At 41.9% G+C, this 72,089-nt stretch overlaps 1 protein-coding gene across 2 annotated transcripts; it reads left to right on the top strand.

Moving 5' to 3' along the window:
- Positions 1 to 24,475: 24,475 nt before the first annotated feature.
- On the top strand, positions 24,476 to 59,699 carry Ahcyl1 (adenosylhomocysteinase like 1). 2 transcript variants are annotated; one of them, XM_075981641.1, is made up of 17 exons: positions 24,476 to 24,864; positions 45,250 to 45,361; positions 47,573 to 47,716; positions 48,576 to 48,676; positions 49,096 to 49,198; positions 50,268 to 50,362; positions 51,162 to 51,268; positions 52,076 to 52,192; positions 52,439 to 52,502; positions 53,375 to 53,463; positions 53,826 to 53,896; positions 54,188 to 54,282; positions 54,362 to 54,460; positions 54,979 to 55,047; positions 55,363 to 55,441; positions 57,156 to 57,276; positions 57,700 to 59,699. In XM_075981641.1, the coding sequence occupies exons 1-17, from the start codon at positions 24,745 to 24,747 to the stop codon at positions 57,704 to 57,706; spliced, it is 1,593 nt and encodes a 530-aa protein (XP_075837756.1). In that variant the 5' UTR covers positions 24,476 to 24,744; the 3' UTR covers positions 57,707 to 59,699. The 2 variants fall into 2 exon arrangements, with proteins under 2 accessions (XP_075837756.1, XP_075837755.1); XM_075981640.1 differs by lacking the exon at positions 57,700 to 59,699 and having other exon boundaries at positions 24,599 to 24,864; positions 57,156 to 57,280.
- Positions 59,700 to 72,089: the final 12,390 nt, after the last annotated feature.

A 72,089-nucleotide genomic window follows, 5' to 3' on the forward strand; every position in this document is an offset into this window, starting at 1 on the left:
TGTTCTATTGGGAACTCACCAAGGCCAGCTGGCCTGGGTCTGGAAAAGCATGGGATAAAACCGGACTTGCTGAACATAGCGGACAATGAGGACTACTGAGAACTCAAGAACAATGGCAATGGGTCTTTGATCCTACTGCACGTACTGGCTTTGGGGGAGCCTAGGCAGTTTGGATGCTCACCTTACTAGACCTGGATGGAGGTGGGCGGTCCTTGGACTTCCCACAGGTCAGGGAACCCTGACTGCTCTTTGAGCTGATGAGGGAGGGGGATTTGACTGGGGGAGGGGGAGGGAAATGGGAGGCGGTGGCGGGGAGGAAGCAGAAATCCTTAATAAATAAATAAATTTAAAAAAATAGGGAAATAAAAAGAACGGCAAAAAAAAAAAGCAGGCTGAGCAATCCATGAGGAACAAATCAGTAAGCAGCACTCCTCACAGCCTCTGTATCAGCTCCTGCCTCCAGGTTCCTGCTCTGTTTGAGTTCACATCCCTCTGTGATGGACTGTTACTTGGAAGTGTAAACAAAATATAGCCTTTCTCCCCAAGCTGCTTTCGGTCATGGTGTTTCATCACAGCAATAGTTACCCTATTATAATAGTAAACTTGTTCCCTAAATAAGAGAGGGAAATACAGTAAGATCCTGCCAAGAAAAGAAAGGGAAAAAGGAAAAGAAAAGACAAGAAAAGAAAAGAAAAGAAAAGAAAAGAAAAGAAAAGAAAAGAAAAGAAAAGAAAAGAAGATATGGGGACAAGTCCCAGGAACCTTAACTATTAGTAGTCTGGCAGGTGATCCTGATGCAAACTTGAGTTTGACACAGTCGATTTCCTCTGTCAGATACACCCAAGGATGTACTATCTCTTTGTTCCCTTCAGAACAGGCAGAATCAGTGATTTTTGCCTAACAACAGAAAATAGTAATGATAGGCATGTGATTAACATTCCATGTTATGTTGTGAGATATTATATCACTTGATGGAAGACTGTCTTGAAGAACCAGAGAAGGGAATTTTCTTGTGGTTCTTGTTGTAAAACATTTCAAGACACAGGGCCTAGTGCTCCTGGAGTTTTAAAGTCATGGGGGGGAATGCCCTTGAAGGGAACTGCAGGGTACTGATCCCATCCTCTCTTTCTTATTCTTCCTACCACTCTAGGTGAGTAGCTTGAACCACATCCTCCCACCATAAGGTTCTGCTTTGCCACAGGCTCCAAAACTCCCAACCATGAATTGAAACTCCTAGAACAGAGAGTCAAAGTAAACTCCCTTTTTGCTGTGATTGCGTCAGTTGTTCTGTCGGTCATAGAAAGTAACACACCCCTATTCGAATTCCAGTACCCAACCTTCTCACAGTGCTACTTCCAGGCTTGAGGGGAGAGGCTGTAGCCATCATTTATTTATGTTTTTACCTTTAAATGTATCTTTCAAAGTAGTTAACACATCACCATATATTCATTATATCATTTTAAAAACCAACAGAGCCAAGAATTCATGAGTTCAAATTCTCCTATTAGGGGTGGAAAATGGTGTGATCATTCTGGAAAACTGGCATTTCTTTCAAAATCAGCATACACCTACCATATAATTTAGCAATTGCACTCCTAAATATTTATCTCCCCTCAAAAAAAATTTAAAATGTATTTCCACTCAGATTTGTACACAAATGTTCCTAACAGCTTTATTTACATAGTCTATATCTGTAAACAACCCAAATATTCCTCCATAGTTGGCTGAGTAAATAAAATGTGGTACATTCATAAAACAGAACAGAGCTTATTACTTATAAAAACATAAATAAGTCTTAAAATCACATACTACGTGCAGAAGCAAGATATAAAAGAGCATTCATTGTACGACCCCATTTACATAAAATGAAAATGAGCCTTTCATGACAGAAGCAGATCAGTGGTTTCTGGGGCCAAGACCCATTGGGATGAAGGCACAAGGAATCTTCCAAGGATCACGTACATGTTATGTTTTGATGGTGGTGGTGATGGTTTTGCAGGAAGACATAACTTTTAAAAGTCATTGCATTGTGCACTTTAAATGACTGTGATTTAACGGTATGTAAACAATTCCTCGGTGAGCTGAAAAGCAGGTAACCCAGCCTCACAGTACACAACTGAAAAGGTAGAGTCAGTGCAGAGTAAGTCTGCTCAGCCCAGAGGCAGCCTCTGTGACTAGCTTCCTGCATATATTTCTCAAAACATTTTTACTTAACACAAATTTTAGATTTTTATATGTCAGTACTTTTAAGTCACTTTTTAAAAAGATTACATAATGGTTCATTTATGCACGTGCCATAATTTACTGAGTCTGATTCTAATTGATGTGTGCTGGACTATTTCCATTCTTTTTTATAAACAGTGAACATAGACTTGCTAGGCTAAAGACTATGCATGCTCTGAAGACACTGTTAAATCACTCTCCACTGAAGCAATGCCAGTGTGTATCTCCAGCAGCAGTGACGGTGTCGGCTGACACAGCGGGCTCCCGAAGTGCACAGCACTCTAACTTGACTCTACGATTCCTATTAGGAGTGCCACTGAACATCTTTTCCCAGGGTTTTTGTTTTTTGGGGTTTTTTTTGGTTTGGGTTTTGTTTTGTTTTTTGTTTGTTTGTTTGTTTTTGAGACAGGGTTTCTCTGTGTAATAGTCCTAGCTGTCCTGGAACTAGCTCTGTAGACCATGGTGGCCTAGAACTCAGAGATCCTCCTGCCTCTGGCTCCTGAGTGCTGGGATTAAAGGCGTGTGCCACCACCGCCTGGCCTTTTCCCAGTTTTAAGAGCAATTTACATTCATAGTTAGTTTTCCCCCCATAAACTGCTCATCTCTTCCAGTTTTTTTTTTAATAGAGTGTTGGTCTTTCTATGTGGTTTCATGATAGTTCTATATTTATGATCTTGGCTCAGATTCTCTAAGAAATAAAGCTTAGATGCTAATGATTTATTGAGTGAGCACAATCCTAAGATAACAAGAGTGAAGGGAAAATAAAAGTAAAGCCAAGAAAGGAGGAAAATATCAAGCTGTCACCTCATCAAGTGGACCAGTGACATGAGCAGACGTTGCTCAGTGAACTGAATGTCAAAGGTGGGCAATTGTGGTGAAGGGGTTACAAACAAGACACCCCCAAATGGGCTGGACTGGCGCATTGGTTACTGATGTCGATGCACAAGCTGTCACTGCAGAAAGTGCTAGCCAGCCCTCCTTTCCATGCTTGCACCAGGCTATAACGATTCCTTTGGGAGAGGTGTCATCTCTGTTCCCAGACCAAACAAACAAACAAACAGAGTTTATTACAAGACTGGGAATGCTGCAGCAATAAACTAACACACTCAGTAAAGTAACTCTTACTTTCACCAGCTTCATACCTCCCACCACAGCTCTCTTAGTAACCACCCTAGAATTTACTGCCTCTAGATGAGGTCATTCAGCCTGCAATTTCTTTATAAATTTATTTTTTGTATGAAAAACCTTAGAGCTTTGGATCTTTCCTTCTTTATGAGAATCCCATTGATAAAACATGTGTACATTCTGCCAGACAAACTGCCTTGTGTCATTTGATTGCTACACCCTGCTGAAGGTTCTACCTAAGATCTGATGTGGATAGAGGCAATGATCAGCCCTTCCTACCATAGGAGTATGGAGGAGAGGATTTCATTGCAGTCTCTGTTGACATGTGTCCCATAGGACAATAGCTTTGTTATCCTTGTGAGATGCATTGCCCTGCTCAGTGGGTGAGGAAGCCAGATCTCAAGTCCAGTGGAAATCATCAGTGCAGTTGTGGTCCTCACTTAACCATCACCCTAGTGCAGTGCAAAATGATGATAAAATACAGATGTGCAATGTATAGTTAGTATTACAATATTCATTTGCTGTATTCTAAGTTTCTGACCTCTTCCTAAACCTACTGTTACATACTGGGTCTGAGGTTTGCGAAGTCTGAGAAATGAATCATGCAATCGGAGAGCTAAACTTGATGCTAAGCTACTGTCCACTTCATAGAGGGCAATAGTGGTCAAGTAATATACAGTTTGAATGTGATTAGTAATGCACTCATCTCCTTAGTTTTACCAAGATGCTGTTAATTATGGAGACATCATCCTATGTTGATGTATTATTGTTTAAATTATAGCTTCTTTCCCAGGAAAATGCTGTAAAATACAATGTAGCTTTACATATGCTATTTTTACTTGGCATGGTCTGTGAGACATCCTCAGAGTATTTAAAGAGGAAAAAAGTCCAGCAAGACAGGAATGAATAGACAAAAACATATTTAAAGTAAACTGGACTTCCAGAAGAACCTTTGCCCTATAGAATTAACCACTTCCTCAATGGCTGCCCATTCACCCAACCACCCTCACCACCAAAGTGCTCTTACATTCTTCTGGCATAATCTCCATACAATTTTAATGGCATTTGACTAATTATAGGCCTTCTTTCCTGGCTGGACTATGAATCCTTAAGGGCATAGACTGGAAGAGACTATGTCTCAGTTTAGATTTGGGCTTTGCCTATAACCCGTAACAGAAAAGTTGCTTAAACTTAAAGCACATTTCTAGATGACTGATATAATGAATCAACTCAAACTGTCTCCTTTGAAAGCCTTACCCGATATGGTCACACCTCCACTCAACACCGCCATTCTGAACTCTGGGTCCCCTAGTTCCTGAGTCCCCACTTTCCTATATATGTGTCTATCTTCTCCACAGAGAATGAGCTCTTTGAAGATACAGGCTGTCTTAACCATTTTAAGGTCCCCAGCACATACTACACACCCAGTAAGCATTTGCTGAGCAAGTGAACAAACGAACGAATGAAAGAAGTGCATTTACAGTGGCAGACTAAGGTCTAACCATCTTAGGAAGAAACTAATGTGTCTGCTCACTGTGCTCAGAAAGAGAGCGCTCTCTTCTCTGAGGAAAAATGTAGGTAAAAAGAGGCCGGGGGGGGGGGGCACATGCTTTTGACCCCAGTACTGGGGAGGCAGAAGCAGTTTGCTCTCTCTGAGTTTAAGGCCAGCCTGGTCTACAAAGTTAGTTCCAGGACAGCCAGGGTGGTTACAAAGAGAAACTCCGTCTCAAAAAACCAAAACCAAAAAAGTAGGTAATTAGAAAGAGCATGTGCTTTGGCGATCAATGACCAAAGTTGTGATTCCGACTCTGCCCTTGCTTTGTGTAAGTCCCTTCTCTTTTCTGAGCGTCAGTTTCTTGCACTGCAAGTCAGAAATATACAGAAGGGTGAAGGGTGATAGCAACTGGAAGGTCCCACCACAGGACATGGGATGAGGCTACAGCTGAGTTCTACACTACGATTATTCATAGTTACTGTTATTATTCATAACAACATAGATATTATGAGGTAGGAAGTAGAGGCTGAAGCACTGTTACATTTATGGTTGAATGACCTTGAAGAAGAAATTTTAGATAGAGAATGGAGTGGTTTGGTGACCTTCAGAAATCATGGTGGCAATAGTCATTCATAATGACTGCCAATTCTGTCAGGTGTGCCACACACATTTTACATAAAATGTTTACAACTAACCATCAGTACTGTTACCCCACTTATCAAAATGGGGAAACTGAACTTTAGAGTGTCACAGAGCTAGCCGTGCTGAAAAGACTTCAAAGCCGCCCAATCCTTCCGATTTCAGAGCAGACTTCAGGCTTAACACATCTCTTGTTCTGAACAAATGAGAAGCTGGGAATATTGTGGGAATTAAACTAAAGCCTTTTAACGACTTAGATTGTAAATTAAGATAGGCTAAGATGTTGATGGATTACAAGGCTGCATAAGCCGGTTTGTTGCCTCCTACGATTATCACTCCTATTGTTGCAAACATGTCTTGGCATTTTCAACAAGAAAGCCAGATGTAGTTCTGGATGGGAACCCAGTGCTCAGAGGAAAGTCTGCACCTGAACCACCGCATTCAGCAGTGGAGGCAGAGCTCTACCCGCTGAACATAATAGCAACTACGGTCTTAGTCAGAAGAGCTGTGACTACCTGCAAGAGACCCTCAAGATGAGGCCTGGTGACAGTCCCTCCTAGAAGAAAGGATTGAGAGCCATAAGACACCATCTGAGATTCCAGACATTCCCTCCTGGATTGCCCCTTCTTGTTGTATGTATTTCTGCCCACGTTTACAAAGTTTCAGAGGGCTCTTTGAGTACACAGAGGGTGAAAGGGCAGGAGAGAAACATAAACATCAATGGGGTAACCATCCTCCATACTGGGGGGAGACTGTGCTTCTTTAAATAACTCAGTAAGTTCTTGGTTCACCAAGCTAGACTAGGGTAGATTTGTTCCTTCGCTCTGTCACTGGAGCCCCACCTAGAGTGAGAAGACACATATTCATATTTTCCCAGGAAAAAGCCCTCAAGGAGAAAGTCCTCGGTGTCGTTGGGAAAGCTGCCTTTTGGAGGACTTCATTAGGCCCGGGTATCACGTAAACAGAGAATTCTGCTGGTTTGCCTTTTCCTAGCCCCTGTCAGCTGTTTACTTTCTCATACCATACATTCTCAAAACATATGAGAAACGGAGATACCCCCAGGCCCTACTGGCCAGAGCTTCATCCTGCTGCTGCCCTTGCATCCTTGCTCCTAGTGGACAAGCTCATCTTAGTCGTGGATTCTTTTTTTACGAGACCAAAATTTAGAAGCCGATTCTGAATTCCTATGCGATGCTTGCTGATGCTGCAGCTGTCCTCGACTCCAGCCAGAGGCTCCTAGATGTGCTCCGACCACCAGTGTGCCCTAGACTGAGGGCTCACTTGACTCAGCAGAGTCTAGCAGCAACACTTCTTGGCATCAACATGATCCGGCCTTGCTATTCAGGAGGAGGTGGTAGAACAGGAAAGACTTCTCTAAAATTTCTCCTTTTGTATACATGCCTCCCCTGCAGAGAGTCAGGGCAGAAATAAACATAACTTTCCCTGTGTGTCTCCATCACAGGAGGAGCATATGGTTGGATGCGACTGGCTTCTCTGAAAGCCTTTCCAAAGAACACAATCTCGTTACTCAGCAAATATTTACTGAGCAACATGGAAGGAGGAAGAGCATTCCAGGGAGAGGCCAGTGAAAGGGAAGAAACTGAATAATCTACAGAGGACTAAAACAACAAGGCTGTGTAAGGAGCACAGTGAGGAGGGAAGCTCTAAAGAGAAGGGAGCAACTAGGTACAGCTCTGGATGCCCTGGAAAGGACTTAGAGCTTCTTCAACAGGTAAGAGGGACTCCATAAGATGCAGAACAAGTAGCAGACATGCTCACAATGATCAGTAGAATTAAATGGGACCAAGGTAAAGAATAATAATATAAAACAGTCATCAAAAGCTAAGTACTTACTTTGCACCAGCAGACTACCAAGGACATGACATGGATTGTCTTGTTTAATAAAAGTAACAGTGAGTTCCAGGACAGCTAGGGCTGTTACACAGAGAAACCCTATCTCGAAAAACAGAAACAAAACAGAAAAGAAGTAAGAGTGCACTTACGACACAGTGCTGGCCCACGTGTCTTCAGTCCTCGCAGCCATCTCCTGAGTTGAGTGTTATTGCCTCAGTTTGGCAGACAGGCCTGCAGCTGAGAGACAAATGTACTATTCTCAAGGTCAGGTGGCTACAAGGGCAGAGCCGTGACTTAATTTCAGGCTATTGTGATTCCAAATCTGACTTTTAAGGAGATGTTAGGAAACAATCGCAGGATTCTGGGAAGTGGTGATGAACTATGGAAGGGGCAAGAGAGACAGAGAAGGGAAAACAGATATGTAACTGAGCTATGGACGCATAATAGACACGTCAAGGCAACTGGTAAGACTGTAAATAGTGGTCAAAGATGAGCTAAGGTTTGGAACATAGGTAGCTAACAGGAATATATTATGTATACTAAAACTCAAGAACACAGGAAGAGCTGGGCAGTAGTGGCGCATGCCTTTAATCCCAGCACTCAGGAGGTAAAGGCAGGCAGATCTCTGTGAGTTTGGGAACAGCCTGGTCTACAAAGCGAGTTCCAGGACAGCTGGAACTACACAGAGGAACCCTGTCTTGGAAAAACAACAACACTAACAACAACAAAGAAGAACACAGGAAGTCAGGTAAGTGCTGTGGTTTGAGATGTCCTCCAAGGTTCCTAATTTGGGTTCCTAATAGTGCATTTTCCAAGTGCACTATTCTGAGATGCTGTGGGACCTTACAAAGGAGGGTATGGCTAGCTGAAATATATCAATAGGAATGAGCCTTGGAAGGTTATACCTGATCCCCAATTCCTAATTCTCTTTCTATGCTCTCTAGCTAGCAATGATATGAACAGCCTCTGCCACATGTTCCTGCTGCCATGCCTTCCTTACCACAGTCTGAAACCCTCTAGAACCATAAGCTAAAAGAAATCCTAACTTAAAATGCTTCTGCCAGGTGTTATGGCTACAGTAATGCAAAAGCAACCAATACAGTAAGTTAAAGGATTACAAATATGTTGAATTTGACGTAATGGTGGCATAAACGAGAAGAGGTATTCTGCAAACATTTGAAAAAGTCATCTTGCTCCTTATATCTGTTCCTTATTTACCAACTCCTTATTTATCTATTTTAGAATTTTAAAAATATGATAAAATTTATTATTTTAACCCCTTAAATTGTATTGATTAGCAGTTTGTCTCCAGTGTGTAAAGAGCTGGGAAGTCATCACTTCATCTCAGCAAGTAAAACTCTCAACAAATTGAAAAATCAGCAAGTATTCTTGGATCCCTTAAAGCAAGGGGGGTCACAGGGAAAACTATGCCCACACAGACACATCAAAAATGTAGAAACAGAGAATTACAATTTATCATAGAAACTGTAAAGAAAGCTCGCCAAGAAGCAGGGTAAGAAAGCCTAGACTATAACTGAGGACTTGCTAGCACAAAGTGTAGAGCCAGCCTGAGCACTGAAGACTGCAATAAGTCCCAGTCTGTGGAGCAGAGTGGGGAAATCTTCATTACTTTCAGTCCAGGAACTCTTCTAGCTTTTCTCAAGGACTAGAGAGCAGTGGTTCTCAACTTGCTGATCAGTACCCCTTTGGGGGTCAAATGACCCTTTTCACAGGGATTGCCTACCACCATCAGAAAATACAGATATTTACATCACGATCATAACAGGAGCAAAATTACAGTTATGAAGTAGCGATGAAAATCATTTTATGGTTGGGGTCACCACAACTTGAGGAACCGTATTAAAGAGTCACAGCATTAGGAAGGTTGAGAACCAGTGCCCTAGAAGAAAAAGAAAACTGACACTTCTAGGGAAGAGCAGCCTTGAAATACCAAGGCCAGGACTGCCCTCAAGGGAACTATTTTTCCAGTGTCTCACCTAAAGAAGTTTCCCAGTATCCAAGAACATGGATAAGGGAGACACTCAGCTACAGCCATCCTGTCTCTCAGTGAGACTAAGAAGCAATGTATGATCATAGCTCAGTGACAAGATTGTTACTGACTATTTGCTTCCAATATGTACACATCTGCACGCATGAATGGCCTCTTTCCCAGAGTTCCTTTCAAAACCAGTACAACCCATCTGAGACAGAAAAGGGAATGAAGCCAGGCGGTGGTGGCACATGCCTTTAATCCCAACACTTGGGGAACAGAGGCAGACAGATCTCTGTGAGTTGGAGGCCAACCTGATCTACAAGAAAAAGGAATGAATAGTAATGAGGAAATAAACATCAACAGTAACAAAAGATAGACCTAGTATATTTAAACTTCAGAAAATTAAAAAAAAAAACTTGAAAAGAGGATAAAGAGCCTTATCTATTCAGGAGCAAAAACAGGAATTATTATATTGAATTTTTCTAAAGCCACGCAAATGAAAAAAGAGTAGAGTGAAATATTTAATATATTGAAAGGGAGAGAAAAACTAGTCTAGAATTCTGGGAAGGGGGCCTTCCAAAGTGAAGAAAGTGGGTACAGTGGGTATATTCCTGGAGACCCAGCCGCAGAAGGCTAAGGCAGGTGAAGGATGACTTGAGTCCAGGAGTATGAGACCAGCCTGGGCAACATTCAAGATTCCGTTTCTTAAAAAAAGGGGAAAAGAAATAAAGATTTCTCAGATGAACAAAAACTGAGGAAATTTCTTGACTGCCTTGCATGAATTGTTAAAAGATCTTCAGAGACAAGAAAAGGGCAGAATCCACAGACAGACAGACCTACTAGGGAATAAAAGAACATCAAAGAAGAATCCTCGGTGTGTATGATTAAAGTGTGTAATTAAAGTAATTAGGTGAAGGTAATTTAAAAATGTTTTTGTAAAAGGTAATTGATACAAGAAAAAAGGAGATTTAGGGGGACAAGGTCTCGGGGTATAGTTCAGTTGATAGTGTGCCTACCTACCGTGCCTGAGACTTTGGGTTCAATTATTGGCACCACATTAACCCCTATATCTGACTCTGGGTTTTTATTATTAAGAACAATTAGAATAATTAGAATTTGTGCTACAATGGACCAATTACTAGGAAAACAGCCTTCCATAACTTATACAGAAAGAAAAAGAAAAAAATGAATAAGTGTGTCTATGAAAGAAATTAAATCAATAATTAATAACATTGCAAAACAGAAAACCTCAGGCCCATATAGTAAATACTACAAACATTTCAAGGGACAAAATTCATGAAATCTCTACAATCCCTTTTACAAGACAAAAGTGAAGAGAATGTTCTTACCACCTCCTATAAAACCAGCACACTCTGACGCCCAAAGCAGATAAGACATGACAAGAAAAGAAAGCACAAATCAAAACATCCCCACAGATATAAAAATCCTCAACAAAATAATAGATAAGCTGAATCCTACAGCGTATTAAAAGAATTATGCAGCCAGGTGATGGTGGCACACACCTTTAATTCCAGTACTGAGGAGGCAGAGGCAGGAGGATCTCTGTGAGTTCGAGACCAGCCTGATCTACAAGAGCTAGTTCCAGGACAGGCTCCAAAAGCTACAGAGAAACCCTATATGGAAAAACAAAAACAAAAAAAGAATTATGCACAACAGTGAAGTGGGACACAGAAGTACACACTGGCTCAACATACAAAGTTAAGATGCTGATCCAAAAAGCGGCTGATGTGATCCATTACATAAACAGTCTAAATAATAAAAATTATATCAATATTTGTAGACAAAATTCAACACTTATTTATTCTTGATAAAATCTGATATAAAGAGAACTTTCTCAGCTTGATGGAGAATGAATGTTTACAAAAACCCTAGAGTTAACCTCATAATTAATGAGGAAATAGCTTTCACTAAAATGAGGAACAAATTAAGATGTCCTCTCTCATTCTTTTTCAACATTATACTGCAAGTGCTAGCTGATAAAAAAAAAAAGGCAAGAAAAAACCAAAAGGTATTTCTATTAAAAAGGAGAAAGGGGAACTGTCTTTGTTCACAGATGGCACAATTGTGCACAAATTATGAAAGGATCAAAAACAGAGACGAAGCCTTGGAAGTAGTAAGTGGTTACGTTAAAGCTGCAGGATACAAGGCTACGTATAGGACGGCAGCTCTTCCATACACAAGCAAGGAAAAGTGCATACGAAATGCGGAACAATCCCATTTTCTCTTGCTTCTGTCAGAATGAAATACTTTGGAATGAAATCTAATAAAATACGCACAAGATCTAAGTGAGGAAAACTACAAAGCCCATATGAAATAAAGTGCTTAATACAAGTGATGTTTGAGCAAAAGACAGAAAACGTTCAGGGCAGGGAATGTGTTCTGTATGATACTGCCACAGCATATACATGGCAGCATGCACTTTTGAAAACCCATATACAACACTAAAAGTGAGTCCTGATTCAAGCTGCAGATCTAAAACAACAGTGTGCGCTAATGGGGGTTCACTGCACGAGTTACTCTGTTCATTCCTGTGGCAGACATACCTGGGAGAACAGAAATGCCTTACAAGAGTAGAGACTCATTTTAACACGGTTTCAGAGCTCTAGAGGAGCATGTGACAGCACCACCTCACCTTATGGGGCAAGCAGAGAGATAGAAACAGTCAAGAGTGCACCTAAGGGCTCCCTACCCCCAGTGACATAGTTCTTCTAGTTAGGACTTACTTCCTAACATTTCCAGAACCTTCCAAAATGGGTCAACCTGCTAGTGGTAAGCCCCAACATATGAACTTGCGGGGGACATTTTATATTCAAAACAAAACACTTAACAACTGGAACAAATGTACCACGTTGGTGGGACATAACTGAAGACCCATCATATGGGAGGGCAGCGGCTTTGTAAGAAATCTCCTTATCTCCTCCAGTTGCCCCACACACACCCCACCAATGTGGGAGTTGGTTCTCTCCTTCCTCCATGTGGGTTTGGAGGAGTAAACTCAGGTTGTCAAGCATGGCAGCAAGTGGTCTTACCCACTGAGCCACCTCACCTGCTCCTGTTCCATTTTTCTGTAACCCAAAAGTTGCTCTGAAAACGAATCTTTTTAAATTTAGCATTAAGCTGAATTGATGTGCATGTGAATAATTATGAAACTTGTGTAACGAACATCATATTCACTATATAGAACATTGCCATCACTCCTGGGATTTCTTCACACCTTCCCTTTGCAATTACATATCTCTAACACTTGACAGAAACTGATTATGTTCTCTATCACTGGAGAATGTCATATCACTGGAATCAGACATCATGCACTTTTAAGACTGGCTTCTTGCACTCAACTTAATTCTTTTGGGATACTTCAAGGCTGTTCCATGTGTCGACGGCTTATTCCTCTTTAATGCATGGATAAACCAATTTGTTTATCCATTACTTTCTGAAGAACATTTGGATTGTATCAGTTTGGACAATTATGAATAGATCTGCTTTGCTCTTGTACAGGTTTTTGTATGAATACAAATTTTCATTTATCAGGACAGTTGCCTGTAAACGCAATTGCTAGGTTACATTGTGTTTTGTTTAATAAAAAAAAACTACCCAGTGTTTCCGGTAGCTAAACCATGTTTGCATTCTCACCAGCGTGTTATGAGGGTTTTAGATATGAGTGCATGTTTGTCATCGTCTGGCATTTTACTTTAGTCATTCTAATATTTGTGTCATTATCTCATTGAGGTCTTAGTTTGTATTTTCCTAATGACTAACGATGCTGAATAATTTTGTTTTCATATTCTCTTTAGTAAAATGTCTGCTTATTTCTGAGTCAGTTTTGATGGGATTGTTTGTTTTCTTACTGTCTAATTTTGAGAATTCTTCATATATTCTTTTTATGAAAGATGTTTCTGTGTGTGTGTGTCTGTGTGTGTGTGTGCGCGCGCGTTCATGTGCATTACATGTTAGCAGGAGCCTGCGGGGGCCAGAGAAGGGTTTCAAATCCCTAGAATTGGAGTTACAGGTTGTTGTAAGCTGCCATTTGGGCAATGGGAACCAAACTCAGATCATCTATAAAAGCAATGTTCTTATCTTTGGCCTGGTTGGTAGATTTGAGTGTAGGGGTGGCATTAAAACAGACAGAAAACAACTATTCTCAATCTTATGTGCATCTGCATATATTTTAGGTTGGGTCTTTTAAAGGGTTTTGATTGAAACCACTGTAATGGTTTGAATAAGAATGGACTCATATATTCGAATGTTTAGTCATCAGAGAGTGGCACTATTTGAGAAGGATTAGGAGGTGTGGCCTTGTTGGAGTACGTGTGGCCTTACAGGAAGAAATGTGTCACTGCGGATGGGCTTTCAGGCTTCTCATGCCCATGCCAGGCCCAGCTCTCTCTCCTCCAGAGGCTTTCAGATCAGGGGGTAGCTCTCAGCTACTGCTCCAGTGCCATGTGTGCAGCCATGCTCCCTGCCATAATGACAATGGACTGAACATCCAAAACTGTAAGCCAGTCCCCAATTATATGCTGTCCTTTATAAGAACTGCCTTCCTCATGGTTTATCTTCACAATAATCAAACAGTGACCAATAGGACAAAGTTCAATTTAGTTAGCAATTTGGAGGACAATCTGTTGAGTCTTCAAATCTCCAACATGATATTTGGATCTTATATTATTTTTTTTTCTGTCAATGTTTTGTAGTAAAAACTACATGTAGTTCCTGGACGTGTTTTAGGATGTAAAAATATTGCATTATTTGCTATTTTAAATGACACTACTTTTTGACTTTTACTTTCCAGCTTTTATTGCTAATACATAAAAAATATGATTGATGACAAGGATTCTGCAAATATCTCAGATCGTATAGTTCCTGGAGTCTGAGCTGGCCACATTTGCTGGCCTGTGAACTGGATATGGCTTTATAGTTTGCTTCTGAATCTAAGACACAAGATGGAGTCATATATTCTCCATGGAAACACACTTTTGTCCTCTGCCTTTTTGCTGACTGTAAAAACTAGTCTCCCCAGACGACGTGTGTTCCAATGATTGACGCAGCAGATGTTTACACTTTCCCACAGCTTCCTTATCAATCTGTTCTTCTGCTTGGCTGCCACACCTATGCTAAAATCTACAAACCAAGACAGCCAAGACTACCAAGCAGTTCACAACTGTGGAGCGGTCCAGGTCCAGACATACCTGTTTCTTCTTGCTCCATAAAAGTACAAAGTGCAGCCTGGCATGTGGCATATGCTAGTAATCCCAATACCTGAAAGGCAGAGGCAGGACTGCCATGAGTTTAAGGCAAGCCTATACTATAGAAAGAGGCCTCATCTCAAAACCTAACTCACAAAAACAAACAAAAAAACCGCTGCTACCACCATCACCACAAAACAAAAGAACAAACAAACATAGATACAAACTGAGTTAACAAGGAACAGCACGTCCTGTGGTTGGTCCCTTCAGGGTAAGGCTGCCCCAAGCCATCAGCTGAAGCAGAGGAAAGCAGCAAAAGGAGAACCCTCCACAAGGAAGCCCTGGACAGAAAGTTAGTTGTTCACTGGCCCGCTGTAGAGTACTATTGCTTACTCAATAGAGTGGGAGATAAATAAATAAGTTAAAATTTATGTAGAACTTTCTCCTTACCAAAAAGAGGTCATACACACTCAATGCAGAAATTTCTAGAATATGGAAAAAAGCAAAAATGAGAAAAATGTGTGACCTATAACCTCATCCAAGGAGACAAGCATTTTTATTTTTACCTTTTAGCTCTCGCTTTTCCTTTATATAAACATGTAATTTTATATTTGCTCAAAAGTAGGCTACACTGTGATGCTGTTTTAAAAGTTAAATTTTTTCAGGTAGTAAATTATCACACGTGTCATTAATTACCTTTCTATCTGGCTGCACAGTATCACCTGTCACAAATTTGCTTTTGGAAGTGTAACAGAGTGGTTAATTACACACGAACTGCGGTAGAGAAACCTGATTGGGAAATCAACCATATCTAGCTTTCTTGGCTGTGGATTCTTCAGAAAGGAATGTGAGGTATTTTCCCCACATCCTCCCAAGAGAGGCCAGGACCCACATCTGGTAGGTTAAAGATGGAGAGGTGGTTTTTTTACTTGGGAAGTTAGCTTATCTATGGTAGTAGATTCTAGCAACTGAGGAGAGGGTCAGAGATCACGAGTGACCAAGGATAGCAGACATTGAGACCCAGATGGGTCCCCTTTCCCTCCCTAAATCTGGTATGCAAAACCTGGTATGCAGATGGCTAAGAGGAACTGGAAGAAAGTCTTTGAAATGGCTAAGGGCACACACGGTGAGTGGGCAGCTCAGCAACCTACCTGGTGGAGCAGTCCCATAGAAAGGAAAGGCCAGTATCCCACAGGTAGCCGTGGAGCAGCCATTTACTGCCTAAGCCCCTTCAAATGAGGGCCAGCTGTCCAGTTAGACTTTAATTTGCCTGCTTAGGGATTTCATTTTAGTTTACATTTAAAAAAAAAATCAAATGAATCATGGGGACGATCCCTTAATAATTCTATTAGACCTCTAACTAACTGTGAATCTGATTTGGAACTAGATTTAAATAAATTTCAAGAAAATAAAGAATATGATCCTTTCTTTCCTGCCTACTGTCACGAAGCTATTCATTCCTTGCTGCATGCCATGCCATGATGAACACTCTGACTGGATGTTCACCTGTGATCACTGGCTGTTTACCTCTGATGGCTTCTTGGCCCCTAAGGAGTGGCAAGGTCTGTTGGCTCAACCAACCCTGTAGCCTAAGGCCCTGGACTATGAAAGCTGAACTGGGCCAAGGCAGAAATGGCAAGAGAATGAGTCCGGCCCTAGCACCCTCTCAGACATGCTTTAGAGCAGAGAGAAAGTTTCTTCACCCCAATCCTCCATTTTCTGATCTGCAAAGCTCTGCAAACTGAAAGGCCTTTGCCACTTTGCAGTACTCATTCTATATAAAATCTGGACAGATACATCCACAGAAGGGATAAGCAGCTTGGAGTCTCCCATGTGTTTCAGTCAAACCAGATACTATTGACCTGTTCCCAGACAAATAATGAGGTTGACACTTGCGTAGATCTGGCACTCCCCTTGCTATTCCTTCCATTCAGCATGGGTATGCCTCACTGCCTTTTCAAGTCCTATTCATTCTTGAAGATTCAACTCCATGACTCCCTTTCATAGGGCCGCCATTACGTCTCCCATGGGGATCCATCTTTCTTTCCTCTCTAACAGGCATCTACTACCGTGAACAGTCACCTGGGCACATTCTGCAAGCTCCCTGAAGGCAGGAGCTGTGCTTCACTTATCTGTGCATTCACCCACAGGACTCAGCTCAAGATTCTGGGAGTTATTATCAGCCAGATGTTTGTGAACTAAAAGTGGGACCTAGGCTTAGGTTTGGATGCAATTCCAAGCTATTTCAGGCCCCAGAACGGGTGGGGTAAGAAAGGAAATGCTGGGACTGGGAGATAAGAGTTCTGAATGTGAATGTGACCTGGGCTTCAGAGACTGGAACAGCCCCTAGAAGCTTAGTTCTTCCTTGTCTAACCCATCAGGAACAAGGAAACACTGTGTCCTCAGGACTCTCTTCAAGATGACTCTTGGGCCTTTTAGGGACCTTACTTCGCCCATCCCTTCCCTATGACCCAACAAATAAGTCAAAGTCCTAGGCACGTCTGTCAAAATCGGTTGGAGGGATTTTGGGGAAAGGCCAATGTCTGGGCTCCTGGTCTCTGGCTTGAGCTACATACTTGATCTTAGCCCAAAATGTTGTTGACCCTTTGTCGGGACTCTGGAGTGTGGAAGTGGCATGAGCTCATGCTGGAGGTCTGGGAGCTCTGTTCTCACCACTGCAGAATGGGACAAATTATGAGGGTGGGGATGAGGGAGGTTAACTCTTCTCCCTGGGAAGAGACCAGGCTTGCATGGGTGTGCTGGAGCCTGCAACCGCTCAAAAGCTGTGCAGGCAGAGCTTCTGGTCATTGTGGCCTGGAGAGGATTATCACCTTCAGGGCAAGGGGGACTGAAAGCTAATCCTGGAAATCCGGACTGGCACAATGAGAGTTAGGAGGGTGAACGGTTAACAGTTTGTTGAAAAACAGGGAGAGTCCCTCCTCTAGGGGCCCAGCTGGCTGCAAAGCCAGGAGCAGAGGCTCCAAGGGTGATGCAATGGGGCCCGCCCTGTACACCAGAGAGGGTGAGGAAGGCTGACTCCCACCTAGCAGCAGCCTCCACACCACCAGCTCATGACCACTCTCTCCTCCAGTTCTGCAAACCAGCCACAGGGTGGGTAGGAACTCGCAGGTAAAAAAAGACCCTGTCCGCTTGAGCTGTGGGAAACTGCAGCTTCTGGCTGCCCTATTCTGTCCAGCCTCTGAGCCTTTCCAGTCAAGTAAACCTTTCCACCAGCCCTCACATGTTCTGGAGTCTATCCATCAGGGTACCTAACTCGTCTAGCCAGCCATTCTCTATTTTGACTCCAAGACTATGTTCAGTCTTTGGGACAGGTGCAGGCCGAGGGTGGAGGTGTCAAGACTGTGGGAGGCACAGACAGTCTCTGATCTTGGCAAATTGGCACTTCCACCCTGTTAGCCCACTTACCATTATCCTGGAAGAGGGTATATCCTGGATAGAAACCCCCAGAAGCTTCTTAAAAAACAACAACTCATACCAGCTTTAAGGATGGGCAAGTGTCTTTGAATTCTTGAGTTATACTGTTGTTCCCTTCTCACCTTTGAAAAATGACACAGTCTCCTGAGAAATATTTCTCAGCATGGGGCGCAAAGAAAGACAGGAGAATCGGACCTCTCTAAAGTATATTTGGTGACCCAGATTTTCTGACAAAGTTGTGATCTTAACTCTAAGCTCCATGAGGACAGGGCTGTGGCTGATCTGTTTTCTATGGGATCCCTAACGCATCTCCTGTCATGAGCCAAGGTTATTAAAGTGACTTACCAGGCAGAGGCTGAAGCCAATGCCAGTTTCAAAATTGCTGTTATGGTAAACTCAACACACACACACACACACACACAGAGACAGAGAGAGAGACAGACAGACAGACAGACAGAGTGAGAGAGAGAGAGACAGAGAGAAAGACACAGAGAGAGACACAGAGAGAGAGAGAGAGAGACAGAGAGAGAGAGAGACAGACAGACAGACACACACACACACACACACACACACACACACACACACACACGGAGGAAGGGAATTTGCATTGGAATTCTGTCAGCAGTTCCTTTAAGACCTCCAGGTTTTGGTTTTTTTTTTTTTTTTTTTTTTGCTGGGACTTACATCTTAGTAACTTATGTTTGTGTAAATTACTTTTTGCAACTTCCTCCAAGCTCCCTTGTATTTGTTATCTGATTGGATTAAGTCATCACAAGCCCTAGATGGAGAGCTATTTCTTGTTTTGCATGGGAAACAGATCCAGAAAGATCTATCTAAGATCATTGTGGCCACATTGTAAGCACAGTCTGAGCCTTCCTCTTCATCCACCCAGAACCCTGACACACACACGCATGTGCTCTCTCTCTCTCTCTCTCTCTCTCTCTCTCTCTCTCTCTCTCTCTCTCTCACACACACACACACACACACACACACACACAGAGAGAGAGGGAGAGAGAGAGAGAGAGAGAGAGAGAGAGAGAGAGTCAGACAGACAGCCATCAGAAGCTCTCAAGTTCCCAGAACAGAATCTCAGAAGCCCTAAGGCAAAAAGGCACTTGATCCAGCACCTTTGGATCAACTATCATTGTTGACAACAAGAACAACTGCCCCTGCCACTTACATTTTGTTCCCTTTCTCTGTCCTGTGACCCAACTTTGTCTGTTTTGTTTGAAAGCCAATCACACCCACTCCTACTCCTCACTCCCAAACATGAAATTCAACTGCAGTGAACTGAAAATGACTCAAAATGCCCAATAACAGGGAAAAACAGTTAAACTCCTAAGGTAAATGATGAAGTGCTAGGGCAGCACAAGCCATGACAAGTATATAAGCCATCCCTGTGCACGGTAAGATCTTTGCAATACTGTGATTGGAACAGAGCAGAAGCTACAATGGCAGGCACCTACCAACCACGTCTGTACAAACGGGCATCTGCAAATTAATCAAAAGCAACCGAGAAAGATGAATGAAAGATTTTTCTCTGTGTACGTTTCCCTATGGTGCTCAAATAATAACTATTAATAATTTCCTAACGCATGTGGCAAATATTAGCATACTAAGCAGAGAGGGCGCTGTCAGGGAGGAAGAATTCCTGCTAGAGTTGCTGAAGGGCCCTGCCCATGGTGATCTAGAGCTCTGCTCCAAGGAGACCCTCCAATATCAATAACCATGCCAATGGTGCCTCCGTGTCCAACATGGAAAAAGAGTGGGTGCAGGAAGGGTTTCTAGTATTATCCACATCACTACAATTATGGGGCATTTAAAGTGAGGCCTAGCTGACAAGAGGCAAAAGACCTACAGAACAACTATAGACTTTTGTGGGTACAGTGCCAGGCTATCTGGGAGTACAGAGACAAAACCTAGGCTTCCCTAAGACACAGGAGCAGTGCTCTCCACAACACATTAAACTCAAAGTGTTTCAGGCTGACCCCGTATCTCATCAGCCTCTCTGTGAAGGAGTGTTTTCCTCCCCTTGTTCTCCAAATTGGTGATTACCACCAGTACTCAGCCACGGTCCACAAGGCTCTATCAGGTCTGTCTCCAGCTTCAGCTTTTGCTCTGTGCTACCCTACCTTACGTCCTAAACATGCCAAAATAGTGCCAGTGGCCATGGCATGCCAAGCTGTCTCAACTGTCCTGTCTTTCCTAAGACTGTAGCTTCAGCCTGGGTTTTCTCAACCTTACCCCACTGTCCACTGTCAAGACAGCACATGTAGCATCTCATCTGCAAAGCCCCTTTCGCTCAGCCTGAGCCCCACAGTACCAGTTCCCAACCAGAGGCTAGTACCTCATCTTACTAGTCTCCCAAGACACATCTAGCACTATTCCTAGTACATCTTCAACACTCAGGACAGTTGTAGAACTTAACCCCCGTGTTACAGTCTGAGAACTGCATCACTGGGCAGTGTCAACACTATTTGAACACCATACAGTAAACGTTCGTGGACTGTAATCATATAGCCCAATATATGTTATATAGTACACCCACTGCATCTGGCTCTATAAAATATTACTGTGCTGAGTATGTCAGGTAGCTGTCGTACAATGGTCAGTACTTAAAAACTTAAACATATCAAAAAGGTATGTTTATATCAGTACCACCATGAACATTTGAGAAATACGTAGTGCTAAAAACACAATAATAGTTGCTCTGTCGCAAGATTATAGGAATGTTTCAATGCCATTGTAATCTTGGTTTGTTTTTGGTTTTGGCTTGGTCTGCGTTCTATTGCTGTAATAAGAAAAAAAAACATGACCAAAATGAAAGTTGGGGAGGGAAGAATTTCAGTTTACACGTCCTGATCACGGTCTATTATAAAACAACTCAAGACAGGAACCCAGAGGCAGGAACTGAAGCAGAGGCTATGAACTAACACTGGTAATTGGCTTGCTCTCCATTTCTTGCTCAGCTAGCACTTTTAACCGCCCAGGACCTCCTGCTTAGTTGTCTGGCTGTCTTCATTGGGCTAGACCCGCCCACATCATCCATTAATCAGGAAAATGCCCCACGGACACGCCTATAAGCAATGTGATGCAGGCTTTTACTCAGTAGAGATTCCTCTCCCAGATAACTCCAGCTTGTTTCAAGTTGACAAAAATCTAACCAGAAGAGTTTTGTTTGTTATTGTTGAGATGGGGTCTCACTATGTATCCCAGGCTAGCCTCAAACTCACTCTGTAGTCTTGAACTCTTGGTGATCCTCCTGCCTCACCTTCCTGACTGCTTGAACTACAGGTGTGTGCTACATGTGGCTCCATGATAATCCTATGGAACCACTGTTGTATGGTGTCTGACATTGACTTAATCACCATGCACTATATGACTATGTTTTAAGAACAAAAAAAATACCATTAATTTTAGGGTAGACTATTAGATTAATCATATCAAGCCCATGTGGAAAACTGCAATGCTGTTATACTTTAAGTATGATGATCTGATGGACCTTTGACCTCCAGCCACCCTTTTCTAGGGCAGGGTCTCCTCTGGTCTCCAGATCTTTTGAAAACTTTCTACCACTGCATACAACAGGTAGCCTTATCCTTAGGTCCCTCCTCTTCTCAAACACTGGCCTAGGGCTATTTCTCTAGTCTCTACGTGCCTTGTGATGTTCTGAGGAGCTCACTTGCTTGCTGACGAAGGTAGTGCCAGGGAGTGAGGGAGAAAAGACGGGACATTTCTTGGCATCCAGAAGGGGCGGTCTCTTCCACTGAACCGTGTGAGGTTGTCTTGAGGTTGGGCCTGAGGTAGGCAAGCACTCACTGGTTCTCACGGATGTTATGTTGCCACACTCCCTGGCTGGGCAAGCATTTTGATCTCCAGCCTACACCTTGAGGTATGGCAGTCACCAATACCTTCCACAGTGGCTGGTTTTTAGGAATGCCCAGACTTTGGCTTGGAATGACCCGCAGAGACCTACTGCCTCTCCAGCATCAGAGGGGTGCCCTTCCCACTGTTAGACCAAGCATCCTTGCTCATGCCCCCTAAGGCCAAATCATCAGCCTCCCTTTAAGTCAGGCACTTGGGTGAGGGGGATCACGTGCCAGTCTCCATCTTGGCCCACTCAATAAAGTTCTACTCCCTCTAGGTCTGGTCCTGCTTAGGTCACAGCACCGGCACCCGCCCTGTGAGCCTGGAGCTAAGAAGATGCTCTGGCCCCTGGAGGCGGATGAGAGAGGTACTTTTCAGTCTCAGAGAAGCTCACAGCCTGGAGGCTAAAATGCACAGAGAAAGTGCAAAGCACTTGGACAACAAACATTTTTTTAAAAAAATCAAATCCAAAATACAGATACACAAGTGCTTGTTAAAGATAATGTGTCTCAAGACATGTATTTTTCTATTCAAGGGACTCAGAGTTTCATAGCTGATTTCTAAAGAGTCTGCAGAATCCAAGGGCTCTGATAACAGTTTAGACAATCCCCCCCCAAAAAAATAAACGGTCCTGAGTGGGCCAGGTGTGGTTCCAGGCCCCAACTCTAAGGAGAAAGGGGCCTACCTGGCCTGTGTGGATGTGCCTAGTGTTCTGATTTCATCTCTCTGCCCAATGGCCATAGGATTGTCCAAAAGAGAAGTCTGAACACTCAGAAGAGATGAGGGAATCCTAACGTTTTAAGACATGGGGTCCTTTCAGGCACTTCAGTGACCCTCTTCTAACATCCACGTGGCTAAGGGTCTGAGTAGTTAGAACAGGCTTCTCAGAGGAAGAATTCAGTGGTTCCAGAAGGTATTTCACCCCTTCCCCAACCCTGAACATAAACTGATATGGGGGAGGGGGGATGGTGTCTTTTCAGATCACAGCCTTTTTCTTGATAGAGTTGATTCTTCAAAAACCTGGTAAAGCCAGGCATAAATGGCACAGGGTAAGAGTTCAAGCCAGCCTGGGCTTCAGCAGAGTGAACCTTTGTCACAAACAAACAAACAAAGAAACAAACAACCACAACATGGTGAGGTGCTGGATATAAAAAAGTAGACATGGAGAGGAATCTAGGAGAAAGGTCCCAGGAAGACTTAATCTTAGCACAGTAGAGAAGAGTCTGGCTTCTCAGAGTCCACGGGAGAGAGGAGAAGGGTGAAGGAAAGGGACGAGAAGGGAGTCGCAGGAAGCAGCTAGATGTGTAGCGGAAGCGAGTTTTGTGGGATCTTGTGGCCATTGAGAAATCCCAAGGTGGTGAGACGGCCGAAATAACTTTTCGAAACATTTCAGAAATGTGATTGAAGACTGTTTGCCATGTGATGTAACCTCCTCTCCCCTGTGACCCACAAACCTTCACTAAAAGTTCTGCTACATGTTATAGCCTCATTTTTGTGGTTTAGGGGTGGGAGTTGGAAAGAGAACGGGCTGATGTGACAGCAAGAGGAACAGTCATAAGACTGGAACGGTGAATAAAATTTCAGATTAGGCCGCGAACTAGTTAGATTAGAGCCAGAGGTGACCATGAAAACCTAAGTACCCTCAGCAGTTCACAGAAATCCTGGGGACAACATTGTACTTTCCACAGGACATAGGAACTGGAGCCAATGTCATCTGAATAATTTGCAAAGGACAGACTATCTCAGCTGACACCAGCTTCCAAACAAGGTTTCCCTTTCCAAATGAACCAATTCTTGGAAAACATAAATGGGCCACATGCACCTCTGCCACCCGGGGCCTCACACGGGGACTGTACACAGTAGAATCCAGAAACTCTGAGAGCACCCAACAGGCTCACCGCGAGTGGAGCTGGCAGGGAGAGACTAATACCTAGAGAGAGCACGCAGCGGGAGGGTCAATTTGGCCTGGGCTTTTTTCTCCATCTGCCCTTAGTTCTCTACCCTCAGATCCATCAACCCTATCGTAATGATCTTTTCACATCGGGCGCTGCAGCCAGAAGGTCTTGTAAACAGACAAGGCCCAGGAGGAGATAGTGATGGAGGTCATAAAGGGTTGTGTAGAAACCAGACAGCTCTCAGCTTGTTCTGCCCCCTATGAAGTCAAAAAGCAAACACTGGCCCTTGAAATTGGGCTTCTGGTCCAAAGGGTCCAACCATGGTGCGGGCTGCGAGTGAGTAGGCAATCCCAGGAAAGGTCCTAAGTCCTGTGGGACTCTGGCCTATGCGCCCAAGCATCGCTCTTTTATACGGTGCCCTCTCCACCCCTCACCCCCACCTTTTTACCCCGAGATCTCCTGGGAAATTCAGTAGTCCAAGGTCGCTCAGTCCTGTGGCATCTTCACAGGGAACACACAGTAGGGCTGATGGCACCACCTGGTGGCGAACACGCTACAACTCACCCTGGGAAGCTCATTACCCAGGAGCAGCCAAGGAGGAAGGAACAGACCTCGCAGCCCGGCCCAGCGTGGCGACGTCACCAGAGTGCGCCAATTCTCTCCGCCTCTTTCCCCACCCTCCTTGGGCCTGCCAGTACTTGACGTGGCGTCTCCGCCCTCTACCCTTACTTTGCGTGCGTGCTTGCGTGCAGCGGAGGTTGCTGCGCGGGCAGGTCGGAGCAGCGCGCTGCCGCTTCTGGTTGTTTCGTGGCCGCCGTCTCCGTCCGGCTGTCTTGGACGGCGGAGCCGACGAGGCGCGCGGGTCCCAGCCCTTCGGAAGCACAAGCAGCTCGGCGCGGGGCCTGGCGGGAAGGCGGGCGAGCGCGTGGCCGAGGGTGCCGCGCGGACGGGCGAGCGCCCGTGAGGGAAAGAGGCGGGGGCGGCGGGTTAGCCGCGGGCCGGGCCGGCCGGGGGATGTCGATGCCTGACGCGATGCCGCTGCCCGGTGTCGGGGAGGAGCTGAAACAGGCCAAGGAGATCGAGGACGCTGAGAAGTACTCCTTCATGGCCACAGTCACCAAGGCTCCCAAGAAGGTGCGAGGCTCTGGGTGGCGGCGGGGACCCTCGCGGAAGGGGCGCGAGCAAGCCCCAGGCCCGGGCTCTGGTAGTTCGGGACTTCGGGCTAAGGGTTGGGGTGCTTAGGGACCACTGACACGATGTAAGGGGTGGCCGGTGAGCGGCCATGGGCCTATCTGGGGCCGAAGAGGCCGCTCTGACCTCGCTTTTCTTTGTCCCTCGGCCGGAGTCCTCCTGGATCTTTCTGAAGCCCGAGAGGGCCAGGCCTTGTATTTGCGGCTGACTTTTTCTGAATGGAGGGCCTTGAGGAAGAGATTGGGAGGGGATGAACGGCTCAGCCGACCCCTGTGACCTCTCTAGGTGATGGAGCTGTGCAGGTAACTTCCCCTCTAGCGAGTGGGGAAATCAGGCAGCGCTTTTTCAAGGCATCTCTTGGGGAGCGTTGGCCGTTTAACCAACAACTGCGTGATAGAGGCAAGAGGAAAAATTGTATGGACTGGCTTTTTTTAAAATCCAGCTGAAGGCTCTAAAAGCAACAAAAGATTGAAAGTCAAAAATGATTTTCGCATCCCAGTCTTCCAGTTGCTTGGAAGTATGCGAGAAAGGGAAATTTAAGGGTTGGTGACAGTAGACACTGTCATGGATGTAGGTTGATCCCAGTCATGTGAATAGATCATTTAGACATCCCTCCAGAAAGAAGAAGCTTGGGTAGGTGGGAGAGGTGGGTGGTAAGCAATGATTGCTCATTCTTTACTGCACTCGCTGAAGCAGAACAAGTTCCGCCTATTGTGCAATGGGTTGAGCTTCTCTTGCTCTTGGAAAAGGTGATCTATGGAGGGCTGAGTTTAACTAGCCCTCTCCGCGGTGGCATTGAGATCGCCGGAGCTTTCTGTCAAACATTACTCGACTTTACACCTTTGGCACCCAGTTAACAGTAGACCAAAGAACCTTTGCCAAGAGGTGACCTTCCTGAAGCCAGCGAAAACCAGGACAAACATTCCCCTCTTGTATAAAGTCATTTCAGAGCTAACCCTGTCCTACAGTACGTGTTGGGGTTCGGGGCTGGTATAAATTCAGTAGAGCAAGGTTTGCGGGGGTAGGCAGCCCCGAGGTCCCTGCACCTGAAGTAGTTAAGCTGTTCTTAGTGCCTGAGAGGGCCTTTTCCCCTCCAGGAAACGAATTACTAGACAAGTCTAGCAAAGAGAAGTCATCACTGTGTACTTTAGCTTAGTTTTCTCACAAAATTGAGATTGTTACCATTAGGGCCTTTAAAAGATTCTAGATGATCCCTTGATCCTAAGGGATCCAGTCGACCTCGTTTTTAGTGCTCTCATTCCTCTGATTTGTTGGAGAAGTAACCTTTTGCAATGTGCACTATTTGGAATCGCAGTTAGAGTTCTTACAAAGCAGAGTGCTTACGCATAGTGCCTCAGATGAGTTAAGGGAAAGAATAGGGAAATCCTGATAGCCTGATCCCTCTGGCTCATCTCTTACCATTAGCCCACCTTTTGTCTAGTTACTTGAGAGTGTTTTCATTGTTCCTTTTCTTTATTTCTATGTAACTATATTCTTGCAAGCCAATACTGATAAACCAAAATCTGTACTATACATAGTAAACTAGAGACAAGGACTCTTGATTATCGCCATGAAACCTAGCTCTGTACCTTGCACACAGCACTCAATTGTTAATTGCCAGTCTGGCTAACCAGTAACTGAAATGCTGAATGCCAGCAGCACTAATATCCCTTTCCCTTTCTTCTTCCTGGGAGGAAGATCACAAATGAGTATTATTGTGAAGCCAAGTGCTAATGACTTTAGAGACTCCCATTAGCTAAAATAAGCAAGTCTGCCAGGAGTGTGGGAAGACCCTGTTGTAAGTTTCCATTTGCTATTATGTGTCTCCATGTTATTAGTCTCGTTCTTTGAACTTTATTGTGTGGCATTTAGGTTGTACTTATATTGAAATGCATTGTGATGACTAATTACCCTTCCCTTAATGATGATAAAAGACATTATTTAGTTAATGGACCAGTTAAGGACTAGTCAAGGTCATGTAGTAAATTCTAGGTAGTCTGTTTTTGGGTATGTTATTCTTCCTCAGAATTGCAGCTGGATTTATGACTTAGATCACTTTTTGTACCTCTTCCTTGTGATGATTATGTGACAAAGTATGGGAAAGGTGAGGGTGGGTGGGAGCTTGGCATGGTACTGGGTAGTGTGAGAAAATGGCCTCTTTCAAATGGTGTAGTCCTTCACCCATGAGGATTCCAGCTTGACTCTAAACCAAGTAACCCGTGGCTCATTCCCATTCCTGAGGCCCCACTGGAATTGAGGACATTCCTGGGTCAAAGAATATAGGTGACCCCAGTGCTTCTCAGTAAGATCAGATCCTAGTGTTCTTTTCTTGCCAGCTTTTATTTATTGTTTGCTTTGAGGTACAGCATATGTAAAAGCATATGCATCTTACTATTCAACATTAATGATACCCAGTGTTGTATCCTTATCACAGGGCTTGTTGGTTTGATTAAGACTTGAAATAATTGGTGGTCAGGAAGCCAACTATTAATTGGTATTCCCGTAAGTGAATAACTTGTGTGCCTCAGTTTCCTCATTTGCCTAATAAGTACCTGTTTGGAATAGATGTAACTAGAGACATTTGGAAGTTAAGATAGCAACAGTAGTTTTTTAAAGTGTATTTTGTTACCTCTTTTTAAAATTTATTTATTTATTTTGGTTTTTCAAGACAAGGTTTCTCTGTAGCTTTGGAGCCTGTCCTGGAACTAGCTTTTGTAGACCAGGCTGGTCTCGAACTCACAGATACCCGCCTGCCTCTGCCTCCGGAGTGCTAGGATTAAAGGTATGCACCACCACCACCCAGCTTAAAACTTTTTTACTACATTAATTTATGGAGGGAAGACACGTGTGCCACAGCATGTGGGGAGTCAGAGGATAATTTGCAGAAGTCTCTTTTCTCATTCACTTTGTGGGTGCCAGGGATCAAACTCACATCAGACTGGGCAGCAAATGTTTTTGCCTGCTGAGAATCTTGCTAGGCCTTTTCTCATTGGTAGCTTATAGGCGGTCATAAATACAATACAATGGGGAAGACAAAACTTCAGAAATAATGGGGAAAATTGTTAACCTTGAGTATAATTAATGAGATTGGCTACCACAAGCAACTCCGTATAAACATCCCTAAGAACGTGTCCCTCAGTAGACATGAGAAATAATGGAAGACATGTTTTCCTGACCAAGAATTATAAAGGCTGTTATCACGGGATCTCATTGGTTGTTTTAGTATAGCTCACATAGTAAAACTTATTCTCAGCTTACAGTGTTTTCGTGTAGTATGGTCCCGAAAGCTGACATGAGAAAGGAGTCCTTGAGTTGTAAGACGTATTGGCGGTAATTGGAATCAAATACATCTGCTACATTGTTGCAGAGACAGTAGCTGTTTTCGGACCTTCAGAAATTGACTTTGTATCAGATTGGTGTTTTCCCATAGAACAAACCCAAATCTCCAGTTTATTGATGAAATGTCCTTTGATGGATATGTTTCTCCAGATACCTCTCAGAATGTTGACCATTCTCTGAATTTCTGAAATCTGAGGAGGAAGGACACAGGATTTTGCTGAGTGGCATATTAAACTACTTTTGTGCATAGTTGTTGGTCTGGGTAAAGTGTATGTAGGGCTAGTTCATCTGGAACCTTAAGAAGCACTGCTCAGGACAAAACGACAGAGGTAAAATCCGGGGTGCTCCTTTTTTCTTTAATTATCTGATGGTACAGTCTTCTTGCTGCTGTGTAGATTTTATACCTGTGCTCCTTAAAGTCATCAAAAAGAAATTAGATTGGTTGCCATTTCTCAGCTTTATGGTTTTTTGTTTGTCGGTTTTTGTTTTTTGAGATGGAGTTTCCCTGTGTAGTCCTGGCTATCCTCTCTAGACTCGGAGATCTGCCTGCCTCTGCCTCCTGAGTGCTGAAATTCAATCTCATCTTCATGTTATTATATTCTCTTTAAAGCAGCTGCTTTGTTAGTTGCAATCTTTGAATAGGAGTCAGGAGAATAAGATTTTTATTTTTATTTTTGAAGTCCTAGGAATCAAACCCAGGACCTTGGATATGCAAACCAAGTGCCCTGCCACAGAGCTATAGCCCCAGCCCAGAAGACTTCTTTTTTCCTAGTTTCTCCACAGACAATGAATGGTTCCTCCTCTTACTTGGTTTGATTGCCTTAGATACACTCTAATTTCTAAATGAATTTGTTCAGAACTTTAGACATTTAACTTATAATAGGTTCATTGTTTACATCTTTGGCTGGTAAAATTATAAATATGGTTGTGTGTGCACCTATAATCCTAGCATTCAAAAGGCTAAGACAAGAGGATCATAATAAGTTCAGAGCCAACATGGACTGCAAAGAAAGAGCCCGTCTTTAAAAACAAAAGCAAATAGAAAGTAAATGTGCTTTGGATCCATATGAAGTATGTCACCTGGGTCCAATATGTTTCCCATTATAGTCTTGTCAAATTATCTCAAAAAAGATGTTTGAAACTTTAATCCCGTTAGGCATGTTAAACCCATCTGTGGGTAGCTGTGAATGTGGTACAACTTGTGGTTCTCAAGTATAATCTTTGAACAAGCACTGGCTAGCAAGGGGTCCAGAAGGATTTGGTTTTCCCCTCCTTCCCTCCTCCCTCCCTCCTTCTTTCTTACTTTCTTTCTTTTCCTTTCTTTTAATGATTTCGGGGTCTTTCCAAAGCAGAATCCTTGAATTGTATGAAACAGAAATACCTTTGAACTGTAATTTTGAGTTTTCCCACAGAAATGTGTCCCTTCGCTCCACAGCACCTACAGAACTAGGTGGGACACCCACACTTCTCTTGAGACTCAGACTAATTTGTTCTGTGATCAGTTTCTCTAAAGATATAAGCTCAATGCTTTAATCTCAGGGTGCATGCAAATTACTGGTACTGTCTAGTGGTGTATAGTGGGGCTTAATCATTTACTACCCAAAGCAGACACAAAGTTAAAAGGTGTAACAGACTACTAGTAATAGGTGGAAATTGAGATTCTAGAAGAGAGATTAGGAAAAGAACTTTCACAAAACCATGTTTGTGGAACTCTCCAGGTATACTGCTGTTTACTTGCCATGAACGTCTCAAACACCTGTTAACATGACTGTAATTTTGGGGGCTTTCTGGGTTGAATGTGTTCCTTCTATCAGCTCAAGCCAGTTTTCTTTTAAAGTGGACACCTTGTACTCACTTGTTAAGCTTAATCTATTGCTGTTTAATGCTGCTGTCTTGCACCTGCCTCAGGTTTAGTTCTTTACAACCTGAAGGATGATGGCTTAATAAAGCATGCTCTGTTACTTGCTTTTCTCTCTTCCTGTACCTGCAAGGCTACAGAGGTGTAGGCGTTGAGATCTCCACAAGCCTGTGGTTCTCAGTGCCAAGGAGAATGTTCTTGTGCTAATCCATAGTGATGCACTGTGTTTGTGAGCTAGATAGGAAATGGTGGAGTAAAGGAATCGGAGGGCTGGAGGAGATTACAGGAACTTCCATTGACTTTGACCTGAATGAAGTTGTTCATACTATATTTTGGGCAGTGATAAGATTTATAAAGTTCTGTTTTAAATAATTGGCTCTAACTCTTCTAGTACTTACTAATTGCACTGTAGTGAACATTCAGGGCACAGGTTTCCATAGGCATTATGGGAATTACTTTATTGTTACTCCCACAACTGGCTTGACTTCAAGTCCAAGCTTTTGGGCTGTGACCTGTTTTTCATATAGCCCTAAGAGCCCAAATATATATTTTGGAGGGGCAGAGATTTGGATCTCCCCGCACCCTAGCCATACCTCATCATCTCCATCTTTAGAAGGCCCTAAGGAAAACTCATTTGGACTCAGTTGTTAACATTATCTTAAAGATGTAGAAAAGAAGTTTATTTTGTATTTTCAAAATGGAAACCCTCATCTATGTTTCTAAGTCGAGAAGAGGTAGCTACATACAGAATGTATAGATGGCAGAGAATTGAAACCAGTCTCACTTTGGTCCGACTGAGGAAATGAGATTGTTCTTAACCTTGTAAGTCTTAATCTTTGAAAAATTTCATGAACTCATAATTTCTGTCCTTAGGAAAGTTCAGAGGAGCACAGAAACATATTTGCTTCTAGAGGTTTTAATAGGGCTGCCTGGAACTTGCTCATATTATTCATAGATCCTACTTTAAATAGTCAGGCTTCTCCTCATAGTTACTTCCTTTCTTTAAAGATCGAGAATCTGCTTGGTTTTTTGGGTTTTTTTGTTTTTTTAAGGTTTCTAACTTGTACTTTGTTCTTGTGGTTTAGAATCAAGCTGAGGCTGGTGGTATTGTTACCCTCCTCTTTGGGAGGCCTCTCACCTTCTCAGGGGACTCATTGCCTTGAGAGTGTAACTCAGAAACTTACACACAGAAGCCAACATTTCAGCAACTTTGGGAGGGAACAATCTCAGCCCTACTACTCTTCATAAGAGACCGTGCTTTTCAAACTGTGTTTAAGTCTGAGCTGATGAAATCTGATTTCTTTACATAGAGCTTTTTAAGGTCAAGGACCATGCCTTACACGTAGTGTCTGATTGTTTATTGAATCAAATACTGGGAAGGGATTGTCCCTAGGAGAAAGTGAGTTGGCTCATGTGGCACCTGACTTGCTTTCCCTGTCTTCTGGCCAGAGCTATTTCCTACTAACTTAACCTCCCTTATGAATGGATAAGGCTGCAACTAGGGACAGCAGGGAGAACCTAATTAGAATTCCCACTCACTTAGCAAAGCTCTTTTTTTTTTTTTAATTTTTTATTGAGAAAAAGAAAAAAAGTTTCCGCCTCCCCCCAGCCTCCCATTTCCCTCCCCCTCCAGCAAAGCTCTTTCTAATGCCACAAATGGAAGGTCAGAGAGGAAAAAGAGAATACAGAGTACATGGCCTCCTCATTTATTAGCTCGTAGCGTGGAAACATAGCCTTAGATTTGAAATTGTTACCACTTTCAGTCTTTAGCACTGGGGACCCTCTACTTGAAGCCGAGACTGATGTCCTGGATTTGAGGGGCAGGGACTTTGGTCTAGGGAGTTGCAAGTTTGAAGAATAATGAAGAGTTGAACAGTAACAGTCGGATTTGGAGTGTTTGTTAGGGCTCTGAAAGTATTAACAGCCTTGCTGGCAATGCTGAGCAAATTTCCCAACTTTCTTACTCTACAAATGCTGAACCAAAGGTGAACTTGACACCCAAAAGCCTGATGTACACTTGTCTTTGAAACACACCTTTAGAATTACAGTCTTCTGGGAATGGGGCCAGTGCTGTCCTAATCATGAGCTCTGATTCTGGTTGGCATTAAATTTTGTGACATTTCTGTAAAGCATGTGACTTTGGCAAGATTTGGTGGAGAGGGAGTCTTTCAAAATTCCATTTTGGAAGATGAAATAAGTGCTTTGTAGAGATGGCAGATATGTGCGGTTGCTCTGGTAACAGATTCAGTTTCCTGTCACTGTCCAGGTGGTTCCAGCTTCTAATTCAGTACTTGAGTTTTTAGTGCCAGCATCAGTACCAGACTTCTTAGCAAGCAAGACAGGAAGATTTCCAGTGTTGGCTTGTTATGAAGAGAGTGACCCAGCTGGCTTCTCATGCTGGACTTGATGAATTGTGAATCTTAATTACACTGATCAATACAGTGGCCTTGGTAACAGCCTTGTAACTGCTGTAGAATCTGTTTGCTTCGAGGTTGTAACAGAAAGAGTCTAAGTTGGTTGGGGACATCATGTTCTCACTGTAATAAGCTGTAGGCTAAGTCCAAGGAAAAACAAATCCTGGAGGGACTGACCTCACTACACCCCTTCTCCAGTGTTTCCCAGGAGGAAGCATTACTCTGGAGGTGGTTTCTGTTCTTATGTGCCAGTTAAGAGTAAATGTAAGTGGGGTAAAGGAAACTTCCAGGTTATAAAGGATAGATGGAGAGCACCTGTGTTAACAAGTCCCCTGTCTGGCGATTTGTAATTGGGAATGGATGATTGCTGAAATTAATCTCAGCCCTTGAGTTATCCTATTTGGAGAATATGGAGCTCATAATTTTGCACATTCCTTTCTGATTCCATAGAGAGGGGATTAGCTGAGTACTGGTCATGATTGGAATGAGAACATATTGCCAGTTTTTACTAAACTTAAACTAAACCATATTTAAAAATCAAAAACAAAACAAAAAAGTCTCTGTCTTGATTAGATAGACTGTCATGTTCGCCTAACCTCTTAAGGATTCATCAGATGCACTGTTTGTACTGACAAGTAAGTATAGTTGGTGTTTAAAGTAGCTTCTCCAACCTGGCAGTGGTGGTGCACACCTTTAATCCCAGCACTCAGGAGACAGAGGCAGGCAGAACTCTGTGAGTTCGAGGCCAGCCTGGGCTACACAAAGAAACCCTGTCTCAAAAAGAAACAAAAAAATAACTTACTGCTGCTTTTCTCACATTCAAAGTAAGTCTGGAGCAGAAGTTAAGGAGCCTGTCCAAGTTACACCTGTGCTAGACACAACTACAGATATGTCCTGTAGAGTTTAGATTCCCCTGAGACTATTATTTAGGTCATTTAAATCTACTATAGGCTCCCTTAACCTTTGGAGTTTAGAGCACTCTTAGAACTGTGTACATATTCTAGGCAAAGAAAAAAAATAGAGTAAATTAAACAATTTGTATGCAGGAAATTTGTCAACCTAAAGCCTATCCAAGGACCCAGGCCAAGCACCTGGAATGATTGCTTATCTAGAATTAAGGACGTGTTAGAGTCAAAGGAAGCCCTGAGCTGTGTTCTTTGGACTTTATCTCCTAAAGGTCTTCATGAAAACAGGAAGATGATTTAAAAAGAGTGCTGGAGGGTATCTATAGAAAAAACAGGGAACACCAGGCTTCTCTAAGCCAGTACCTTTTCTTCAGACTAAATTACTTTGGGAATACTAAGATAATTCTAACATTTTTTTTACATACTCTTACCCCTAGTTTCTAGTTGGTCAAGTCAGAATATGAGAGTTTAAACTTTCTAGTTTATATTATGAATTCCTAGACTGAAAATAATAGTATTTTAAAGATTTTTGAGAAACATTTTGGTGAAATTCTGACTTAAGAAGAAAAGCACAGAAAGGAATAGTTGATTATTGAGGAGTTAGGGAAATAACTAAAGAAAGATCAGAAGCATGTGCCAGGGAGATAGTTGATTAAACTGCGAACCATGTTACCAGCCAAAGCCATTGGGAATAGGGCTCTGGCCTTTGGCCTGAAAGAATGGCCAGGCCTGCCTCAGGATAAGTGCTGCAGGAACAGTGGTGGCTGGAACTCAGTAGGAAGACGTGTCTAGTTGAGCCTGGAGCTTTTCCTGCTTTTTCTTTGGAAGAGAAGAAATGTCCTTTACTTGAGGGGTTTTTATAGGATTCTTTTTCTTTATGGTCTTGAGAAATTTCCACGCCCAAACTCAAAGACTACTGAATAAAGGGGGTATTATCAGGGTGTTCCGAGCTAACTTTGTGTATAGACTCGGGTCCCATTAACAGAGTCTCATCTCTCCCCAGAGAAGTCAGGAGGCTCTGCCCGGTACCAGTTCTAACTGCTTTCCTGTGGGAGGAAAAAAGAAAGCCTGCTGTTAACATAAGGATATGCCGTGGTTTGCTTAGAGACGCATTAAAGCTGAGGAGATACACTTGTACACCAGTTGTCTTTCCTTACTGGCTGGAGTGGTGGCTGAGCTCATGAGCATTCGTTCTGTGTTCTCCCAGAGGACAGAAATTCCATTCCTAGTGCCTAAGTCAGGCAGCCCACAACTGCCAGTACCTCAGGCTCTAAGGGATCCAAGGCTCGCATCTGTTCATATACACAAAAATAAAAATAAGTCTTTGTTTTGAATGACCGAAGGATCTTTAAGCCTCAATTTCTGGGGTCTTAAAAATCTATTTTATAAAACTGTGGGGGGTGGGGGGGAGTACACGCCTTTAATCCCACCACTTGGGAGGCAGAAGCAGGCAGATATCTGAGTTTGAAGCCAACTTGAAAACAACAACAACAAAAATATATTTTACAATTCTATTCAACTTGTATTAATATGTAGTTAAAACTAATACTCGATTTTATTTTTCTTCATCAACATTTTCAGCTTTTTGAAGATACAATTAGCAAAATTATATTCAGTATAATGTGATACTTTGTTATTTGTACACATTGTCAAGAGATTACTCTGATCAAGTCAGTTTACATAACTATTTCCTCAGTAACCTTTTGTGAAACTTTCCAGAACACTGCCTCCAGGAAGTACTCCTTGAACTGTGAGTGAGACCCCATAGGGGGTCGAACAACCCTTTCACAGGGGTTGAAAGACCATCAGAAAACACAGATAATGAATTACGACTTATAGCAGAAGCAAAAGTACAGTTATGAAGTAGCAACAAAATTATTTTATGGAGCCGGGTGGTGGTGGCACATCCCTTTAATCCCAGCACTAGGGAGGCAGGCTGATCTCTGTGAGTTTGAGGCCAGCCTGGTCTACAAGAGCTAGTTCCAGGACAGGCTCCAAAGCTACAGAGAAACCCTGTCTCAAAAAAAAAAAGAAAAAACAACAACAAACCCATATGTATGTATGTATGTATGTATATATATATATATGGTTGGGGGCCACCACAACATGAGGAACTACAGTATTAAAGGGTCACAGCATTAGGAGGTTGAGAATCTCCCCAGAGCTCTGTTCATTTTAGACATCAGAATTGTACCTTTTAACCATTCCCTCAGCCCTTCTTCCTATGAGTTTGACTTTTTAGGATCTACATATGAGATCATTTAGGTAAATATTTAACATGCCTAACATAGCTAGGGAACCAAAATTTATTATTCACATATGTTACTTAAAAGTAGATTATCTCAACAAAAGTAAAAGCCTTACAATAAGTTTTTAGATATAGTTCTGTAGCACTGTGAAATTAGGAAGTAAGAATTCGTTGGTGACAACATTTTTTATTTAACTTTACCCAAAGTGAATATAACCTTTTTGGTGTTTTGAGACAGGGTCTCACTTTGTAGCTCTGGCTAGAATTTGATGTATAGTCTAGGCTGTCCTGAGACTCAAAGAGATCTGCCTGCCTTTGCTTCCCCAGTGCTAGGGTTAAAGGTCAGTGCCGCTATGCCCAGCAGGATAACTTTTATTTTGTGAAAATTTAACATTGCTAGATCTTTTTTTTAATTTCATCTTTTTTTTTTAATTTTATTTTTTTACTTATTATGTATACAACATTCTGCCTCCATGTATGCCCGCATGCCAGAAGAGGGCGCCAGATCTCATTACAGATGGTTGTGAGCCACCATGTGGTTGCTGGAATTGAACTCAGAACCTCTGGAAGAGCAGCCAGTGCTCTTAACCACTGAGCCATCTCTCCAGCCCCTAACATCGCTAGATCTTTCAGGCACCTTTTAAGATTGAAAGTGACTTGAACTGGGTGCTTTTCGGGTACCACACTGCAGATGTAAAAGAACCTTTTCAATTTCAGGACATATTCTCTTTGTTAAATGTTAATATTTAAGAGAAAAACCACTATCCTTAGCCAGCACTAGACAGTTTTGTTTTGTTTTGTTTTTGTTTTTTTGGTTTTTTTTGTCTAACAGTCCTGGTTGTCCCGGAACTTGCTTTGTAGACCAGGCTGGCCATGAACTCAAGGATCCACCTTGCCTCTGCCTCCCAAGTGCCGGGAATATATAGGCATGCGCCACCCCCACCCTCTGGATATTTTTTTAAAAAGTACATTTAAGGACTGGAGAGATGGCTCTGAGGTTAAGAGCACTGGCTGTTCTTCTAGAGGTCCTGAGTTCAATTCCCAGCAACCCCATGGTGGCTCACAACCATCTGTAATGAAATCTGGTGCCCTCTTCTGGCCTGCAGGCATACATGCAGACAGAACACTGTATACATAATAAATCTTTTTAGAAATACGTTTAAAATATACATCTGATGCATATTTTAAAGTATTATACCTCCTCCTGAAAATAACTCAGTGAGTTTCTCAGGTGAACCCCCTTCCTATACACACACAAATCAGTAGTCAGTTTTAACAATACCAAATTGGAATCCTCCCTGTACAAAGATAGGTGGTTGTGATATAGATAGGATATTAATTAGAAAGTAGTCAGCACTGGATTGCCCATGCGCTGTCCTTCACTCCTAACAGGGAATCAGAGGAGCCTTTCTGCTTGCACGGAGCTTAAGCCCTGCTGCTCCGCACAGTAGCATCTTAACAGCAGGGCATTAGCCACTTAGAACATCATCAAAAAGTTTTGTCTCTGTCCTTTCATTTATTTCACAATGTAGGTTCTGAATAACTGTTCACCTTCCCCAGAGCTCACAACTGTTTTGGTGTTATTCTCCACAAGCCTTCCTGCAATCAGACTTGAGTAGACTAGCCCCTAAAACAGCAGGAGGTGCTTTCCCTACCCAGTTCCAAAAGCAGGGAAGTGCTTCTGAGCTTGTGGCCTGTTGGGGATTTTTGTTTGTATGCGTGTGAGTGAGTGTTCATGTAGAGGTCGAAGGACAGCATGCAGGAACTGGTTCTGTGCACCATGTTTGTCCAGGATTAAACTCTGCTCTCTCAGTTTTGGTGCCTGAATATATCCTGGAGTGATAGGTAACTCTTGTAAACAGCTCCAGAGAAGCCACAACTGACAATCCTTCCCAGCTTTCACGATTCTTGGAGCCCCAGAAGGTGGTAGTTTGATACTAAGATTTTTATGTAAACTTGAAGGATGGAAACTAAAATCAGCCGAAGCTGATTTGTAGGGGTTTCATTATATCCTTTCAACTTGAAAACATAACCTGACTACAGGATGGATTGTGAAAGGTGTCATTGGCTCCTTTAGAAATAATTGCTGTTGCTACGTAGTTACTGTTTAACATAGGATCCTGGAAGTCAGTGAGCTTATAGGAAGCAACTAACGGATGGCAGCTTAAAAGGGTTGTAGATCCTGCCTTGTTAGCCCAGGGTTCAAAACACCAGTTCTTTCCGACTTGACTGCCACACGTTGGTAGCTGCTCATAGTTCTGCCACTCATATACTACTTGGCAAAGACTTTCCCTTTCGTTCTACCCAGTTAGACATAGTCTAGCCTTCCCAAATGCTGAGCTGACTCACAGCGTGATTCATGTACTCACAGAACAAATAAATGGATTTAAAATGTAACTGGCTTTTAAACCTCATATAAACTGTACTTCTAGACCAAGGAAGGAAAATTTTCTTTTAGATATTGCCTTGTTAGGTTACGACATGACTGAATGGTGCCAGAGAATTAATTGTTTGCTTCATATTAAATTTTCTTCCCATAGACATTTGTGTGAAGTGTACAGATAGGCCTTTTTGTAAACAATTGACAAATTTTCTTCTTTAAAAAAAAAAAAGAACATCTCCACATAACCTTGCTGTAGAATATGCCAGTTTAAGTTATGGGTACCCTTAGAATGAAGATCAACATAGAAAAAAAGGTTAAACATAGTAAGCTGACTTGGTCTGTCCCAGGCTAGCCTGAAACTTGTGATCCTCCTGCGTCAGCTGGGATCACAGACGTATGCTGCCAAAACTCTCCTCTGACCTGATTTTTAGTACATGCTCTATGAATCTAAATAAAGTGACTTCTATGGTTGGGGGCCAAAAGTGCAGGATATTTTAGATTGATAGCTTTGAAAATGCAAGAGAAGAAAAATGCAAATGTAAATATGTATTTGCTGGAAGAAAGTTAACATGAAAACATACAGAAGCCACTGATAATAGCGTGGATAGAAATGAGACTCTGGATACACACATGTGCTAAGTTTGTTTATGTCTGTTTTATGCGCCAATAAGATTAAATAGAAGAGGAAAGAATTGAAGCATTACGAATCTTTAGGAACACAAGTGAGCCCAACCAAAACAGCAGACCTAAGCTAATGTAGTAATTGGTTGTGCAGGCTCCCAGCAAACAGTACTTAAACTGTACAACCTTTATGAAATGTACTGGGAGGACAAAAAGAACTTCAAGGAAATCTCTGTGCCTTTGTGTTTATGTTTGTGTGCACTGTGGCACAAGTGTAGTAGTCATTGGATAGCCACAAGTGTTGGTCCTCATTTTCCACCGTGCTTGAGACAATGGTATTTGTTCACTGCTGCATGGCCTGTGAGCTTCCCCTACCCCTTACTCACATAGAGGTGAGAAGAATGAGCTCCCTAATAATCCACTATGCTCTACGGCATATAAGTACCTCACCCCCACGTGTACATCTTACACAACAGAAGTAAATAAAATGTTCTTAAATTTGCAGACTTACTATTAATATTCTTTTGGGTGTTTTTTGTTGTTGTTGTTGTTGTTGTTGTTTGGGTTTTTTGTTTTGTTTTTTTTTGAGACAAGGTCTCACTCTTGTAGCTCTGGCTATTCTGGAACTCACTATGTAAACCAGGCTGAAATGCACAGGATCCATCTTCCTCAGTCTCCCAAGTGCTGAAATTAAAGATGTGTGTCACTACACCCGGCTTATTAGTCTTAAGTTTTGTAATAACATTGATATTTGGTAGGAGAGTGTCTTTATTCTTTATTCTTGAATGAATTCCAAAGAAATTCCAAAAAACTGGAATTTTTATGTTTGTAAGTTTTTTTTGTTTTGACTTCAGTATATGAAAATATACATTGTGTGTATATGTATGTATGTATATACCACATGAAAAATTTAAAGATCCATTCTAGGTCAAAGGTATTAAAATATTTATTATACTGTTTGTTTGACCTTTTTTTCTGAGTTAAAACTGGTAAGAAATTTGGGGAAATAAGTAAAAGATAACAGCAGTGGTGCTGGGAGAGGTGAGTAAACAGAGCCTAAGTAATAGGTATGCTCTAAGGACCCGGGGTTCTTCAGTCACCTGTTCTAATTTTTCCTTAATGAAATGCCAGCAGTTGCGGGTGAGGAGAGGGTAGGCTAGCGTGATATAAGGGTAAGGCAATTAGGTATTAGCAGATTAAGTAGAGAAGGGAACTTGGTTTTTTACATTACATAACGTGTTTTACATTATGTTGTAAATTGTTGGGTTTTTTTTTTTTTTTTAGAAGATTAGGAAGCCTGTCCCTGTGCTACTTAACATGTTCAAAAAAAAAAAATCAACTTGCTAATTTTACCTCTAGTTGGCAATTCCTTGGTTGACTGCAGCCCTAGGGAGATAGTCAAAGCCAGTGAAGAGTTGTCTCTTGAAGAAAAGGGGTAGTGGCCGATGGTGAAACCACTTGTGCTATGGGAATTTTTCCAGCGTTGTCTCTTATGATTTCAGTGACTTGGCTGTATGGCCTTGATATTACCTCCTTCTTCCTCACCCCAACCAGCCTTGATGGCATCACATTGAGTTCCTTGAAGGGGATATTTTGTCTGGCTGTGGAATTGGATTCTAGTAGCGTGTGTTACTGATGACTGCTCAGACCCCGAAGGGTAAGTGGAAGATGTGTGTTGTGATTAGTCAGCCTGCCCACCCACCCCTTCCTAGAAACTCAGACCCCATCTGGAAAGACTGAGAGCTTAAATCTGAGACAGAAGGAAGACAGGGAATAGCCAAAAACCTGCTGAGTCTCAGAAAACTGATTTCTGCACTAAGAAATGAAAGAAGAGGCTGTCTGTATCCCAAAGGTGATGTCTTTTAGATCCTTATTCTCTGGTGGATGTGTTTGAGGACAGGGTATTGGAAAGAAAAAATCCTTCATAAGGAAACCACTTTTATCTAATTGAGGTAGACTTGGGTATTTTCTTGTTTCACAATATTGGTGTTCATTGTTGTTGCTTCTAAAATGGGAATCAGACTGATCTCTGCTTAGAGTCAAGAAAAGGTACTGCTTCTGTCTGGGCTGACTATCATGACTTTTTTTTTCTTTGAGAAGGGAGTGGCTGGGAGTAGATTAGAATTAGCAGGAAGACATGTGGAAAAGGGATTAGAAAAGGTGTAGGAGTTTTAGAACGTGTTTTAATGCACATCTTAGTAATTACCTTGTTAAATTTTCTAGTTTCTGATAGTCTATTTGACTCAGTGCTGTTACCTAAGAAAAATGTTACTCATAACTTCAAAAGCAGCAAAATTCTGTGCACAATATGCCAGGGAAGGCAATGGGATAGAATGTATATATTTTTAAATGTCTCAGAACCAGAAAAGGATGCTGACCTCTGAAGTCATCTCAGTATTAAGAAAGACTGGTCCTTCCATGTACATCTCAGGTCTTTGTGTGTTACAGTAGCCGGCATGTCCTAGAGGAGGAGGGAAAGTTCGTGACAAAGCCGTCTCCTCCTTACATGGGCAGCCAGAGCCAGAGACAGATTTTAGCAGCCCTTGTTTCTTACGTAGATCTCTCCTCGGATGACATGGGTATTTAGTGACAAGTGAATATGTTGACTAAAAGAATATAATGCACGGGGGCTGGAGAGATGGCTCAGAGGTTAAGAGCATTGCCTGCTCTTCCAATGGTCCTGAGTTCAATTCCCAGCAACCACATGGTGGCTCACAACCATCTGTAATGGGGTCTGATGCCCTCTTCTGGCCTGCAGGCATATACACAGACAGAATATTGTATACATAATAAATAAATGAATGAATGAATGAATAAATATTTAAAAAAAGAAAATAATGCACTATATATATTGTCCTGCTAGTTGTCACTTAGCCATAGGGTTATAGTAGGGTTCTGGTAGCTTTTAATTTCTTCTAATTCAGCAGAGAGAAGGAAAAATGGAATAAGGTATGGTAAGGAGAAAGGGTGACTGAGCTATGCTTATGAGTGTGTAGGCCATACATTTTCAAAATTAAATTCAACTTCTGATGGTAAAAATTATTAAGATCAGTTAAGCAATTCCAGTTATTTTTTTCTTGAGGTTTATAACTTTTGGGGTTGCCTGTGTTCCCTTTGTCTTGGGTAAGTTCTCTACCATTCTCGTAGCTTACTGTCACCACACCCACCTCTACATGAATATGTAAAGTAGCTGTTCCTAAATGAGCCTCAGTACTAGACAGAAGTCAGACAACCATCATATCAACCATCGTAAGTAATGCTTTAAAATAGTACACTGTACTGACGTAATGTTTAATTGGGTTTAAGACACAGCAAGTAGACATCTGTATCTGGATGTGTTATTTGGAGACTGGGTCTGTCTGGCCTAGCATTTCTCAGATTTGCGGTTAGCATAGGAGGGGACTCTGCTCGCGCTTTCTCTGTTTTTCCTTCTTCCCTTCCTATGCTGACTATTGCATGTTTGATTTGGTGTTTCTTAAAGCTTTAGATTTGAAGAAAAAAAAGTAATACAGACAGGCAGTGGTGGTGCACCTTTAATCCCAGTGCTTGGGAGGCAGAGGCAGGTGGATCTCTGTGAGTTCAAGGCCAGCCTGGTCTACAAGAGCTAGTTCCAGGACAGGCTCTAAGGCTACGGAGAAACCCTGTCTTGAAAAGCAAAAAAAAAAGAAGAAGAAGAAGAGATACAAACCACACTTTTGTAGTTGTCTTTGTTTTACCTTTTATCCAAAATACCATATTTTTTTTCACTTAAATACACTGAATCTAGCCCAAACAGAAAGCTGCTATTAGATCTGATTTTGCTAGAAACTATGACATCCAGAAATTGTTTTTGGCACCAGTATCCTTATTTACAGCATAAAGGTGAACAGCATGCAAGGATACTTTCCACTGAGGGGGAAACAGCTGATAGCTGGTAAGAACCTAAAGAGTTAGAGTCCTGGATGAAACTGGCAGAGCCGCAGCATTCTTTAGAGCTGCTGTGAGACAAGTCTCTGCAGCTTGTAGTTCAGAGGGCGTGTGTCTGCTGGGTGCCTTATGGACAGGTGTCCACACTACTTCAAATGTGGACCATATCCATTATTTGAGAGGTGGCATGTTAGGAGCACTTTTGCCACAGTCTAATATTTTTAGATGGGAAAGATCTTGCTAAGCTTCAGGCTGCTGATAAGCTTTATTAATAATAAATACAAGGAGAGATTATGCCTATTAATTCAGTTCTTAGGTTGCTGAAGAAATATTTCTAGCTTTCTACAACTGCTTCTCTTTATTTTTTTTATCTAAAATTCTGCAAGTGTTACTGAAGTTTCCTCCCCCACCTCACCACCATGTGGGTGGTATCTGGAAACCTGCCCAGAATCTTTTGAAAAAAAGATGAACAGGAGAGAGAATCTTAACAGCCTGGAGCAGAGAGCACTTCCGAACAGGCTGCCCATGCCAGCAACAGGGAGACCGCTGGAGGAAGTGCTGCCTCTGGAATCTGTTAAGACCACTGATGGGCTCTTGGCGGTACTTTTTTCAGAGTAACTGCCTATTAGGTTGAAATTCATTACTTGGTCAACTTTCCTTGACTTGCATCTTGCTGACTGGAGAAGTCATGTGAACATGTAATTGAAAATTCTACTTAGAAGGCAAATGCTGACTTGTGGCCATCTCAGTGAGTGGAGGGTTTACTTTTTTGTTTGTTTTTCTTCTTGAAAAGCAGTTGTACATTTGATATTTAAGGTTTTTAAAATTAAGGTTTTAACACAAAAGTAAGAAATGTCTTGGGCTGCATGAAGATACTTGTTAACCATATTCTGGTATAATATCTGGCTCAGCTTGATTTGTGATTGTCGTTTATCTTTTTTTATTTTATTTTTTATTATGTATACAATATTCTGTCTGTGTGTATGTATGCAGGCCAGAAGAGGGCACCAGACCTCATTACAGATGGTTGTGAGCCACCATGTGGTTGCTGGGAATTGAACTCAGGACCTTTGGAAGAGCAGGCAATGCTCTTAACCGCTGAGCCATCTCCCCAGCCCCCTGTCGTTTATCTTAAAAGCTTAATTTGATATTACACAAGAAAGGTGTTTTAACGATTCACTCATTTTGCAGATGTTTATTAAATGCCTTCCTGCATGTTTGCCTTGCTTCTTTAAACCTTCAGTGTCTGTTTTTAGGCTTAACAAAACAGGCTGTGGACTCTCTCCCTTCCTTGTGTCAGAGTTGCCTAAAGAAAACACTTCCCCAGTTAGATACTGAACCAAGATGAGTTCTAAACAAATACTCCCAGGTTTTTGTCTCTTGCCTGCTGTTTGATTCTGTTCTCTGCATTCGTTTTTGGTGGGAACCATGCTAGTTAGAAAGTCGAAAACACACACATCAAACAAAAAAAAGTTGAAAACAACCCAGTGTCCCTTTGTTTGCTCCTTTGTGACTGTAGAGACCTACCAGTTCGGGGTTTTTTTTTTTTTTTCATTTGATCATAGTAACTGCTTGTGCCAAGGTCTCAGACCAAAGCTTGGTTCTTATACTGCAGTCTGGTACTACCCCAGCAGAGGATGGATGTTTCAGAAGAGGAAGTTGTGCAGCTGTAATCAATGTAGCTCTTAATCTTCTAAATTTATTATTTTGTGTATATGACTGTTTTGAATGTATGTGCACGAGGTGAGTTCAGTGCCTTCAGAGGCCAAAAGGGAGTCGGATTGCCTTAGGTGAAGTTGTTAGTTGTCATGTGGGTGCTGTGGATCAGAGGATGCCAGGTCCTTCAGAAGAGCAATCAGGGCTTTGACTACCGAGTCATGGATCTACTTCCTGGTTTGTTTATAGTGTGTAGCAAAGATATGTTAAATTTTTTCTGGGTCTAGAAAACTCTGGCAATACTACATTGGTTTTATGGAATACAGATGCATAGCTGGACTGTGATATTAACACTGTAATATGTTTTGCCATTGCTAAGTATTCTATCCAAAAGCTAGGCCACTCCCAAATTCAGAAGAAGAATATGCTAGAAGAGACTTAGAGCAAAAAACAGATATGAGATTATATTTGTTTTCTGATAGAATTGGGAGAAAGGGTAAAGAGTTTAGTGTTGAAGATTACATAAAAGGGAAGGAAGAAAATTTGGTAAAATTGTACAGTTACTAAAATAAATTGGCTTTCAGAATTACCCTCCTCCCCTGCCAATCCAAGTCTTACTGAAATGATTGGGAAGCAACCGTAGCTGGTCTTTAAAAGAGGGTCAGCAAGCCACCTTGTTGCCACCTCCTTCCTGATGAGAATTGCTGGCATAGTAGGAACTACATGATAATGTTGACTTTGGGGGAAGTTTGTGTATGGCCTTGGAAAATGAAATACATTGGACCAACAAGATGACTCAGGGTAAAGATGCCTGCCACCAAGCTTGACAACTTAAGTTCCATCCCTAGGGCCCACATGCTGGAAGGAGAGAACTGACTCCCACAGTTTGTCCTCTGGCTCCAGGTGTGTGCTCGTGTGCACACACACTCATGATAAATAAAACCCATAGTATTTCCTTGTACTAAGTTTTCAGCTTTTTATCTTTTTAACTCTTTTAGCAAATCCAGTTTGCTGATGACATGCAGGAGTTCACCAAATTCCCTACTAAGACTGGCCGGAGGTCTTTGTCCCGTTCCATCTCCCAGTCCTCCACAGACAGCTACAGTTCAGGTAGGTGTGAACTTCATGTCCTCTCTGTCTCCCCTGATCACTGCCTAGTGCTCTTCACTTGTCTAGACTGGAAATCCGTCCCAGCAAGACTTGTAGCGAAGATGCTTTTGTTGAGGCTCTCTTTCCCAGGCTGTTTCTATGTGGTCTGTGAGCATTGCCCATTGGTGGTATTGGGAAGTCGCTATGTCCACTTTACTAAGGGTAGAATCAGGAGTATTTTGGCTTTCAGAACTGGCATTTAAAAAGAAATATACTTTTAAACATAAGTTCTTTGTATAAAATACTCCCTTCCACCTGTGTTTTTCTCTTTGTCACTAAGACTGCTTGAATTATGACAACTGGTATTTTGTCTCCTTTATTTACAAGATTACCCTTTATATTGGCAGTGTCTTCCCCTATTAACGTCTGGAATGGGAAGATGTAAAGTATTATAATGTGGCTCCAGCAGCTTCCTCTCCTCCTTCTTGGCCATCTATAGAAAGTGTTTGTTCTAGTTAAATTGTGCCTATCTCCGTCGCAGAGAAGGTATTAGAGAGTAACTGGAGAGACTAGGGAGATGGCTCAGTGCAGGACTTACTGAGCACGCATGAGAACCTAAGTTCAAAGCCAGGTATGGTGATGCATTCTTGTAGTTCCTGTGCTAGGAAGACAAGAAGATTCCTAGAGTTCACTGACTGGCCAACTGCCTGTCCTAACCTAAATCTTTAAGCTCCAGTTCTCAGTGAGGAAGCCTATGTCCCAAGAAAAAAAAAAAGGTGAATGGTACCCATAGTGAAACAACTGAGACTGGGATTGACTTCTCTGAACTCACATACATTCACAGAAGCTTTTGAAGCATAGAAAATAGTAGGAGGAAACAGTAGAGGCATCTATACCACTTCTTCATCATTCAACAGAAGAAACAGTTAAAAGATTAAGAGGTTTGTCCAAAGTCCAGATTGCTATTAAAGTTAATGAAGGATTTGTTTAGAACGCCCTTCATTGTCTCTTAATAATATTGTTTGCATTGTATTATTAACTTTAAGGGCTGGATGAGAGGTTTAAGAAATGTAAAAAAACAATTATCAAAGAAAATGTTATCTCTTTCCTATGCCACTGATAACCCAACCAATATAGGCAGGACAGGTAAGCAAGAACAAATATAGGTGTACAGGATAAACTGAAATAAATGATTGTTATGGATTCTGCGGGGGCTAAAACACGCAAGAAACAATCCCAAATACAATGCTATCATAAATAAAAAGGTATCTTGAAGTGACAAACTAAATTAGTGTGATAAGCAGAGCGGTTGCAGGTAACAGACAAGGAAATTTTATGTGGAAAACTGAGTTTTGGAAGGAAAGAAGAAGTAGAATGCATGAAATCTTCAAAGGTCTTGATGGTCATCTTACAGAAACCCTTAGAACATTTTTTAAAGCTTAGTAACAGCTGAATTGTTAGAGTGGGGAAAATGGCCTGTGGTAGTGTTTGTGTGTTGCCTGGGCTTCTGTCCCTTTGGAGGACATATCTGGAAGTCAGTAAGAGAGCCTCAGTCCAGTAGCCAGAATGCTGACCAGGAAAACGTTCAGTTCAGAGAGAAGACGTGACTGGAGAGGTGATAGTGACTGTGGATCCTATTGCACAGCTGAGGATGGACGTAAATCTTAGGTGAAGCTTTTATGTCAGACTTATCTTCTTGACAGACTTTTTCCTCAAAGCGGTCAGAAAGATCTGCTTGTTTTCTGTCCTTTCTGTATTCCTGGAGCACAGCCTGGTATAAAATCCCTTGAGAATTGCTTTCATCTTATCAGTCATTCTCAGGAGCAGCACCTGGAAACTTATTGGAAACGCTGTCTCTTGAGTACCTCCCGAAACCTACCAAATGGAAACTTTGGCCAGGGAACAAGTGCAAGTGTGAGAACTCGTGATCTCTAGAAAGAGCATTTCTTATTCCTGTTACTCCATCTTTTTCAGGATCTGGTTACAGTCCTGTTATGTACAGGATTAGACCCTTGTGGCACAGTGTCGTTAGAGAGGGAGAAGGAGCTGCAGTGCTGGGAGATGTAGCTTTATTCACACCAGCTGTTAGAGCCTACAGGAGCAAAACTGATGGCGTCAAAGGGACCTGCAATTAAAATTGTTCTCTTCCCTTAAATGAGAGTCCCTAGGGGACTGCACTCAGTGGAATGTGAACCAATGAGATTTTTCTCTCTGTTTCTTGGCTGGCTCTAGCTGCATCCTACACAGATAGTTCAGATGATGAGGTTTCCCCCCGAGAGAAGCAGCAAACCAACTCGAAGGGCAGCAGCAATTTCTGTGTGAAGAACATCAAGCAGGCAGAATTTGGACGTCGGGAGATTGAGATTGCAGAGCAAGGTAAAGAGGGGAGTGAGTGGCGGACCAGAAGCCCCTTTGCACTCCTTACCAAGACCTGGGCGAGTGCAGTGTCCTGGAAAGGACAGTTTCTTGCTTTGGATAAACACTTCTCCCTGTATGGAAACTAAGCCTTAGGATGCTTACATATGTTTTCCTTTTCCCAGTGCATGCTAATTACAGAGTGGTTTCTGTTTTCCTCGTCATGCCACCATATTCGCAGGTCAACAGTGCGTAGTCAGCAAGTGTCGGATCACAACATAGTGGTTAGTTGTGTGGGATATTTTTGTAGCTGCCAAGACCAGAGTGCCACATTCCCCAGAAGTAGCTGATGTGGCAGGGCTCTAAGCTAAGGTTGAGGCAGCCTGGGGCTCCTTAAGTCCTAGGCACCCTCTACTGGAACAAAGTAAAGGTGACTGATAATCAGCTGAATCTTGGTTTCTCTCTTCCACTACTGTACTCCAGGGGTCTCTGCTCTTCTGGTTTTTTTGTTTTGTTTCATGTTGAAGGTATGTTCAATACTGCAAGCTTGACAGGCTAAGGTAAGACAACAGAGAAATTACTGCAAGAGTCTTCCCCTGAAGTCAAAGTCATTCCTCCTGGTTTGATGAGGATGTACATAAATCTGTCTATAACTACTTCCCTCTCTTCTGGGGAGACTCACTGTCTACTTTGGCCAGTTTTGAAAGTTTAATTCATTCTCTTCTCAGTTCTTGTATATATAAAGCAGAAACAACATTGTAACTCTCCAATTCTCATCAGGGAAATACACTTGACGTGTTCTACCCCATCTCCTGTGGCTGGGCAGGATCAAATGGTGTTGGTAGTGTGGACCTTGCTCAGATCCTTTGTTCTTCCACAGACATGTCTGCTCTGATTTCACTCAGGAAACGTGCTCAGGGAGAGAAGCCTTTGGCTGGTGCTAAAATAGTAGGCTGTACACACATCACGGCCCAGACAGCGGTAAGTTTGTTGGAAGAAAACAGAGGACTTGTAATATAAGAGGAAGAAAACATTTTTTTAATTAAAAATAATCATGCCTTTCCTTCCTACCTAGCGAATCCAAGTGCTATTAGATTGGGACCTCCCTGTCCAACCGTGGAGCATGCTTTACTTTTGTTCATATACTAAACCCATTTTTAGCACACCTGATGGAGGAGGTTGTAAAATGATTGTTATAAAAATGCTCAAAGACTTTTAGGAATATGTCTTTCAGATATAGTTAAGTAACAGTGTGCCACACAGCTGAATTGAACTTTGGTGTAACTCTCCAGGGTAGGGCCAACTGCTGTGAAGGTATAGATACTGTGTTCTTGCTGAGATTGTCCCCTGCTCCTGGAGAGCCCACTCTTCTCACCCTGTCTTTCTGTTCATTCATACAGGTATTGATTGAGACACTCTGTGCCCTGGGGGCCCAGTGCCGCTGGTCTGCTTGCAACATCTATTCAACTCAAAATGAAGTAGCTGCAGCACTGGCTGAAGCTGGTAAGTTCCCACTTTTTTACCAGCTTTGCTTCAGGTAATTAAAAATTACCATTATACCGTGTATTCTGGGAACTATAAACTTGAGCAGTCTTAAAACAACAGAGCTGAAGATGAAGCTCCAAGATGGACTGTTTCCCTAACATGCGGCACAACAGTAAATTCCATCCCAACGTCACCAGAGGGGTGGAGAGAACAGGAAGAAATTTACACTAAAATCAAGGTATACTTAAAAAAAAAAAGGAAATGCCCAATTCTAAGGTCAAATGGATTAAACTGGATTCTGCTGATCTCCTCAAAAGTTTTATCAGTCTTGGCAGAATACTATGAACAGGGTCTTTTATATTGATAGTTAATTGCTTATTTGGTACTCATTAGTGCACTAAAATGTTTGTGCTGATGAGTTTAATTAATTTAAATAAATTTTTATTGTTAGAACATTCAGAAGCCCAACCACGTGGAGTTTGTCTGAGGACCTGCCACCACCACATTAAGATCTTCAGAAACTCACACTCTAGGGCTTGCTCTAATTCTTTCCTGATAAGCGTTTATTGTAGAAGATTTAGGAAATTCAAAATAACCAAAGATTTGGCAAGTTGCTTTCTATGCATTATATTGGTGAGCCAAATCTTAGTGTGTGCACATTTTTATAACCTAAACGTTGCATTTTCAGAAGGAATTTTTCTTGTCACTCAAAACTGACCACATCGTTCGTTCATACGGCCACATGATTTTACTTCCTCATTGAACATTTACATTGTTTTTGAGATGTCTGCTGATGTACAAGTGTTCTATAAGGAGCTTTGTTTTACATATTTAATTTTGCCTCCTTAATATGCAGTATAAAGTAAAATTGGCCTTTATGGCTTCAAGATATTTTTGAAACAAAAACCTCTTAATTCCTAACTAAAGTAATTTCTAAACTGAAAGTACTATTTGATTTTACTTTTTACTCTTTAAGTTTCATCTTTAGAATTGTTTCTTGTCTTCCATTCTTCACATGGATTTCAGAAAGTGGTACTGATGTAGGATGCACCTCAAAGGAAGATAGCTGATTTATTTGTCTCCATAGGAGTTGCAGTGTTCGCTTGGAAGGGCGAGTCGGAAGATGATTTCTGGTGGTGCATTGACCGCTGTGTCAACATGGATGGGTGGCAAGCTAACATGGTAATAATTCATGTCCATTCCATACTTTTGACTATGGATTTATTTCCTTTTCTCCCTTAAAGCATGGTTCCCTAAATATATTTTTGTATGTTTGATCTTATTTACTGGCTCTATTGCTAAAGTGTTTATAACACAATACCTACTCGGTATGGGTCTGAGGCACACAAGGCCCTGGATTCAATCTCCAGCACCAAAAAAAGAAAGAAAGAAAGAAAAGGAAAGAAAAGAAAGAAAGGAAAGGAAAAAAGTGTCTGAGTACTGAATGGAAATGTGGGGGAAGGGTAAGCTTAGGTGGACATGGTTGAAAACACAACAAAATGAACAGAAGGAAGTGATGTGGTCCCTCTTTGGAGTAGGACTTTTATTTCTTCCCTTCCTGCCCCAGCTCTCCTTCTGCATTCAAGGAGCTGCATATTTCAGCTAGACTGAAAATGAGTCCAAGATTTGTAAAATTTGTTTACTGTAGCTGGGCATGGTTGTGCATGCCTGTAATCCCAGCATTTGAGAGGCTAAAGCAGGAGGAGTCCTTGCTTAGACCAGCCTGAGCAACATAGCAAGATCCAATCTTCAAAACAAAACAAAATCTTCCACTGTAGCCCAGAACACATTTAGGAATTCTTTTAACCACTTTACACCAATAGATTTAACTGTTTCCACTGTCTAAGCCTACTCTGTGGATCTTTAAGAAGTGCTCTTCCAAGACATACAGGGCTCTCTCACTAGTGTAGAAAGTGGGCTCAAAGTTCCCCCTAGCTCTAGCAGCCTGAATGCCCATAGAAGTCTTCTGGCTGTTCTGTAGATCCTGGATGATGGGGGAGACTTAACCCACTGGGTTTATAAGAAGTATCCAAACGTGTTTAAGAAGATCCGAGGCATTGTGGAAGAGAGCGTGACTGGTGTTCACAGGTAACAGATTCTGGAGTAGCTGCCCCTTGTGTCCTTGCCTCATCAAATTCTTCTGGTCTCTCCTAGGCTTTAGGGCTGTGTTTCAAACGTAAAATAACTAAGTGGGAGTGTCTTCCTTGGATAAAACTGAGTTTTTACTCTTGAAAATCAAAGTTGCCTTAGAAGGAATTTTTTTTCCAGATTCTAATTCACATGTTTTTTACCTCTCCCATTTATTCCACTAAATAATTATTATCAATTATTTGGGGGAAGGGCTGTAGCAAATATTGTGTCTTGGAAAATTGTATTCAATGTTGTATTGTAGTCTTACATTTTAAATATGGAGGGGAAAGCCTATTGCAAAACTACATGTGATGTAAGAAAAAGTAAAACTGGAGATGCACTCTTGGCTTGGTGGAAATAACTAAATGCTATCTAGGAGTAATGCTCTACTGGGGGCACACTGCACATGATTGTTCTCACAGACACAGGAAACCACATCAAAATCATTGTAATCTTTGTTTACCAGAAGTAGACATGAGTGTTTAAAGCTAGAAAAATGCTGGCCTAAGAATATAGTGTTCCTTTTGTGGAAGAGCAGTGAATTATTTGAACTGAAAATGTATATATTCCTTCCAAAATTAAAGGGTAAAGATAGAAGAAATGAGTTGAGAAATGACAAAAAATAATCATGTTTCCAAATAAATAAGACTTAGGTGATAACCAACACTGAGGAGGGCAGCATGGGATTTGAAGCAGGTTTTGCTGTGTACTGTTTTATCACCTAACTTGGTATGTGTTTGTTTTTGTGGCTTCTTCTCCCTTTAGGCTGTATCAGCTCTCCAAAGCTGGCAAGCTCTGTGTTCCAGCCATGAATGTCAATGATTCTGTTACCAAACAGAAGTTTGATAACTTGTACTGCTGCCGAGAATCCATTTTGGATGGGTATGTTCAAATGTGTATATTCAGACTTGTAGGGAACCAGTGGGATTTGTTTGTCATGCTAGTCTGATACCTACAGCTTGCCTCTGTGGTCTCCCTCCTTTACATGTCATTAAAGGGGCCTGTTTCACAGTGACCTCAGCCAGCTTCCAGTTGAATTTCTCTTGGGCATTGCCCTATGCTTTAATTTGGTACAATGGGACTGAGTTGCTAATACTGTTTGAGTTGAGTCCTTGTCTTTTTCCACAGCCTGAAGAGGACCACAGATGTGATGTTTGGTGGGAAACAAGTGGTGGTGTGTGGTTATGGTGAGGTAAATAGCTGGGCCCCTGTGTCTCTGTTTTTTCTTACCAGAAGGGCTTAATAGAAACACTGGGTGAAGGAGTCAGGCTGGAAACGTTGTTGAATTGATCAGAGTATGTTTCCATACTATGCTTGAAAACAGTAGCTCTCGGGAGGAGAGGAAGGGGGATCTCTGTGAGGCCAGCCTGGGCTACAAAGTGAGTTCCAGGACAGCTAGGGCTACACAGAGAAACCCTGTCTTGAAAAACCAAGAAAAAAAAAAGAAAATAGCAAAAGTCTTCTTCATATTTGTGAATTAAAGGTATAGAATGTATTGACTTTTCATATTTTGCCAGTTTTTCTTATTGATTGATGTCAACATTATTGCTTCCCTAGTTATAATCTTTTATGAAATACAATTCAAGTGAATAAGTAGCATTTTATCCCCATTTTATGACTTGCATTAGAATGGAGAAACTGACATGACATTATAGTTGACTGTCTCTAAACTGGAATAGGGTCTAGGAAGTTTTATTATTGTCTTCAGCAATGGACCACTAAAGTTCTTGGGCTGCTGGCTATTGAGTGGACACATTGCCAGTGAGTTCACCGGGTTTTTATGGAATACAAACTCAGAGTTGTTCTTGTTTGATCTTGTTTCCATAATGTTAACTGTTACTCAAAGCCTCCCTCTCCCGCACTCTTGTTACAACATGTCTACTAAATTATCTCTAATTGAAGTTTACAACCTGGTTTAGGTTTCTCTCTGCTCCAGCTGGGTTGGAGTGTTCACTTAAATGATGAGTAATTCAAAGAAGGTTAATTCCTGCCTCCTCAGAACCTTGTCTGCCCCCAATGATCATGTTATTAGACCTGGCAACTTGCCTTTCCTGTGTTCTGCAGGTAGGAAAGGGCTGCTGTGCTGCTCTCAAGGCCCTTGGAGCAATTGTCTACATCACAGAAATTGACCCCATCTGTGCTCTGCAGGCCTGGTAAGGCTAGAGTAATGAGTCTATTAGATTTGATATACGTGCTTTTTATTTCTGAGAGTTGATGATTGGTTGTTTTTCATAGAAGTCTCCCAGGAAGAGAAGAATAATATGCTTTGTTCCCTTCACACTAATTCTAGGGCCTCTTGACATTTTTTTCTTCCTGTGTAGAATCTTGGGGCTCTGCAGGAGCCAGTGTGTATGCAGTTTAGTATAACTTACCACTTACTTTTTCTGGGAGATAATGTTATCTTTTACCTCAGAAGGAGATTTTGTTTTCTAATTTCGTGATCATTTCAGAAAGTTTTATCAATCACACACACACACAGTTTGCTTTGCTTATAGTGTTACTTCTTTCCTTCCAGCATGGATGGGTTCAGGGTGGTGAAGCTAAATGAAGTCATCCGGCAGGTCGATGTTGTAATAACTTGCACAGGTGAGTATCAGTGCCTTGGTACATGTAGAGCAAAGTTAACTCTCAGGCTGAATCTCAAAAGGGACACAAAAGGAAATACCTCTCTGTATGAAGTCTCAGACTTAGAGTAAGTTCTCAGAACTTTTAATGTTTTCCAAAAGAAAGAGCTTTTCCCTTGGTGATTTTTCATATTTTGTTATACATATCTTTCTCACAGTGTGTGCAAGCTCTTTTATGGAAGCAGATGTCTCCCAGGTTCTAACTGGAAATAGCTGGTACTTGAAGTGCCCAGCATCTTCTTCTTTATTTTAGGAAATAAGAATGTGGTGACACGGGAGCATTTGGACCGAATGAAAAATAGTTGCATTGTATGCAATATGGGCCACTCCAACACGGAAATCGATGTGGTGAGGTTTCTCCCGTTAGAGCTGTGCTTTTGTCTGCATTTCACTAGAGCCACAACGGACTAACTGTTCTTCCTTCCAGACCAGCCTCCGCACTCCAGAGCTAACATGGGAGCGAGTGCGCTCTCAGGTGGACCATGTCATTTGGCCTGATGGCAAACGAGTTGTCCTTCTTGCAGAGGTAACACACACCGAAGACTGTACAGGGTACTAGATCCACGGGGGGGGGGGGGGGGGGTAACACACACCGAAGACTGTACAGGGTACTAGATCCACGGGGGGGGGGGGGGGTAACACACACCGAAGACTGTACAGGGTACTAGATCCACGGGGGGGGGGGGGGTAACACACACCGAAGACTGTACAGGGTACTAGATCCACGGGGGGGAGGGGGCGACAGTGGGAAATACTAGGACCCATGTTCCTCGGAGTCCTGTCTTCCGATAGAGGTGTGTTTCCCCAACGGTCTATCCCCTAAAAGAGAAGCACTCAGGGAAACCTCCCTTTTGCTAAGTACATACACTGTTTCCTGCCCTTGACTGATTTCAGCCTTCACACAGATTTGTAAAGTACTAAAACCTGGAGTCCTGCTCTGAAACTGTAATTCTTCCTCTCCAAGTGGAGTGCAGAGGGTGTAAAGTCTTTCTTTCCTGTGTTTGAGAATCTGAAAGACGGCAGCTCATCTCTCTTCCCTTCCAGGGTCGTTTACTCAATTTGAGCTGCTCCACAGTTCCTACCTTTGTTCTCTCTATCACAGCTACAACACAGGTATGTGGTGAGATATATGGAACTGGGCACAGTACAGATCAGGGTTCTGGTGAGAATATTGCACTTCTTGTCCTAGGTTGTTGAGGCTCACACTTTCTCCTCTGATTGTGTCTCTGTATTGACTGCTCAGCTGAAATTATAGTGTTCAGCTTAGTTATTTCAGTGTGTCTCTTGTTAGAAACCAAACAAAACATCACTTGCACTTATATCAGCTAGTGTTTATCTCAGGGCAGAGTTCTGAGTGCTCTCAGGATGAGCACTGTTATGTCCCTGTCTAAGAAGTGCTTTGTTCCCTGGTCCTCTTCCCCACTTTAGGCTTTGGCACTGATAGAACTCTATAATGCACCTGAGGGGCGCTACAAACAGGATGTGTACTTACTTCCTAAGAAAATGGGTGAGTAGAAGCTGAAACCTGCATTAATCCTGGTTGGCTGCATGGCTTTGTAAAATTACTTTCCTGAAAAAAATCACTGGATATAATTGGGTTCTGATTGCTCTTCTAGTGCCTAATAGATGCTTGGCCTTAGGAGGCATTCTGTTAGCACCAAGAGCCTCCATATTTTATGAGTAATAACATGAGGATAACACTGTGTTTTACAGAATTGTAGAATCTGAGCTAAATAAGGAAGGTGTTCTTATCCTTCCAGAGCTCATCAGATTTCCCAGTGCAACTAAGTACAGCCTAGACCAAAGTGAGAGAAACAGAAACAAGTTGTCCTATCATTCTCTTTCTCAACCTTCTGTACCTCCGTATGATTACTTAAACTTTGTTCATGTGGCATAAACATCTCTAACCCTTTGCCTTTCTTCATAGTGGTACCCAGCACATACATTTAGCTAGTCCAGATGCTTGACTAAGCTAAAAGACAGCTTGCTGGCTGGAGAGATAGATGCTAGTGGTTAAGAGCACTTGCTGCGTATGCAGAGATCTCAGGTTCAGGTCCCAGCACCCACATGGTGGCTCACAGCCATCTGTAACTCCAGTTCCAAGGGACCTAGTGCCCTCTTCTGGGCTTGATGAGCACCAGGCACACATGTGGTGCAAACATGCAGGAAAAGATGTATACACATTTAAAAAAATTAAATTCTTACTCTGTTTTCTTCAAATGATTGCTCTTGGATTTTTGTTTGTTTAATTTTTTTATGTATGTGGGTGTTACGATTTTTTTTTATCTTTATGGGTGTTTTGCCTACCTGTATATCTGACTACAGGCTTGCCTGTTGCTTGTCAAAGACAAAAGAGGGTATCAGATTGCCTGGAACTGAAGTTACAAATGAGCTGCCACATGGGTGCTGGAAATCAAACCTGGGTCTAGGAAGATCAGCAAGCGCCTTAACTTTTGAGCCATGTCTCTAGCTGCTAGATTTTTTTTTTAAGAAGTTGTATTCATAAAAGTTAGGAAAATTTATCTGTGGAACAGTAGTAAACATATGCCTTAGAAATCCATGAGCCCCGGGCTGGAGAGATGGCTCAGAGGTTAAGAGCATTGCCTGCTCTTCCAATGGTCCTGAGTTCAATTCCCAGCAACCACATGGTGGCTCACAACCGTCTGTAATGGGGTCTGGTGCCCTCCTCTGGCCTGTGGGCATACACACAGACAGAATATTGTATACATAATAAATAAATAAATATTTTTTAAAAATCCATGAGCCTAAAATTTGTGGCTTTAGGAACCTTACCCTAAATAAATGTCAGTGACAGTAGGCTCTTTTGAACCTGCTGGAATCTTCTTTGTGATTCATGATTTAAACGATAGTTTAATCTAGTTAAGGAAGTTGCCGCAGGAAGCTGAGTGTAGTATATGACATGGTAACCACTCAGGTGAAGCCTAATCTGACAGAGAAAGATGGGGAAATATAAGGTACCCATGTGCTGACCTGGTAGATGGCCTTTACTTGCCCTTGTGGGTACTAAAAGAGGTAATTTCCCTCTTTGCAGCTTTGAAAGTTTTCTTAATTAATCAAATATTTCAAGTTGTGGTTTTTTTCAGGATTATTCCATTTTTGTTGTCTTCCTAAATGGCTTTAAAATGAAGATAGAGGGGGAGACTATCCTAGGAAGCATATCTGACAAGTCTCCTGCTCCCCTGCTACTTTTCTCTTCCTAGATGAATATGTTGCCAGCTTGCACCTGCCGTCATTTGATGCCCACCTGACCGAACTGACAGATGACCAAGCAAAGTATCTGGGACTCAACAAAAATGGGCCATTCAAACCTAATTACTACAGGTAACTAGGAAAAAGACAATAAAGAGCTTCTTCCCCAATGTTAGATCAGCCAGCACAGCCAGCTTTCTTCAGCAAAGGTGTGTCATGCCTGCTATTGAAGAGTATAAGGCCACCACTGCAAATTAGCAGGAAAATGACCAGGTTGTTGAGTCCAGTGTTTGCCTATCACAGGGAGTCACTCCATGGGTTCAGTCCCCAGCCCTGCAGAAAACCAGATTAACAAGGTAGAAAAATTGTGAATCTGCCAATAAATGTAAAGAACTAGAAGTATTCTAAAGCTTTAGAAGGGGAGCCTCACCCCAGGAGGAACCCATGTAGAAAACTCTCCAGTCTGGGCTGGGAGGAAGCTGGAGACAATACTGTAGCTGATCCCTTGATGCTCATATAAACGGCATGTTAACTGGTCCATCTCTCTCTTTTCAGATACTAACGGATGTATTACAGTGACCAGTCCACATGAACCACCCAACTCTAATAGAGTATTTTTTAAGATAACTTTTATTTTCTTCTTCTTACTTTCCTTTTGATTTTTTTCTATAATTTCATTTTTGTTTTCTCATCTCATCATTCGAGTTTTGCAGGCCACACAGAAACTTGCTCCATGGCTCTTTAGGTGAAACTGAGGTCGAAGGTTTCTCACTGTAATCACTAAAGAAGGGTTTAACTCTGCAGCCCAGAAAGTCGATTCTTTAACCATTTCTGGGGACTTTGGTTGTATTTAATTATCTTATTAACAAAAAATGCTAAGATATCTCCTATGTGGAACAATCTGCAGTGTCTAAATTGCCTTAAAAGAGCCAGTTTCCTTGCTGCTGGAACTAGTGCTCTTTCACTTCTTCAGAAGAGCCAGGATGGTCCTTCCAGCCAGGTAGGTTAGATGTAGGTGGTGCATGTCCACTCCCCCTAGAAACTCTAAGCTGTGTTTCCTGTGTACGGTGGCATGTCTGGCGCAGAGTTGTGTTGTTAAACTCAGTAGGTTCACTTGGATTTGTAGTTCAGCCCTTCCACCAGTCTCGCTCGTTGTAGTTTTTAACTAAACTGCATTCTATCAAGTTGAATTTTGTCCCTTAGCATTTATTTCTGTTGTATTTCTTTAAATTAAGGAAAAATTTTATGTTGACACTGAGGAACAGCTCAGGTGGTTACCAATATCTCTTGAACCTTTGAAGCGAAGTGTGAAGAGGTGAGGCTAGAAAAATACTAGTCTCAGACTCTGATGAGCCCCTTGTGTTTCTAGCCCATAGTTTATAGCATCAGTGAACTGGAGCCATAAGCAAAATTTCCTAGCTCTGCCTCATGCAGCTTATGCTGACAGCCAATTTCTTGAGCCATTACTCAGTATAAAACACTGAGCCCCATCTTTAGGGTTTATCCTTTAAGAGCAAACTTGTGGGCAGCTGTGCTTCTGCAACCTAAACTATTTGAAGGGATGTTTGTATAGATGGGAAGAAAGAATGATAACTTGGGCCAAGGTGAAACAAATATAACTATATAATATGTCCAGAACTGTAGGCTTTGTCTGGTGTTAGCTTTATAGACATGGTGCCGCTTTTGATTGACACTTGCCACAAAAAAATAAATTAATAAAAATTATAAGCTGAGATCTTAAGGAAGAGTTGGTAGAGAAAGTACATCCTTATTCATGTTCCAAGATAATTCCAAGAGGCCCTCTAATGATCAGAGAGATTTATTCCCAGGCCACTCACCCTGCTAGCCAGTATCTCTGCATGGTCAAATGAGCTTCATGCTCACAAGCTTTAAGTATATAATTATCCAGGATTTTAAGTCCTGAACGTGTTCTAGCTTGTGATCCTTCAAAGATGGGTTATGCGTTAATTCTAGGTACTAGAAATGTTTACGTCTCTCTTTCCACTGATTAGAGAAACAGGCATCAAAAAGAGAAATACAAGAAAGGAAAGCTTTTGCCCTGCATCTTCTTAGCAGGGAACAATTATCTTGCCAAAACTTCTTTGCCTTTCCTCTCCCGTTTCTCCCTACTCAGTCTCTTCTTGCTCCTTGCCAATGTGATCGTGCTTTCTTCTCTATATATGCTAACATTTGAAGACCCCGTTCCTAGGGCACTTAACCAGCCAGTCAGAACACCACATTCAGGAGGGACTTACCTTGGCCAACAACAGTGTATCCATTTGGTCAGCTGTGCTGGAGGGAAGGGGCCCAGTTCTTGTTGTCCTCTAATCTGCCCTCTGGTCCTGTGTCTATTACTGTGTCCATAGGAATAATAGGTAAGGGCTCGTCTCTGTCAAGCCATGTAACAAAGGCCACTGGAAAATGTCTGGCATCAGAGGGAACATGTGGAGACCAACTTGGGAGGAAAATAATCATTTTGTATTGAATGATTTTTAATGAATGCAATATTAATCCTTGCAGATGAGCAATAATCATTAAAGTCAATTAAAATGTAAGGTTTACTGGTAGTCTTGTGTTTTTTGGGGTTTTTTTTTTTTTGGTTAAATAGCAAAATTTCATTAGACCCCATTTCCTAGGATGAGACAAGCCATTTGAAGACAAGGTCTGGCTTTCATAAGCTAGCTTCAGACTTCTTGGCTTAAGTCCTCCTGACTCAGTCTTCCCTGTAGCTGGGACTATAGGCTTAAACCACTGCACTATTGTCATTGATGTCTTAAATTGCAATGATCTGGATGTTGAACATCCTCCTAAAAGTCAGTGCATTAAGACTGACATCACTATTGAGAGGTATACTGGAACCTTTAGGAGGTAGGACGTAATAGAAGGTGCTTGGGTCACTTGAAGGACCCGAGAGTGCCCTTGGAAGGAATGGGTGTGACATCACCCATCTTTTTGCTTCCTGGCTAGTGAGATGAGTAGTTTTATTTCCACCTTAAATGTTTATCTTACTGTTAGACCCAAAGTAATTGACCAGTCAGTCATGGACTAAAACATGCCTCCAGAATTTGTAAGCTAAAATAATGTTTTGTTTTTTGTCCTTAATGGTTTATTTATTTCTGTTTTATGTGCATTGGTGTTTTGCCTGCATATATATCTATGTGAGGGTGTCAGATTCCCTGGAACTGGACTTACAGACAGTTGTGAACTACCACATGGGGGCTGGGCTTTGAACCCAGGTCCTCTGGGAGGGCAGTCAATGCTCTTAAATGCTGAGCCATCTCTCCAGCTTCCCAAAATAATTTTTTTTATCTTTATAAGTTGGTTATCTCATCAGGCAGTGGTAGCACACACCTTTAATCCCAGCACTCAGGAGGCATAGGCAGGTGGATCTCTATGAGTTCAAGGCCAGCCTGGTCTACAAGAGCTAGTTCCAGGACAGGCTCCAAGGCTACGGAGAAACCCTGTCTCAAAAAAACAAAATTAATAATAATAATAAAGTTGGTTTTCTCAGGTATTTACAAGAGTGATGAAAAGCTGGCTAATACATATGGATATCTGTCTTAGTTCTTGATGCTTTAAAAGAACATGTGATGACTTGGTGACGTTTTTGCCTTGCGATTATGAGAACCTGTGGGCTCTGGCCCATTCTCATAACCCCCAGCACAGGAGACAGAGGAGAACTCCTGGGGCATTCAAGCCTGTTGTTGAGCTCCAGGCCAATGAGTGGCCTTGTCTTGAAGAAGGGGGATTCTGTACCTAAGGATGACACCTGGGATTATTCTCTGGCCAGTAAATGCACACATATGCATATAGACCTTCACACATACACACAAAACTATTCGTGAAACTTGGTGTTCTAAAGGATAGATATTTACTCTCAACATTGCTGGAGGCTGAGATGGTCAGGATGAAGTAATCAGCAGGTTGGTGTCAGAAACAGGCTGTTCTCTGCTTCCAAGATGGTGCCTCTTGCACCCTCACAGTGAAAATCCAAACAGGACCTAACAGTTTCCCTCCAGTCCATTCATTTGGTCTCTGACCCAAATGACATAATCACTTCGTAAAAGCCCCACCCCTAATATCACATTGGTGAATCAGTTTCAACTGATGGATTTGAGGGCATATATTCAGGCCACAGAAATTCTGCTCCAGCCTCCAGGGGGAAAATCTTAGCTAGAAAATAATCTAGTAGCTTCAAAATTTTTACTCCGGCACCAGCTGAAAAGTAACTCCAGAGGCTCATCCAAATCAGAAATGAGTATTAAGATATAGTTCATCCTGGGGCCAATGGCAAAACTAATCACATCGTTTATCCAAATGCAAAGACATTATAGGCACTGGATAGCTGATGTGGGACAGCCCTCTGTATGCTGTTAATATGTTTCATTACCATTGGTTAATAAGCTGCTTTGGCCTATCGCAGGGAAAAATATAGTGAGGCTGGAAAGCCAAACAATACAGGAAAAAAGAAGGCAGAGTCAGATGCCAGAGAAGCAAGATGTGAGGTAACGCCATGGCCACGTGGCAATACGTAGATTAATAGAAATGGGTTAATTTAAGATTATGTAAAGGCTAGTTAATAAATAAGCCTGAGCTAATAGGCCAAACAGTTTGTAATTAATATTAAGGCTTAGAATAGTTATTCGGGAACTGGTGGGCAGGAGAAAAAATGGTGCCCAACGTAGGGCATTGTATATCCACAGAAAGCCTGAGAAAGCTTTTTTAAAAAAGGATTCTAGACACACAAGGTCAGAAATGGCTTTTTGGTAGCCATATTTTTTCAGATAGGCTCTGTTTGCTTGTGGCAAGCAGATGCACAGCTCCTTTAAGATATGGCCTCCTGTTTCATGCTTTTTTTTTTTTTTTGAGAGATCCTGCTACAGAGCACTTAAGTAGGGTTTGTGGGCAGCATGTTATAAGCTGCTTGATGGCAGCATAGACCTGCTGCGCCCCCAGAGTTGGGTCAGTAAGCATGGCTCTCAGAGCTAGCAGTGAACATACCTCTGCCATGTTAAAAAGTCAAACAGGGCGAAGCCAACAGCCAAAGCCTTGGCTTTGGTCCTAACCATGCCCGCTTAGCATTTTTAAAACTCTCCTGGTCAAAAAATGATTACAGATACACAATAAAGACAGATTTCAGACAAAACACCCTCTAAATGGGTCACAATGTATTTGATGAATATACATAGGCTTGGGAAGAAAAGGATAGAGTCATAAATTAAAAACTAAAGATAATAAACAGGTTCAAATAAATAAGCTGGGCGATAGTGGCTCACACCTTTAATCCCAGCACTCGGGAGGCATAGGCAGGCAGATCTCTGTGAGTTCAAGACCAGCCTGGTCTACAAGAGCTAGTTCCAGGACAGGCTCCAAAGCTATAGAAAAACCCTGTCTCGAAAAAAAACAAAACTAAATAAATAATAAAGTTATAATAAGCCACATAAAAATGAGAAAATATACAGTCTGGATTATGTATACTATTGTGTTTTCTTTGGATTTTTTGACTCTTAATGAGCTTACTACAGAGAGACTTTTGATTGTGAGGGCTGCTAAGCTAAACCAACATAAAGGTATCTTGACTTCAAAATTTGGGTCTAAGTATGTTGCTTTGAAAAGAGGTTCTGCTTCTGTTTCTACAGAAGATGAGAAGCTGTGGATTCCTCCTATAATGGTTTGGTTGAGCAAGACCCTCTAAGGTATCCATGGAAGTGATGACCCAGGTGATCTAACATCCCAAACAGCATCAAGGCTGTTGAGATTATGCAGCATCACAGATTACTACAGCCAAGACTTAACCACAATGCTAAATTTTCTCAGGATCCCCATAAGATTCCAGCACCCCCAATCAACAAAAAGTAGTATAGAAAACTATATCCAAATTCCCAAAATATTGTTTATAAGTGTTTGTTTTCATTTAAAGAGGATTGGTTATAAATGGTTAATGTTCATAGGCAATCTTTCTAAAGAAAAAAAGGGGATCTGATATAGAAATGATTTTTAGAAAGGTAGATTATTAAGTCTGTAATCAAAAAAAACAACTGTTAGTCTCAGAATACATTGGCATGAATTTTGGTTTATTAATACAAATTTAAGGTCAAATTTGCTATACTATATATTTCTACTCTTGTTTAAGGTGTTATGATTATGCAACTCGTTTAAGAATGTAATGTTTAAAAATACAAATTAAAAATCATATATAATAGTCAAACTTATAGTATTAGATTTTTTAGAGATCTAGATAGATACTCTTTCTTCAAAGAAAATTCAAAAATAGTAACAAGTCCTAACTAAAACCTATCTCCTGAACCTCCCCAATTTAAAACATCATTCATCTTGTGTCGCTAAGAGGCAAGGGATTGCCCTCAGTTTGCTAAACCCCAAACTGAAAGCCAGTGGACTGTGGCATATTTTTGTAGCAGCCTTCCACTTTGGGTTCAATTCCCAGCACTCACAGGGCAGCTCACAACTGTCTTTAAGTCCAGTTCCAGGGGATACGGCACCCTCACACAGACATACATACAGGCAAAACACCAATACACATAAAAATAAATTATTTTTAAATGCTAATCATAGACATAAAAACATCCTGGTTTATTTATTTCAGAGAACTCAATCCTAGGAGAACTGCTCACATGCCTTCTCAGGATATGAAGAGCTCCTAATTTCTTAAAATTTAGTTCTTGTGAGCTGCTTTACAGTTGTTTATGAAAATCTTAGCCGCTCTTGAGTCCTATCTTTCTACCTCCCCAGACCTGAAGGATTACCCTCTGAACAGCTATGAGCAGAAGCCTGTCCTAAGCCCCTTTGCTCCCACTAGTGTGAATCTCTTAAGGGCTCACAGGAAACAAAGGTGGCAGACTACTCTGACTGGACCTGCTACCCTAGTGAAGCCAATTATCAGATAAGTAATACAATGAAAGGCATGTGCCTGGGAGCCCCTCTTGGAAGTTTGCCTGTTAATAGTTTTTACCTGCAAGTTTCTGTGTGTTGCCAGAGGGCTTTGACAGCTTTGCTGTTGCAGGTCATGCTAGCCCCCTTCACCGTGAACACCTTCATTGTTAATAATGTCTTTCCAGATCATGTTATCCCAATTCTCCCTAACACACAAATAACGGAATAGTAATACTCATATCCTCCTAACACACGAACAATGGAAATACTCACATCCTCCTAACACACGGACAATGGAATAGCAATACTCACATCCTTCTAACACATGAATAATGGAAATACATCCTCCTGACACACGGATAATGGAATAGCAATACCCACATCCTCCTGACACACGGATAATGGAATAGCAATACCCACATCCTCCTGACACACGGATAATGGAATAGCAATACCCACATCCTCCTAACACACGGATAATGGAATAGCAATACCCACATCCTCCTGACACACGGATAATGGAATAGCAATACCCACATCCTCCTGACACACGGATAATGGAATAGCAATACCCACATCCTCCTGACACACGGATAATGGAATAGCAATACCCACATCCTCCTGACACACGGATAATGGAATAGCAATACCCACATCCTCCTGACACACGGATAATGGAATAGCAATACCCACATCCTCCTGACACACGGATAATGGAATAGCAATACCCACATCCTCCTAACACACGGATAATGGAATAGTAATACATCGTCCTAACACAGATAATGGAATAGCAATACCCACATCCTTCTAACACACGAATGGAAATACATCCTCCTGACACACGAATAATGGCATAGTAATAAATCCTCCTGACACACGGATAATGGAAATACTCACATCCTCCTAACACACGAATAATGGAAATACATCCACCTAATACACGAATAATGGCATAGTAATAAATCCTCCTGACACACAGATAATGGAATAGCAATGCTCACATCCTCCTGACACATGGATAATGGAATAGTAATAAATCCTCCTAACACACAAATAATGGAAATACATCCTACTAACACACGAATAATGGAATAGTAATACTCAAATCCCCCTCACCTGTTATAGTGGGTTTGTCCCCACAGGATTATGTGTCTGAACACTCGGTCTCCATCTGGTGGCACTGTTAGGAGGTTGTGAAATCTTTTGGGGGCATGAGCTCTAGCTGTTGTCAATGGTCACTGGGGGCAAGCCTGTCTCTGGTTCATGTCTGCTAAGATGGCAGGCACTTGTGTTCTGAAGCCATGGATGAAAATCAGTCCTTCCTCCCTTAAGCTGCTTCTGTCTGGTATTCTGTCACAGAATGGAGAGAAAAGTAAATAATGAGTCACTTAAGCCTTAGGAGCCAAAGTCTGGCCAGTCGCTGGTTTTTTTCACCGACAGCCACATCTGGGGAATCTGGCTCTTTCCTTGGAATCCCTTCATACATAAAATGTCTCCAGACAGATTCTTCTTTCATTTCTAATCCAAATCTGTGGTCTGGCTTACTAATATTGTGACAGTCATCAGTTTTATCAGAGGCCCCCTGTGTGAAGGAACTCATGCCATGAGAATGAGCCCAGGAGATCCCCAAGCCATGTTATCAAGTACTCATGGATGGAATTTAATTTGCTGTTACAATCAATTTTCTGGGGGAAATAAAAAGAAAGCACAGCCTCTCCGGCTCTGTGCTGCTTCTTTTACATGGCTGCAAGTAAAGACACTGGCCACCGCCGATGACCTGACTTCTGTCCTTGGAACCTATGTGATAGGAGGAGAGAACCAACTCGCCTACGTGGCCAGCTGACCTCCATAAGCATGCTGTGCCACACTCAACATGAAATTTTTTCAAAGTTTTTTGAAGCCATCGCAGAAAGTCAAGTAACAGGTGATTCACCAGACTAAGGACACAATACCCAAAAAGGAGTATGCTCTCTCAAAACACTAATGGAAACCAGAGAACAGTCTTCTTTTCTTTGGGCCTGGCATGTTTCTTGCCCAGTTCCAGGGTAAGGATTAGGGTACTTTGTGTCAGCTGGAACCAAGTGGCAGAACATTCACTTTCAACAAAACGGTAACTGGTTTGTTCTTCATGGCTTCCTCAGCCTGTTTTCTGCAGGCCAGGACCACCCACATTGGGCTGGGCTCTCCTACATCAGTCATTAAACTTCACAGACTTGCACACCGGCTAATCTGATGGAAGCATTTTCTCAATTAAGACTCCCTCTTCCCAGATGTCTAGCTCCTGTTAAACTGACAAAAAAAAATCTAACCATACCTTGTGCCTTCCAATCAGCATTTCTGTGTTAAAATAATAATTCTGCCAAGTTTTTAGTTCATCCCAACTTGAAAACCACCTGTGGGGCTTCTGGCTATCCTCAATTAGACAAGCAGAAATGTCTACTCTCAAAGCAGACAAGGCGAGCCGCCTTAACTTCAGCAGGCAGAAGTTCTGAATGTCAGATGCTGCCCTTCTACAACCTTTAACTCTGAAGGGGCACAAGTCACTGAAGTAGTGATTCTCCACCTGGGGGTCAACCCTCTCACAGGGGTCACTAAGGCCATCGGAAAGCACAAATATGTACATTACAACTCGTAACAGTAGCAAAATGACAGTTATGAAGTAGTAATAAAAATAATTTTATGGTCGGGGGTCACCACAACATGAACTGTATTAAAGGGTCGCAGCATCGTGAGGGTTGAGAACCATCACTCAGTCAAGGTGGCACAATCTAAGCAGCTTCAAGATGTCTAAAAGAGCATTATGTGACCGCGCGCTCCCCATGGTTTGCTCAGCCTTTCTTATAGACCCAGGACCACCGACAAACTGGCAACACCCACAATGGGCTGTGCCCTCTTCCATCAATCACTAATTAAGAAAATGCCCTACAGGTTTGCCTATGGCCAGATCTTATGGAGTCATTTTTCTCAGTCAAGACTCCCTCCTCTCTGGTGACTCCAGCTCATGTCAAGTTGACATAAAACTAGCCAGTACAACATCCATATACACATAATGTAAAATTTTAATTAAAAACTTTCATAGAATTAGGCCTGGAGGGAAAGATGATCCTGATACTATTTATGCATTTGGGTTATATTATCTTGGTCCATCAGCATGAATGTTTCTGCATGCCAAGTTTTAGATACATTTTGTGTAGTAGGCTTATATAATAAAAGTCTTCCCCTGAAAAAGGTTCAATTAAAAAATGGCTCATATGTAAGCAGTCATGTAAATTCAGTCCAAATGTCTTCTAATTCATAGGACTTGTGATGTTTTATATGAATTGCCAACTTGGTAGATTCTAGAACAACTTGAAAGATGAGCCTGTAACATACTTGGGGAGAAATATCTTTGTGTTTGTTTGCTTGTTTGTTTTGTTTTGTTTTTCTGTAGCTTTGGAGCCTGTCCTGGAACTTGCTCTGTAGACCAGGCTGGCTTCAAACTCACAGAGATCCTCCTGCCTCTGCCTCCCGAGTGCTGGGATTTAAAGGCGTGCGCGACCACTGCCCAGCAGGGAGAAATATCCTGATGACAGTAATTAAGATGGGAAGATCTGCCAACTGTAGGTGTCACCACTGCCTGGCTGGGATCCTGACTGATCCCAGGGGAGGAGCGGGGCCGAGGCACAGCATACTTTCCCCCTCTCCATTCTGATTGTGACTATGATTCTCGCTGTGGTGGGCTGTGCCTTGAACTATGACCCAGAATAAGCCCCTGGTTCCTTAGGTGACTTTTGCCAAGGCATTTTATCATAGCATCAGATAAAGAAATGAAGACAGAACTCAAAACAAATCAAACAAATTAGTTCATTAAAAGTTGATGATAAGAAAAAATAGAAGTTGATAAGAAAAAGAGAAAAAATAGATTCAGACAAAACTAAAAGTTTATCATGTGTCATAAGAAAGTTTGTGAAAGATAAAACTTAAGATAATTTGTAAATTATTGACTTGATTATAATTCAAGGTTACTAAAATTACCGTGACTGGAAAAATGACTCAGTGGTTAAGAGTGTTTCTTGCTCTTCCAGAGGACCCAAGTTCGATTTCCAGCACAGGTGCTGAGTGACACACAACTTCCTGCAACTCCGGCTCCAGGGGGATGCGGCTCCGTCTTGTGGTCTCTGTACACTCATACTCTTACATAGACTCATCAACAAAAGATTTTTAAATATTTTTAAAACTAGCATTTCCTGTTTTTTAAAAATATCCTAAGGTCAAAATTAAACACTGACGTAAAGCTAAGCCCTAATTTTCTACTTAAAGCAGTAAGTCTTTATGTTTACAGAAGCTTAGACAAAGAGCAGGGATTTTGTTTTATCTCTTTATTGAATGGGCCATTTAAAACCTAGCAATTAGATTTTAATCCAGATTCCTTGCTGTGGGATATTGCTTTTGCACACTTTTAAAGATTTGTCACTCATATGGTTTTAATAAAACGCTTATTAGCCAATAGCCAAGCAGGATGTATGGGCAGGATAACCAGACTAGAAGAATTCTGGGAAAAGGAAAGGCACAAATCAGACACAGAGGAAGTAAGATGAAAATGCTGCACTGGGAAAATACAGCAAGCCACATAGCAAAACACAGACGAAAGTAAAGGGTTAATTCAAGTTGTAAGAGCTAGTTAATAATAAACCTGAGCGCATGGGCCAAACAGTTTATAATTAATAAAAAGCCTCTGTGTGTTTCTTTGGGACTGAAGAGCTGCGGAACTGTTCCTCTGGTGTGAGGATATCAGTTTGTTGTGTGTGTGTTCTCATTGGGTTGAAATCTTCCCTTGTCAAAAGGCTACTGCCTGAGAAGTATGATAAACATGTTCTTTAGAAATAATTACTTCTACTTGGGGCATTTCTGATAAATTACATAAGTATGGAACTCATTTTACCAGGCAAATGTTTAAATTTTTTGTAAAATTTGGGCTGTTATGCAATACTGTCTCTGTGTCTACAGTGATCTTCAGTTCTCTGGACTGACAGCTAAATAAATATATAGCAGCATTAAAAAAAATCAGTTGCTAAAATTAATTTAAGCTCTCATCTTCCTTAGCCAAAACATTTCCATTAATTCTAAATCTAATATTCACTTGTTTTGGAAAACATCAATTATCTCCCTGTAGAACAACTAATGGGTGTACCGGTTAGTTTTATTGTCAGCTTGACATGAACTGGAGGCACCTGGGAGAGGGAACCTCGGTTTAAGAACTGCGTGGATTGGAATTCCTGTGGACGGGTCTATGGGACTCTGTCTTGACTACTAATGGCTGTAGGAGGGTCCAGCCCACTGTGGGTGCTACCATCCCTAGGCAAGTAGTTCTGAAAATATAGGAAAACAAGTAGATCAGGAGTCAGAGAGCCAGCCAGTCAGTAGCATTCCTCTCTGGTTTCTGCCTTGGTGTTGTCTTCCCAACATCCCTGCTTGTAACTGGAAGAGTAAGATGAAATAAACCCTTTTCTCCCTGAAGTTGCTCTTGGAAATCGTGTTTATCAAAGAAACAGAAAGGACAATGGGACAAAGGACTGAACCATTGCCCAAAGAGAAACATTGCACACTATTATAAGAGATTTTTAAAATAATAGCTACAGGCTGAAGAGATGACTCAGTGATTAAGAGCACTGGCTGCTTTTCCAGAGGTCCTGAATTCAATTCCCAGCAACTACATGGTGGTTCATAACCATCTATAATGGGATCCAATACCCTCTTCTGACATGGAGGTGTATATGCAGATACATGTATTTGCATTCATACACATAAAATTTATAAATAAATAATCTTTAAAATAATAGCTACAATTCAAAATTGGCTACAGAGTCTTTCCATAGTGATTACTCCCAGGAGGTGACCACCTAAAGGAAGGAGAACGAGAGCCAGACAATGCTGTCAACTTAATAAGACAGCACATCCAAGACTCCAGTCAGCCAGGCTAGAAAGGACCCTATTGGGCACTTACAGTCTTTGTGATCTAAAGCTTCAGTATTTGTATTTCTCACTTCTAACTTGTGCTGACCTCTTCTAAGGACACATCCAGGTGGTCTTGAGAAAAGCTAGTACATCTTCAAGTGCCTTAGCAATGACGTGAACCTAATTCAAAAGTCCCCAACAAGACTCTCTTTTATAGCTTATTTCTTAAGTACTTTCACATTTAGATCTTCCTTATAAAAGATTTATTTATTTTATGTGTATAGATGTTTGCCTGTATGGACGTATGTGCACCGTGAGCCTGCAGTGCCCTCGAAGGCCACAGGCTGTTGAATACCTTGGAACTGGAGTCACAGTCAGTTGTGAGCCGCTCACCATGTGCGTGCTGGGAATGGAACCCAGGTCCTCTGGAAGAGCATCAATTGGTCTTAACCACTGAGCTATCTCTTCAGCCTCCTAACGTGTCTCTATTTTAGACGTAAACTCCTACAGCCAAAGTAATAAACACCCCTACAAAAAGTAAAAACAAATAACAACAAAAATCCCTTCCAAACAGAAGGAGTTTATTATTAATTGGATCTAATCAATCAGCTGTGTTACTATGCTGTTACTGATATGGGAAATGTTAAGATACAACAAATTCCTAGTGGTCGGTGTGTTGGAGCTGCCTGTATTTCCGTCACAGCATACCTTATCCGGATTACCTTCTGCATTGTAAATGTGGCTACCAGCCCCACTGCATGGGTCCTAACCTTATCTATCAATCACACAAACTCTAATTCGTAGGTGGGATTTTGTGAACTCAAATTCTAGATGCTATACACCCTACCATCAGGCTGGGTAGGCTTTGGAAGCCCTCTGCATGACATACTAGGCTTTTTGGTTGGTTAGGGATGCCTGCTTCCTTCATCTGCTACCTTTACTTCCTTCGGACATAGACCATTCTTGATGATCTTAACTTTACGTATAATAACTCCTATCATATATCCATGTACATGTTATGCCAGACACAAAGGACAGGAAAAAAAAGTGATACCCAGATCGTGGTGACTGATGGTGTTGAAGCAATTTAGCAGCTTCTTCCTTAAAGTCTTTAACAACTATTTCCTTTTCCTAAAGACTGACTTCTTGTCTACTCTACCTGATTTTCATCATAGCCTAGGAAGGGGCCTGCTGAGCTCTGTAGGGTGTGAAAAAAACCAACGGGCTTCTGCAGACATAAATTGAGGTGCAACACCAGGAACTGACTAAGCCCTGCCCCCAGTCCCTCCCCCAAGCCAAAACTATGTTACATATCCTAAAGGCCGATTGAAGGATTACAGCTTTGTTCTAGGTGGTTAAGGTGTTACAGATCCTGAGCCGATTTGTCCTGGACTATCTTTAGCTCCTTTAACCCTTAATCAACTCTCCATGAATATTCCTTTACACTGTGTGAAGATATGTCACTCTGACTGGTTTAATAAAAAGCTGAACGGCCAATAGTTAGACAGGATTTGGGGGGCAGAAAAAAATGCTGGGAAGAAGGGTGGAGAAACCAGACTGATACAGGACAAGCCAGACACAGAAAATGAGATAGAGGTAAAAGCCACATGGTAAAATGAGATCAAAAAAAAAAAAGTCAATGTAAGTTATAAGAGCTCGTTAGGAACAAGACTAAGTTATTGACCAAGTTTTCATAATTAATAAGAAATGTCTGTGTGATTATTTGGAAGCTGGCCGGTGGGACAGAAAAATCTGCGTACAGGAATCTCTCAGGGGAAACCTGTAACATACACTACCTTAAGAGATCACAGAGACTTGCACTAACCCAAAAGCTATGAGCATTGTCAGGTAGCGTCTGAGACTTACAGCAGGGATCTCCTCGTTTTCTTTAACTCACTTGCCTACTGACTCTACTAATATATTTAGTAAATTCCTTAATTTACGACTTTCTTACTATGAGGTTTCTCTTAGATGCAGAGTCGGACTTTAAGATGATCTGTATATGCATACACATACATTTAAATTATGCCTTCATTTTCTTCTGTGACTATTAAAAGTTTCTGTAGCCAGAGCCAGAGAAACTAAGACGGGATGCTGTTCTTGGAAATGACCTGAGT

This window comes from Microtus pennsylvanicus, chromosome 7 (genome assembly GCF_037038515.1).
Source record: "Microtus pennsylvanicus isolate mMicPen1 chromosome 7, mMicPen1.hap1, whole genome shotgun sequence".
In the NCBI taxonomy this organism is placed as follows: domain Eukaryota; kingdom Metazoa; phylum Chordata; class Mammalia; order Rodentia; family Cricetidae; genus Microtus; species Microtus pennsylvanicus.

Excerpts from the sequence above, each read along its gene's own strand:
- Ahcyl1 (XM_075981641.1), top strand. The coding sequence starts at position 24,745 with ATGTCGATGCCTGACGCGATGCCGCTGCCCGGTGTCGGGGAGGAGCTG. Across the intron at positions 51,269-52,075 it reads AGCGTGACTGGTGTTCACAG|GCTGTATCAGCTCTCCAAAG; the intron begins GTAACAGATTCT and ends TTCTCCCTTTAG. Across the intron at positions 55,048-55,362 it reads CTATCACAGCTACAACACAG|GCTTTGGCACTGATAGAACT; the intron begins GTATGTGGTGAG and ends TCCCCACTTTAG.